Here is a 60,948-nt window from a genome sequence, read left to right as displayed (position 1 = left end):
AAACATGCATGGGATAGACATACGGCTCCTGAATCTAAGATGAAACCAACGACTGATTAAGGTCTTTACAGCAGGAAGAACAGGCAGACTAGATGGGGCCGAATGGGGCCGATCTGCTGGGGAATTCAATGTTTCCATTGTCTGTAATATGAAAGCCGCTGTTCTAGACTATAATTTGTCGGTAAATCGCAGAGATCCTTTCGGCCGTACTATTACGAGTTCCCATTAACAAAGACTCCGGAATCCCTGCAGGGAGCAAGAACTTAACCCAGCGCATGGTCTTAACGGACAGACCTTAGAACAACTTTAAACAAATGGGAATTAGAAAAAAAAAAAACATCCAATCAACCCTAAAATATTAAAATTAAATCAATTTCTCTATTATCAGTGAAAATTAGATCACTGAGTATACAGTGAAAAAATAAATAAAAACACATAAATAAATAAATAAATAAAAGAGATGATGAAAGAATCGGTGGACAGCGGGATTTTCAGTCATTTCACAAATTCTGCTCCAAAAAGACTTTCTATGGTTAAGGGTCTCAAGGGGTTACAGAGAACTCATTGAAACTCATTTTGCATGAAGGTTAATTGAAGATTTTCTGCCCCCTAGTGGACTCCGCCGATACCGTCCATCCAGTCTAGAACCTGAAATCTCTGCACGGAACGCTCTTTAACTGGTATCGTTAATTACTATTTATTGGGGCTTTTCCAGTGTAAATTAAAATTTTAAAAAATTTAAACAAAACTGGAAAAAATAACAAACTGTGCAAAAAATGCGTGCAAGATAAGCAAGTGAAAAAAATAAATAGTTTAAGGCCAAAGCCAGCCTAAATTTTTTTGGCTGAGGGCTTCTGATCATGTATTCCCTGAATTAACCTTTTTTATTGGTTGATAGCAGACTGCGGGGATAATAATTATATACGGGATCCATAGGGCACTTCTTATGTGCATTTTTTTTGTAAATAGACGGAGCTGGGTGAACCGGTGCAGGCTTAGAAACATATCATTGGAAGGCAGATGAGACCTCTTTGGCCCTTCTAGTCCACCTGTCTCCTCCTGCTCGGTCCTTGGTCTCGTCTTACATTACGAAAGAACAATAGCTGGAACCGCGTTGGCCCCAAATGCCCACCCGCCCCCTCTGCCAATCATTGCAGGTCAAGAAACCCCGGGAGATGGTGGCTTTGGGTTCCCGATGGCCAGGTTTACGAGTTACATTTCCCAACGACTTGTATAAGGGCCAAAAAATTTGCCATTTCACCATAGAAACGTGCTTAACAACTGGGCCATTACATTAGTTATGATGACAAGACCTCTTGAAGGAGGCTAGCCATGAAGATTTGCGAAGCCGTGTTCTCACTACTAATCCCCCCCAAAAGAAAACGAGACACAAACCGCATCCTATGGCAATACCCAAATGTGGCTACTAAGTCTTGCATTTATGTAACCTTCAGAGGTCACTAGGATTAATATTTTGGGCATTAAACACTAAACGGGTTTCAAGTAGCAGCTTACTTGCTAAATATCAACGCCTATTACAAGGTCATGCGTTCTTCTTTTGATGACAGCAATGACATGATGATCCTGGACTATATCCCATAATTATTATCCTATTATGGATGATGTCATCATCTTCCCTTACGAAAAATTACTGCAGTTTTTCTGAAGTAATACTGCAGTTTTTTGGACATGAAAAAACCGCAATACTGCACATTTACTGCACTTTTTTTTTTATATTGCAAACCTACAGTTGTACTTCAATGTACTACAGCTTTATTGCATTTGTACTTCCGTACAAAAATAACTGCAGTAAAACTGCAGTACAGTGAAGTACAAATGCCGTAAAAGTGCAGTAAATGTGCAGTAATACTTAAGTAAAAATGCAGTATTGCAGTTTTTTCATGTCCAAAAAACTGCAGTATTACTTCAGAAAAACTGCAGTAATTTTTTCGTAAGGGTTCTGACATTTATTATTTGCCGTCAGAAGAAGAAGATGGCTTTAAATAGGCGATTGAACATGCAAACAGGATTACGAAAGAAAATGGCTTTTTAGTTGCACAAGTCAATAACCACAACGTTCCCGCTATTTTTAATTATTTCGGTATTTCAAAGCGCCATATCCTGGGGTGGGTTGAAACCCGATAAGATTTTTCTTTTATTATACTCTTTGTTAAATTGACCTTTTATCACAGAGATAGGCCAGACCTAATTTGAAGCGGTAAACCCCCCCCCTCAAAAAATACGTTTTTCAAAATAAAAAAATTACTAGTGCATCCCCTCAAATGATCTCAAAAAAAAGTTTTAAAAAGTTTTATTTTCTTTTTCAACCCTTAAAAAACAGCAAAAAAAAGTTCATTTGGTCGAGTCTAATACTGTAATTTTCATATTGTTGCAAGAAAAAATACAACAAAAACACACTTTGTATTTAAAATCTCGAATAGGTTTTTTTGCCAGATCGCGGCATCTTGGGATAGACGACAGAAACGTCGCATTCTGTCACGGCGTGACACTTTCATCGCTGTCCAAATAATAAAGGGACGCATCTACAGCCTGCAGCACCCATGTTGTGCCAGACGCTGGTTCGAGCCGCTTGGACAATGCTTTGTGAGCAGCCATCGTATAACGGTTGGAAAAAATGCTTTTTGAGTTTCTTAAATGGGGGAAAAAAAAAAATACAAAAATAAAAAAATACACAAAAAACATACACCCCAAAAACAAATCTCCAAAAAACCTTTTCTTCCTTTCTAGTTTCCATGGAAACGTTATGTCCCTGATCCACAGATTTCCATAAAGCACCAATCGGCGGGTCACGCACGGAACGCGCAGGTCCATGTCAATGTTATAATTCTGTTTTTACAGAGTCCAAGGGACGGCTCAACACGGGTTCTTTTGGACCTTCTTGGTTCTGGATCGCAGCGGAATCTATAGGATCTGGACTCCGGTCGATGTCAGACGATTCTGATGTTGGCTGTTGCTGTCTTGCGCCGTCTTCAGGGGGAGAAACGTCTGCCAGGGCTTTTTCCTTCCCGTTCTCCGGAAACAAATTCACGTCTTCCGTATTAAAGAGCATTTTAATCAAATCATCAGCTTGGACTCGTTCCTAGAAACAATGAATTAAGTACTTAGAAATTATATTATATTATATTATATATATATATATATCTATATTATATACACATATACATACTGTTCCTTAAAAGGGGGGCGATTCACATTATTCACAAAACCATGCTTTAAGGCATACGACTTCAGGAGTCGTGGACAGGTGATCCTTCGGGGATAACGATTTATTTATTTACTAGGAGAGATCTTGCGTGAATTTAATCTACGCTTATAGATCTATGACGGCTGGAAAAAAAAAATATATAAAATTCCACCAAAAACTTAATTAAAAACGTAAGATTTGTAGTCAAGATTCCTTTCATATTTCACAATAATAATAATAAATAATGATAATAATAATGAATAATATTTATTATTATTCATTATTATTATTATTATTATTATTTATTACTTCCTTAGTAGGCAATAAGAGACACGCACTAGAGTTTGGATAAGGAAGTGTTAAAATGAAGACAAATTAATATTTTTTAATGTTATAAACTTACTAAACATTAACATATAAATGTAGCAGCTCCCCGAGACGGGCGAACGAGACGATACTCGTGATAAAAGTTGAATATTTATATATAAAGTACCAGGAATCTGTCGGTTTGCGCTTGGAAGATCCCAAATACTTACTCTCTCGTTGTGTACGGGATCGAGCGTGAACCACAACGCGACGGCGCACCGCTGGCCCTTGGTCACCGCTTTCACACCGTGGGGATTCTCCTCTCCGGACGAGAACCCGACCATCCGCCCGCACTGCGGCTTCACTTCAGCCTACGCAGGAACAAAAGGGTTAAAAAAATTTTTTTTCCACATCTGTATTAAAAACAGTACACTAAAAAAATGCATTATACTCACAGTCACAGTTTTTGCATCAAGTTCTGTGAAATAGAAACTTCCGCCTTCAAAATCTCCGTTTAAATACAATATAGCACTAAAAAAAAATTCAAAAAACATTTATTATACAGGTATCTAGTTATAACTCTTTAAGGGATGAGTTCAGACTTCAATTAATACCAGTTATGGGAAATTTATAAGACTTAAAAAGCCTGTTTTGGGGGAAAGCAGGTAAGAAAGCCACAGAGGAAGAAAAAACCAGAATGTGTGAAAAACCTGAATTTGCTGTAAAAGGCGTGACGGCGTTACCTGTAGTCCCGGAACGTATAAGCGGGGTGCTCCTTCTTACAGACCATCGCCTCTGCGTTCAAAATGCAGTTATCAACATGCACCGGATGGCTGAGGTCATCTCGCTCTTTTTGTTTGTCTGAAATAATACATTTTAACGGAAATATAAAAAATGTCTCGGAAGGAACGCCATTCATTTGGGGTTTGATCAAAACACTTGCTTTTATTACGTTATTCTTACCCCAAGTCGCATCTGCAGCTCACTTAACGGAACACAAAAAAAATACGGTGTGTAAATTTTTATAGGACATAAAAAGAAAATATATTTAATAAAAGTATAACTCAACCTATACTAAAGCAGAAGAAACATTGTATTCGTGGACGTAAACAGTTAAATAACTCGGGGTTTGACCTGGAGTCTCCGGGTTACCTCTCTGTTTTCCAGCTAGAGGAAGCTGCGTCTATCCACGCCCACGCCCCACCCACTTTCCTCCCAGTCAAGGCCACCCCGCCCCTATGCACAGCTAGCCCATCCCACAGTCCTGCCCCTTCATGAGGCCACACCCCCAGAAGACAGCGAGCCCTGGGAGGCTCCAGGCAGGAGTATAAGTAGTTACGGTACCTTCGATGGCGGTTCGGCAGACCAGGTGGGAATACGAGAAGTAGAGGGGGGTGTCCAGGCGAAAGTACGACTCCACCACCCGCCTCACTTTATCCGTGACATTATAGTAGCGGTACGCACTCTTTAAGGGGACTTTCCCTTCTTGCCCCATCTAGAACCCAGAAAAACAAAACAAAAAAAACACACATATAAAGAGAGCAAACAGAGAAGCGGAACGCAGGACACATCGCATGGGGTGTGAAGGGAACCCCATCGCCTCGACGAGAGAGGAGGAGCGAGAGGAGAGAACCCTGATAACTAAACGATTCTGTCACAATAAATACATTTCAGGAAAGAGAAGCCAACGTGCATCAAAACAAACAAATCGGATCTCTTTCCAGCAACGGAACCCATTTAACTATCACATCGCCAAACACACACACGCCACAGAAGCCAAACACGCGCACGCACACGCTTGCACTCGATTTACAAAATATACAGAGACTGGAAATATACAGCAAATACATTGTTAATAAAAGGACTATTTAAGCCCAACCAGACCTACCTTAAGCGCCTTGTACACGGTTACCCCGTAAAACTTCTCATTAGGAGTGTGCGGGGAAGTCGTACCCCGATAGCCGTCACCGGCCGAGGCAGCTGCCTGGGAGACGGGGGGGGGGATAAAAATAATTAACGAGGTCACAGAAAGCACCGGAATTATCCAGAAGTCGGTGAAAGCCGTAGATGCAGCCTCCGCTCCAGATATACGTATGAAGTCTCTACAAAGGCTACTAAAAGGTGTTAAAGGCTCGTTTTAACCCCCCCCCACCCAGTTTATCATATGTGCCTTTAAATGTCTTTGCAGGGCAGTCTCACAGTTTGCGCATGTTTCGCAGACTTACATTGGTCAGCCTTAAAAGGTCTCGGCACTCCTCTTCTGAGATGACCCCATCGGCCACAACTCGCCGAGACCCATTGAGAGTGTTTGAGTTCATAACCACGCTGATTTCATCAAACAAAACCGGCCCCCCTGAAAGAGAGGTTTGGATGATTAGCAATAGTCAGACCAGCCAAGAGTCCCTATTTTTGCTGGGCAGTCCCTATTTCCGGGCACAGTCTCTTTGCAGAACGCCCCCAACCCAACACAGGTGTCTCCGTTTCAGTTGATCAGTCGCCGACCGCATGACATAAACGAGAGAGACGCACCTTCTTGTACGAGCGATTTGGACAAATCAAAGGTGTCTTTAGTTTTCTCCTCCACGAGGTTCTCGATCTCTTTCATCAAGTTCCCGATTTCTTCTGAAATTCTGGCTGCCGTCTCGCGCTCGGCCCTAAGGGAGCAACACTGCTTAGAAACATACCCGGGGTATTTAAAACCAACTGAACCCTGAGGGGGCAAAGGGGCATTTAGTTAATTGTCTTCTTTTTATTAGCCAATTGTATGAGGTTCTCGCTCGGTTATCTGAGCCCCAATCTACTTGACAAACACCCCGACTCCTTATCATACTGCCTGTGGTAAATAGAATAGCTAGGTCTTAATCACTCAGCTGGACACACTAACTATTGAAAGTCTATGGAGGAACGGACTTCATTAGCATTGCCATAAAGCATCAGCTCAGTGTGGTGTTTGAGCAGGAAAGTCACATGACTGATACAGTATACAGTGCTGCATGGGGGGTCCTCACCAGTGCCCTCCCCACTCAACAAGCTCTCCTTACATGACAAACAAGTTGCGTTCTTACTTTTGTTTTTCTCGGAGCCTCTTTGGTATGACACCTTCAGGAGTCCACGAGTCCTACAAAAGTCACAGAGGAAAATTAAATCCGACATTTCCGAAGGGCCACCTCCGACGCGCATGCGCGTGGGGGGGGGGATTCCACATCACATAAATTGATGAATTGTTGGATTCAACTTTGCCGTTTAAAATCAGACCTCCACGACGTCACACATCCTACGACGTACTGACACTCACCGGGTCGACAAACGGGATTCCGAAGCTGTCGTAGGCGAAGAAGAGCAATTCTTTCTCCAGCAGACTGCGCTTTATGTACTTCTTCACGTCCTGCCAAAAAGCAGCAGCGTTTAAATATCGGGCTCTACGCGGCTCTCATGAGCGGATCTTTGTTGGGAGGCAGTAGTAGATAAGTGGAAAAGCTTCCCAACAGAAGCGGTAGCAGCTAATACAGTAAGGGGATTTAAAAAAGCATGGGATAGGCATAGAATTTGGTGGCAGATCGGCTCCATCCGGCCCCCGTCTAGTCGCCCGTTTCTCCTGCTGTAAAGACTCAACCCTTAATCAGTCGTTGGTCTCGTCTTAGATTCAGGAGCCGTATGTCTATCCCATGCATGTTTAATACCCTCACTGTATTACCCTCTACCACTTCTGCTGTGCGGCTGTTCCACTTATCTACCACCATTTACATAGCGCAGGCAGATTCCATAGTGCTGTTACAACAGAGTTCTTGTTTATAGATAAGTAAACCCAGGTTTTTACATCCAGTCCTGCTCACCTCCCTCGCGTGGATTAAACTCGCTTTATCCTCTCCAAGAACCGCATTATAAAAAGCCAGATTCTGGTTCATGACCTCGTCTTCGGGGTAGAATAGAAGGTACGTCTTCGTGCACTCAATGGCTTGCGTGTAGTTTTCAGCTGCGGAACAGACATGAATGTTTTAGGTAAAACCGCGCGACGTGTGCGGACAGTAATAGGAAGCAGGACCGGACACGGGTGCTCGCGTGACATGGAAAAGGCACGGACCCTCGCGTGACATAGAAAAGGCACGGACCCTCGCGTGACATAGAAAAGGCACGGACCCTCGCGTGACATAGAAAAGGCACGGACCCTCGCGTGACATAGAAAAGGCACGGACCCTCGCGTGACATAGAAAAGGCACGGACCCTCGCGTGACATAGAAAAGGCACGGACCCTCGCGTGACATAGAAAAGGCACGGACCCTCGCGTGACATAGAAAAAGCACGGACCCTCGCGTGACATAGAAAAGGCACGGACCCTCGCGTGACATAGAAAAGGCACGGACACTCGCGTGACATATAAAAGGCACGGACACTCGCGTGACATATAAAAGGCACGGGCGCTTGCGTTATATATAAAAGGCACGGACACTCGCGTGACATATAAAAGGCACGGACACTCGCGTGACATATAAGGACACGGCACTCACTGCTGTAATACGCGAACTGCAGGTAGTTAAAGTGCGAGGGGAGGAAATCCTCGATGGGTTTGTCAACCGCTGGTTTTTTAGCCAGTTCAGAAACGCAGCTCTGCCTGCAGCTCATCACCTGCACGTAGTGATCTGAGAAACAAGAGAGAGACCGTCCGTTATTTATACATTTATATAACGCCGCCGTATACTGCAGCGCTGTACAACATGCATGAAAACATGCGAAAGGCAGAGAAGAAAGGCTAAAGAAAACAAGCGAGGAAGAGATGCCGGCAAGTGAGGTGCAAAAAGAGACCAGCAAAAGAAGAGCAGAACGGGAGAACCCCGAGGGGCAGAAAGCAGAGAGAAACAGGGGCAAAAAAAAACAAACCAAAAAAAAAAAAAAAAAAAAAAAAAAAAAAAAAACAGGAAACCGAGACAGCGAGGTAACAAAAAATGCCAGGACTTCGGGGGGGGGCGGGGTTAAGCTGCTACTCACAGTAACATACTTACACACACTAACACAACCACAGTAACATACTATCATACATACACACACTTGCATACTTACACACTCATCCTAATGTACTAACAGAGACACACACTAAACATATTACAGACACAATAACACATGTACACTCTAGCACACCCACAGTAACATACTACCATGCACACATGCTTGCACACACGCTTGCACACACGCTTGCACACATACACACTAAGGAAATGGCATCGTATCCCAGCGCACCTCTCCAGCCCAGCAGTACGCACAAGTGAGGGTGGGAATGGGATCGGCGGGGCTGCACTGGAATTTGGGGTCCCCCACTATGCAGGGGCTGTGGGGGCCACCGCTATGGCAGTGAATTCAGAGAAGGGGCCCTTTCTGTATAATTGCGCCAGGGCCCAAAGCTCCTTATAAGTAATAATAATTTGGGCTCGAGAGACAAAAGGCGATGAGGGACCTGAACCGCTGAGGGACCAAGCTGCACCCGGCAACCCCCCGGATACCTGTGATGCTCTGGAACAGGTCGGCGTTATAATCCATGTAGTTGTAGCCGTCGTAGTCGTAGGGGCTTTCACACAGACTCCGGCACTCGAGGTCGGCCACCAGATACCCCTCCAGAGACTTCTCAAAGTGCGTCACTGACGGAGCAAACTCTTCGTCGGTGTAGAAACTCACCCCCTGGAGGAACTCCTCCTGCGCGGAGACAAGAGAAGATCATTCAGACGGAGCCGCTTCCATTACGCCGAGCGGCAGCCGTGGGATCCGACGGGTTTACCAGGTGCGGCTTGGCTTCCAGGTCCTTGAAGTCGGACTCCTGGACGCCGGCCATCATGCGATAATACTCCAAGTTCTGCCTCATTTCCATGTGATCCGGATTTCCCACAAAAAAAGTGTAAGCGGCGGCTACGGCTTTCTGAATCTTGTGGATCTAAAAAAATTTTAATAGATGTTATTTACCCAAAAATCTACAAATTTAAAGACAATGGGGGGGGGTATATTTAAAAGGGACAGTCTAATGACATCCCATAAAATAATGCATTTTAGAGTAAAGCCCCTCCATGATCTGACATTTCTTGCCACTGATTGGCTGCTCGAAGCTGTCAGTCAATGACAGAAAAGTCCTTCCATTGAAAGCAATGGCAGCACTCCTAGCACAGACCCCCTTTTGCAGCGTTCCAAGTGGTCTTATCTCAGGGACTGTCACTGAGACCCATACTTTCTAATATTTTTATTATCAATATCACAAAAGGTGCCAGGGGGAGGTTATGTGGACTTTTAACTGATGGTGCAATGATCTGCAGGAGGGTCAGGGGAGGACCGGTCCATCTAATTGCCCCCCCCCGGTAATAAAAAGCCCCAAACATCATTTGGCAGACAATATAATGAATGAGCACAATCTACCCCAACCTACTCACATTCACCAAAAGGGGCTTCATAGAAAGCATATCAAAGGAGCACAGAAAGGACCATGTCAGGGTGAAAATGATTGGCCGGTGCCTTATGGACATTGTAACTGATACACATGAAAGGGGTTTAGGAAGTGACCCAAATCTTTAAGTCAGAGCAGCCCCGTTGGCAATCGCCTCTCTGCCAGCTCTTTCTTCAACAGGGTAGATATTCCTGGATAGATTCTTTTTTTTCCAAGCAGGGGCTTGTAGAACATGAATAAACCCCCTGGCAGTGGAAGGGTTAAACTGACCACCATACCCCAATGGGGATAGAGAGCTGAGGACCAGGGCTCCCTAAGGCCCCAAAGTCATGTGACCTGTCAGGCAGGACAATGAGGATTCGTTACAAAGTATCTGTTAATTGGAAACAATTGTAATTGTTGCAGCTTGAAAACAAACACAAAAAAGGAAACGATTTATGGGGGGGGGGTAATGAAAGGGTGAATCAGAATGTTAGACATTAACTGTCTGATGGCCGGCTGCATGCCACGGATCTATGGGAGGGGGTGTCTGCGTGGGGAAGGTCCCTTTAACATTCCTCAGCGGAGTGTGGGAAGGAGGGCAGCCCACAGCCTGCTCCGGAGGCTCTCCCCACCTCAATACGTGGCAGTGCTTTGAATGGGGGGAGGGAAGCATCATCTTAACACATGGAAAGCAGATTCCAGCCCAGACCTGCAGCCCTCAGACCCAGTAGGCACACCTGACGTCAAGCAGGAGAACTGCATTCCCACATAGCGATAACACATCTGGCCGAAGAGGCATCACCTAAACCACAGCAACCTCTGGCATTCCAGCGCTATGGACCAGAGCTCCCAGCGTGTTGAGCCAGGATCTGGCTGGCTCAGGATGCTGAGAGTCGTCTTCAGCAGTAACATATTCTGACAATGTACTTTGGGGTGAACCAGGAGACACGTGTCACTATGTTAACCCCTTATATTCACGTTACCAATCAGATCAGAGCACTTAAGCCCCCACGTCGTGGGTAAATGTGCCGAGCTGTCCCTTTAACCGCTGATGACCCAGAATAATTTAATGCATGCGATCCATCATTATACCCGGGGGCAGCTTTCGTAGAACTACTACTCCTATAACGCTCATCTTGCATTTTAAAAGAAAAAGACCATGGCACCGACTGGCTGAGCATCATCGGAGTTGAAGTTTTACAACAACTGTAAAGCTCTACAGCTACCTGATGCAGCTCATCACGTCTGTCCCGCAGAGCTTGCAATCGTTTCAGCAGGAACACAAGACAAGATCTCCTTTGAGGGTCTGAGAGCCCCTAGGCAGGGGGCCACATACCTTGAAGTAGGCCACTTGCAGGTAGTTGTAGGGGGTCCTCCTCTTGAACTCCAGCTCCATTTCCTCGGCGGTCACATACTGGATGGCGGGGGCCCCGATCCTCTCCTGCTCGCAACTCTTCAGACACTCGGTCCGGGCCAGCACCTTCTGGAAGAAGGCCAGGTCCTGCAGGGGCCCCCAGCCGGCGGGGGTGGGCTCAGTGAAGCCGGTCTGGTTGGCGCAGTGCTGGCGGCAGGAGATGCGGTGGCGCCTGAGGGTCTCCCGGTTCCGCAGCGCCTTCTCCATGTTTAGGATAACGGAGTTCCAGTCCCCGCGGTGATACGCCTCGACCCCGCTGTCATACAGGGAATCATAGGGCTCCAGCATGGCGCCCACCAGCCCGAGGAGAGCCGCGGCGACGAGCACAAGAAACCGGGAGAGGAGCGCGGAGGGCGGCATGGCGGAAACCGAGAACGGGCAGCACCGGACAGACAGCATAGACCATAAACCCCGCCCACACAGAAGTTCGGCCACTAGTGCGAAAACCGCCCATGACGACAAGCCCCGCCCGGGCAGCGTTCTATGCAACCGCACAAGCCCCGCCCACAAAAAAAGTGCAGCTGTTTTAAGAGTGGAAGAAGGGGCTCATGGAGCAATTGCCCCAGAGTGGGGTATTGGGGGCTCCTGTAGTGTTGTAGTAGCCTGAGCTGCCCCGCTGTCATAAGCCATGCTACCTCCCTGCTCTGGATGTGAGGGACTGGCCATCGGGCACACTGGGCACTCAGCAATACACCCTGTAGTGTGCATCCTACACAGCAGGTCATTAGCCGGCCACCGGCCTTAAAGTACCAGCGCCACCTCGTCATCACCAGGTGTGCGCCATGAGGAAAGGCGGGCGGTAGCCACACCTCAGGTCCCACTTCCCGCCTCCTGCCACACCCCAACACAGGTGTCCCGATCCGGAGTCCTGAAACGTTGGGCGTTATGATCCAGTACGTTCCGGAAATAAACCTCGGAAAGGTCTGGATTAGGCACAGATCTGTAATGTAAGCCTTTCGTCTGAATGATTAGCCACATTCAAAAAAGAAAGAAACATTGTTTCTATGGTAACAATTTTTCAACACACACATTTTTGTCACCCAGACAATTAAGGGAACAGAAAATAACATGCGGCTGTTCATCACTGGGGATTGCTGCGTGCTGCTTCGAGCTCTTTATCGGACGGATACTTCCTTGGCACATTACCTTTACTTTGTATTTATTTATGTAGCGCCAGCAGATTCCGTAGCGCTGTCACAATTGGTGGAATAATTTAAAGTCACGCACAATAACAAACTTCTTTAAAAGGAGAAGAAGGCCCTGATCTTGTGAGCTTACAATCTAGCCAGGGGGTGAGGGGGAAGTGAAACAGTAGGAGAGGACGGCTTAGATGAGATCTGCCCGAATTGGGGTCTGCAGCACTGTGATCTTTGCATGGTCCTGACCCGTCTACCCCGCTTGGAGACGTGGAGCAGGAGGTGTGTGCACGGTGACTTCGCTATACTTTGGTATTCGTCAACTCGGGGGTCACATTAGCATCCAGGACTTTATTTCTCTCTCTCCCCAGAATGGTCACAATTGAGGACAATAACACAAATTTGCATGTTTACGCTGTTAAGAGTTTTTAATTATTTTCGTTTTTGATCACTCATTAAATATCTAAAAATGATATGTATAGAAACAGCGCACAATGGGTTAAATTAAATAAAGGGGTATATATATATATATATATATATCTATAAGGAATATATTTATTACCATAACTACGCCTCTAACCACACCCAACAAACCAAAAGTCCCTCCTTCCAAGGGCATAAGGCACCCCCTGCAGTGCAGGGGCCCCTTTGTGTTAGGGCCCCAAGGCTCCTTGGCGTCATTTGAAAATATCTCCTAATTATGTATCTTTTTATTACTGATGATGCACAAGTTGTTTGTTGACATTCTATTGGCTGATATTTGTAATTATTGCATTTATTTGCCCCATAATATTTTGATCCAAAACAAAATAAATACATGAAGAGGGGCCCCTAAAAAAGGGTTTTAAAAGAAACAGTACCATAAAATGAATGAAAGTGCCCATTTGTGTATTACATTTTTAATTGTTTTTTATGTGTCCAGTTAATTAAAATATTTGACTCAAATATCTATGTGCTGTCATTGTGGCGTGTTTTGGCACATGGGTCCCACAGAGAGACCAAGACAATGGCTGAAGAGCGCCATAAAAGCGACATTCTGCGTACACAGAGCCCTGCGGGATGGGACGCGCCCCGTTCCGCTAGAAATTACGTGCTAGGTCACATGGTCAGAAATGTAGATCCTGGAAGCCATGCTTGATTCTGGCAAGTCTGGGGCTCTTACGGTGAAACCCTCGAAGTTATCGGGGAAGTTATGGCGTTGCAGGATATTCTCACAGGAACACACGGACTTGCGAACTTAACGGTGACTGAGTGGCGTATTCGTGGGCGTCATGCTCACTTATTGCCCAAAACCAAGATGGCTGCCTAGTCTTCAGCGCTCCCAGCAGGCAACATTCACCAGTTTTATAACATATCGTATATGGTTCATAGGTCGCTGCCCGTACGGAGAGGGAAACAGCTGAACCGGCGAGCAACATGGAAAACTCCACCAAAGCACATGTCACCACAGGTAAGGGCACAGACAGGGGGCCACGTGGCCAGCATGTGTTAATGAATTAGCCCCTATGATTTAAATGACCCTGGCTGCAGGAAATAGTTTATATTTACTAAAAGACTGTGTGATGTGTACATTATCCTATACTGATGGGATAGGGTCAGGGTGCCTTATTTTTGTTTATTATATTAAGGATTATGAAATATTTTTTATTATAAAACCCTGGAAGCCGGAGCTGCGCAATATTAGGTAACTGGGTGTTGAATTCTCTTATGCAAGTGCTGGGTATGCAGGATTACACAAGAGATCCACTGCTGTAGCCTCTATACTTCTCTGCTGACAGTCTAATAAATATTTTATTATTCCATATATAATAATATAATAAACAGCGGTGTTTATAAATAGAAACATATCTGCCAGCAGTTCGGCCCCCTTCTAGTCGCCCGTTTCTCCTGCTGTAAAGACTCAAACCTTAATCAGTCGTTGGTCTCTTCTTAGATTCAGGAGCCGTACGTCTATCCCATGCATACTTAAATCCTCTCGCTCTACCACTTCTGCCGGGAGGCTGTTCCATGAATCTACCACCCTCTCAGAAAAGTGGAAAAATAGAAATTGTTCACATATTGGAAGCCAGGCTAAACAGATTTAGATACTATTGAGAATAATATAAGAAAATTGACGTGCCCTCTGTGTGATATAACACATGCATGTATCCTGTTCAAGGCTACAGTGTTTCTAAGCACCGTGTTATAGTTCTAGGTATAAGTCTTAACATGCTGCCAATCCGGGGGGGGGGGCAACATGTAAAGCACGGCCCAGGGGCCATATGTTACGTGGCAAACTGCCGCATGATGCTCGAGGACAATCCGGGATGAGTTCTGGGGCACGTTTTAACAAAAAGTATTCTAAAATCATGAAGAGGGGTAGATACATAAATTAACCCCCCAACCACCCCCTGTACAGGTGATTACAGGTAAGGGAGGGGTATATATTGGGAGAGCTGACCGTATTTAAATGCTGTCTTTCAGTCTCTCTCGTGGAAAGCAGCTCAAACCCCTCGGGGTTCCAGCTAGTGAGCAGCTACCAAACGAATCGCATGGGAGACCCGTCGGATCTGGTGGAACTGGCTCATCAGGTCCAGAAGGTAAGAGTCCCGAGCGCCTTTACTCCGATCTGCTGCCCCGGGGAACCACGGAACCGCTGCCCGATTCTCACGCCGACGCCATACAGAAACCTTTATTCCAGAAACGCGTCGATTCCGCAGAAACGTATCCATCGCAGGATCAAATAATGTTACATTTACTGCATTCATCAAAGGGACGCCTTCAACATTGAAAAACATCTACTCGTTACCATGGTGATTAGACCACTTCTGAAACTTTGCATCAGAATGACTGCATCGGGCCCACGTCGGCTCCCTGCACCATACAGAATTCTCTAGGTTAAAGACTTTCCTTTTTATGACCGGAGATAACTTCCCACGCGGTGACTTTTTTTTTGTTATCGCGCCTCCAGTAATAGACGTGCGATCTCGCTTATAGTCAACGAAAGCTTTTCTCGTGGTTTTGGTGCGAGGTCGCGCACGTCAATACAGGAACGGTGAGAAATAATCAGGAATGGTGCGGGAACGTTTCAGAAGATTCAATTAGAGAAAATAGCCTGAAGCTTAAACCATACGCCATTGATTCAGGAGCCGAATGCCTATCCCATGTATGTTTAAATCCCCTCGCTGTATTAGCCTCTACCACTTCTGCTGGGAGGCTGCTCCACTTATCTACCACCCTCTCAGTAACCTAAAACCCTTCGCATTGTTTAAACTCAGCATATGGAGTGTAAATGAAGAATTGTTTCATTAACTGAAAAACAGGCTAATCGTCTATTTAATAATTTAACAGGGACTGCGGCGTTTCTTCCCGCTCCCAGGGAAAACCTAGCAAGAGAAATATTATTATTCCCGGCTGTAACAATCCCGCGTAAACATTTAATATTATTTAATGGGTTAAATAAGATCCTGAAGTATTTCCACATCTGGAGGAATAGGGCTGTTATTAACCCTTTTATGGATTAGATGCGTGTTCGCTGTGTTGCACACCCCTCTGGCACAGAAAGAGTTAAGTACGCAGCGCATGGTACGGAGAAGTGTTTTCTTTGCGCGACGCATGGACCCGCTCGCGTGGAAACGCAATGTAGGCATTTATAAACCGAAACGCTTTGTTCTCTTACTTGCCTAAAGTCTTTTTGTCACGAAAGGCGACCGACGTTTAGGACTTTAGGCTGTGAGATTCCCCGCGATATGGAAAAATCTCCGGGATTATATACGACCATATAACATTAACACAGCCGTGCTACACTATCCACGTGTGTTACTGTGCTTAAAAATAAATAAATTCCATGATAAACCTAGAATCGGCCCCATTCGGCCCCCGTCTAGTTGCCCGTTTCTCCTGCTGTAAAGCCTCAAACCTTAATCAGTCGTTGGTCTCGTCTTAGATTCAGGAGCCGTATGTCTACCCCATGCATGTTTAATACCCTCACTGTATTACCCGCTACCACTTCTGCTGGGAGGCTGTTGCCCTTGGCTACCCCTCTCTTTGTAACGTCACTAGAAAGATAGAAACCTACCTGTGCTCCAAGAGGTTTATCTTGCAAGATCCTGGGTTTAAAATGCCGCAGGAACAAAACATTTGTGTAAAAAAAAAAAAAAAAACTCCAAAAAAGCCCATCAAATGCGTGGTTACCGTCCCTTTAATAAGAAAGGGATTGAATGTCCGGTTTCTGCTCGTTTCTGAACATTTACATTTTTATAATCTTTTCTCGTCCGCAGGCCGACGACTTTATCAGAGCAAACGCCTGCAACCGGTTAACGGTTATCGCTGAGCAGATTCGGATGTTACAGCAACAAGCGAGACAGGTAAGCAATACGATGGCGCTGGGAAAAGTCTTGTAGTAGGAAAGGTGATTATTATTAAAGAAACATTAATGGCAGCGGAACTCCTGCAAATAGTCATTGCTGTGATTATTCATTGTGTTTAAAGGGACGCTGCAGCCATCATACGGACTTTAATGCATCCGACAGCTGGGAGGTCCCTTTAAATCTGTTTTTTTCTCCCTTCCAAGTGCAGGGGGGGGGAAATCGCGCAGAACCCCCCCCCCATATACATTTGCCCCTTTCTCTACCCCTAGTTATTTTCCATGCAGGACCTCCAGTCCGGCTGGGCGAGCACTGTGGTGGGGTGTCCAGTCCGTACGTTGCTCCCTTTTTTGACTTCTTGACTTTCTTTGCTATTCTTAGGTGTTGGAGGAAGCGAAACGCGATGCCGATTTACACCACGCAGCTTGCAACGTCGTCAAGAAACCGGGGAATATTTATTACCTCTACAAAAGGGAAAGCGGCCAGAGGTATTTCTCCATCCTTTCACCAAAGGTACGAATGTTACATCTTTCCTATCTACATCAAATATTTTCAGATTATGTCCTCTTTATAAAAAAAAAGACGTTCTTGTCCTAAAGGGGCAACAAAGCTTATAAAAGAAGTCTTACTGGGGTTAGAATTAATCGCTAATCTGAACCGCGGGTTTTGTAGACCTCCCTGCCCGTTACGGGCAGCCACAGCGTCGCAGCTCTTCTGTATTTTCCCAGCGATCGTCCGCAGGAATAAACTTGCGTCTTCTCTCTGTTTTGTTTAGGAGTGGGGGGCAAGCTGTCCGCACGAATTCCTGGCTGCCTACAAGCTTCAGCACGACATGTCATGGACGCCCTTTGAGAACATCGAAAAGAGAGACGCTGAAATTAACATTATCGACAAACTCCTCAACGAGCAGATTGCGCTTCCATCGAGCGCCGAGCCTAACTTTAAAGGACTGACAAATTAATCCGACGGGGGCCACCTTCCAGTCCAAAGAATTTTAAGGATCCGAATGCGCGAGGCCGAGGTCCGAGCACTGTGACGCAAGGACACAGGACGAGTTTCTGGATTAAAGGATCCGGATGACCCTCGCCCACTCGCCTTAATCCATAAACGTTATTCCTCAACACCCAGAACCCCTCTGTCAGTGCAATCTGAGTGATATCCGTGCTTTTATTGTGAAATATAATCTGCTTTGTATTTGCGCCTTTGCTTTACATTTTAGAATTAAAAGGACGGTTCTTGACAGGTCAAATTTATTTCATTTTTTACTTAATGGTTTGTTTGGGGAATTTCTCTGTTTTGATAGAAATCTACTCAACAGATAAGCGTTTCTCAGACTGTTATCTGGAAAAGGCCAACGTATCAGACCTACTCATGCTTTACCCTATACACTACGCAACCATCATCTCCCCATCAACACACAACTCCGTCACATTCTAGACTTTCCAATTACGGCTTTTCCCTTTGTTTGGAAAAATTGCTATTACCAGAGGCTCGTGTGCATGCGAAGACGATGCATGTAGACTCGAGGAAGGTGGGCTACGGCTTTATGGGATTCCAACACGGTATTAACTTGGATCACGGGAAACATACATTAAGTGTATATAGCTGGGTAAGGCAGGAATGCGCTGATCCAAATGCCTTAGAGTAGAGCCGTCTCAAACTTTTTTTTTTTTGTATTTTTAGACTGCCTTAGTTGTTTGGGATCCTGATATTAGGAAGAATAATCTTAAATAAAGCATTATATGGCATGAAAGGTCTCCATTTTGCACCCAAGTGCGAAACCTTAGACTTATACGTAATAAATTGCGTTTGCTCTCTTTTAACCTTTTATTTCAGTACTCTGACTAGAGGTCGTGAAGATAGTACAACCTTGCCATGGTATTAAGCAAGATGAGAACTTCTTAGATTGGCGCTAGAGCAGGGGTGTCCAACCTGCGGCCCTCCAGCTGCTGCCGGTCTACATCTCCCATCCTCCTCAGCCAGCCCCTTAGCTGAAATGGGAGATGTAGTCAGGCAGCAGCTGGAGGGCCGCAGGTTGGACGCCCCTGCCCTAGAGGTTCGCCACTTTTAGATTTGTTCAGCTATATATTTCCAGTTTTTCATTGACCCACACGGATGAAAGCAAATCAGATTTCTCCTTGCAGTTAATTTTCAGAGGTTTATGGTCTCGTTGGACTTTAAAACAAAATTCAAGAACATAGAGGGTAGGACAAATTTTAGGATGCTTTCGCTCCTGTGAAAAAACCTTTCATGGTTTATATTTATGTGTTATAAGTGTATATAGTTCTTCTCAATTTTGGGATATTTTAGTTATTTTTTTGTATGACTGACAAGCAGTTTGAAAAGCCAGAACCCCGACAGGGAGAAACAATCTAGAATACCAGAAACATGCGCGGAGATTGATCTGAATGTGTATTTGAGTTACGGGATTTCCACCGACACGTACTGGGCTCTTCAACAGGGCATAACGGGTAAGTGTTACATCGAAGATATGACCGTTACTGCACCCAGCCCTGAAAACCATCAACCACCTACAGGGGCACTATTTTACCACGAGACATGGGCTCACTGGGGTGTGAGTTTGGACCATACTGCCCCCTGCAGACCAGGTATAGACTTTCACCCGTCTTCAAAAAACATACAGCTTTCAATTTGTTGAATCTGTCCAAAAAAAAAAGCAAAACCCCAACACTTATCACTTGGTATCAAAGACAGTTTTAAAATTACTTTAGGGAGTAGAGTATATATAAAGATTTTTTTTTATTATTTATACTTATTTATAAGTATAAATGTTATACTTAATACTTTTTTTCTGCAGTCCATATCGTCAAATTATAAAAACATTATCATTACAGAAAATGTAATCAGTCAATTTTATCATTAAGGCATGGATTCATGCCTCTCAGATGTAGAAGAGTTTAGTGCAAACAAACAACAGCAGCCCCCCGCCGACCCCAAAGTTATTTCCGTGACGTGATTTCGAGCAGGTGAGAGTTCAAATACGGCAGCAGCTTCCAGTGATCAGTCCTGATACAGAACCGTGCGACGTCCTCCTTGCTGTTAACTCTCATTAATATGTGAAACCGCGGGGGCACAAATATACCGATTTCGAATACACCCGCATTGTAAGAAGCAACGAACCCGGGAAAATAGGATTGTACGAGGTCGTACAGACGTTTTTCTGGCATCTCGTAGCAAAAAATGCTTTCCTCGCACCGATTCGATGGCTCTGGCTCAAAGGCAGTCCACAGTTTGTCAAAGAGGTCACAGCGGGAGTTCGTAGGCCAAGAAGCCGGTAATGGCAGCGGCAAAAACATTTCTGGAAAAGCGATGTGGAGCGGGTCCAGCTTTGTGTTGTACGTAAGACCATCCAGAGTTCCATACGTGGCGTTTACCAGCAAGAACGACGGGTAAGGTTCTTTTGGCACTAGATTAAAAGTAACAACCGGTGGCTTCTGATCGACAAAGAGACAAGGAACATTAATATCGCTTACAGGTTCGAAACTGGAATCTGTCCCCTCAAACTGGAGGACGATACAAAACAGCTGGTGGTTCTTGGGCTCGACGTCTCCTTTGAATGACAAGTAATATTTCATGGCGAGGAAGGAAGAACTCTGATTATCCAACTGCTCGTAATATTCTTGGAGGGAATGTTCACCGGTTGGACTTTCTACCTTAGTGGTTTCAGAGCAGAAAGGAAAAACGCTTTCGTCATCCGGAACTTTACTCAACTGAAGAGTTACATTTTCTGTGTTGTGGATGGTCAGTAGAGTAGAGAAGTTCTCGCTTTCGGTCATAATGGAAGATAGGGACCTTGCTTTGGTCTGGTTTCCGGCTGGTGACATGGTCAATATTTTCTTGAGTTTATCACCGGAGACATTTGTGAGAAGGATGTAGTAGAGCCGCGCGCGGTCTTGGATGTCAATATCTTCAAAATGGTGCATCAGGTACTGCAGGAGGTCTGCGAGGGGCACGAAGACCGAGTCGAGCTGTTGATGCTGTAGGACATTCTTGCAAACGGACAATACAGCGTTGCCCCTTCTCCAGTCTCCTTGTTGGCATATTCCTGAATGGAAAGCTACTCGCTTTAGAAAGAGGACTGTGCTTTTCTGGGTAATTGTATTGTCCTGGGCAACCCTCGAAAGAATTTTAAGGTGCCAACCGAGGTCCTCGAGATTGACTTTATCAACGGGAAGATCGACTATTTGTTTCTGTAAGGCCCTTGACAAAGAGACTGGCCAAGAATGGAACTCTAGCAATATCTGGGTCTGGTTGATGAGGTTAATAAAATAAGGTGCTAAGGAACTACGATCCTTATACAGTTCCAGAAGGCTCTTTGTTAAATTTTCCATATGCTTGTCGCAATAATTAAAATACCGCACGAACAGATAGACAGCACGAAAAAACGTAGATATAATCTCACGGCTTCGGCTCTGGTGAACCATGCTATAAAGCGACATGAGGTGCTCGAAAAGAAACCCTATGCCCTTCTCCGAATGAAACCCTTCGTTTTCCAGATAGACCATGCTTAGTAAGTTTTGCCTGCAAAGCATCGTGCTGCAGTCGTTGAAAACATTAGGGAACAAAGACGACGTCATTTGAACAGTGAGTAGGACGGGCAAGCTCTCGTCTGGGTTGGAATTAAGAGGTCGGTTTTCCGGAAAATGCAACAGACAGTCTAAATAAAATAGTTTCATGGACGTGCTAAGAAGCGGGTGTTGGGTCATTCCCACGAGCCTCTGAAGAAGGAAGTTTTCATCTTCCGCGGTGAACAGGCTATCTGTAAACACGGCCTTCATCTGCAATATGCTGTGAAATAATGACATGTCCATCGTTCCAAATAGTCGCACGAGTTGGGCCTTAAAGATCACCGGTGAAATGGTACGAACCATGGCCACGATTTGAATTATCTGCCAAAACAGGTTGTTCTGACACACTGGTGTAAGGAGGTAGGAGTCTTCTAAAAGAAGAGCCAAAACCGATTTCAGTTCTTTTGTTTCGGTATTGGAAGGAAGCAAGAGAAGCTGTCCCCCTGACGAAGGTCGCAGATCTAGTGAATTCTCAGTGGAGCTCCAAAAAAAGTTCTTGTTGCTCATCAGCATGGTCTTCAGGGCGCCATTTGACGGACCCTCTCTCTGCGCCAAGACCGCCAGTGCGTTTTTTAACGCGACGCTGTAGAGGATGGTGTACGATTGGTGCGCGCAAGTAACCTCTTGCTGCTGCATGAAGTAAAGCGTTTCCAGTCTCTCCGATAGGAAGCCGGGGAAGCAGTTTTCCAGCTCCTTTAGGCATTCGCAAGCCGTGGTGCGCAGTGACCTGTTGGCTGCGCCTTGCTTCTTGTCATTTATATCGGATATTATGTGCATCAGAATAGACGCAAACTCTTGCGCTGCTTTGCAATTCGGGTTGAAGTTATCCGTCGTGATCAAAACGGTCTCTACGGCTAACAGGAGATGGCATCGGAAGGCTACGCTTTTTCCAGAATTCGACAATGGCTTTAAAATATTAATTAGTATCTCGGCGGTGCCTCGGCCGGTACTCTGGTCTGGACACAGGAAGGTGGGGAACTCCAAAAAGAGGTTTAGCATTAAAATCTGAAATGAAAAAGCAAACACACAAAAACAAAACACTAAAAAAATACATTAAAAATTATTTTAATTGTATCCATGTTTCATGTGCTTTGCCATCTGACTGCTCTAAAACTTCCAAAGTTTATTTGCCCCAAGGATATCCAAGAAGGGTGTCTAGGTGATGCCAGTCTGCCAGCATGGCTGCTATCTGCCGATTTCTTGCAGGAAGAATAGGGAATTTGGGATTCCGCTTGGGACAAGGAGGTGTACAATGTATTCCCCCCCAATTGCTTAGCCTTTTATTTAATCATAGTTTATGAAACTACGTGCCGGTATAAGAAACCTACCTTAGTCTGTTCGTATATAGTTTCACTTTTAAGATCTCTCAGTAGCTCATCCAGAAACTTTTCTCCCGTGACGCTGCATAAAAACGATGTCGGGCCGGCACGAAATGAATTTACGCACTGGACCCAAGCGGCATTGCTTCTCTCCGCCATGATGCTGAAATATGCAAGGAAATTGAAAGCCATGAATATATAAACGAAATTATATATATATATATATATATATATATGGTATAGTTTTTACTAACGCATAACAACTACATCGCCGTGGTTTCAGACCAGAGGAACAGGGACATGCGGTATCTGGCATAATTTCATAAACTTTTAGTGACGCCTGACAGGAACGCAAACTTTAATGTCCGCCATCAGTATGAAGTGCATTGGTGACAATCGGCCATGGCCGTAGAGAACAATTCAGGGGCAAACTGCTAAATGCGGTGCAACCAATAAGCGCACTCCACCGGTTTCCATGGAGACTGCCCCACTTTGTCCCCAAATGATTATTTATAACAATGCAAACTTAATTCATTGAAATGTATCACTACAATGTTTGTTTGGAAACAGTTACATAAGTTATTGCCAAAAAAAAACATTTTTTTTTTTTTTGCAGTCATAATTTTCTAACACTCTCCGTTACAAAGTATTACCTTGGGGTTTATTCAGTTAGTCGGGGGACAAAATCCAGCCCCAGTGCTGGCACATGGACTGCGTAAGACCAGCTATAAAACAATTAATAATAATATGAAAGTACTGAGGAAGAAGCTGACATTCACATGACAGGAAGTGACGCACACGACTACGCCATCTTTAATTGGGGCATTCTCGCCCTTGAAGGGAGTGCCTGAAGGCCAAATAATAAGAGAAATAAACAAATATATATATGTTCAGAGGGTGCAAAAGGTAATCTAGGCTTCACACAGGTGGAATGCCAAGGATAGGAACGTTTGTATCCTTCGTATTCGCGTTCTCTCCTTGCCCAAATCAAAGATGGCCACCGCCGCACCCTGTCTGCAGTCCTGGATTTGCAGCCGCTTTCACTGACGTAATGGTACTGGGAGGGTGAGGTGACGTCATCACGTAGTGCTGGTCCCTGCCCGTCAGCCCAGGAAACCCTGTGTAGAGCTGCCAACGCCCGGTGGAGAGAAGGGGGAACGACTGAGAGGTAAGCGGCGGCTGAAGTGTTCCGTTTACCGAGGGTACCGGCCGTGTTCGGGTATATACACGAGCGGGACTATGTGGGGCCCAGCGGGGAGCGGGTAGGGCGGGACTCGGAACGAGTTTTTTGTTATGTCAACGGCTGTGGCCCGTTACCGGTGGTTAGCATGGCCCTGCGCTGTGTGTGGGGGTCAGGGGCTGTTAATCTGGGCATAGGGGCCCCCACCTGAAGGGTGCGGGGCAGTTTCAGGCGGGTGTCAGGCCTGGCCTTCCTTGCCCCATGGGTACCGGCTCTCATCCGGGCATTCCAGTGGGTGTTACCTGTGTGCTTTGGGAGGCGCAATCTGTGTGATATTTGGGGTATTTTCATGACGTTTAGGGTATCGGGAACCCCCTTCTTGCCCCGTGTTTAAACTGGATGCTGGTAATCTTTGGCTATCTTTGGTGGCAGGAGGGGGCTAGCAGCTCACTTCCTGCCAGTGAAAGGGTTAAAACCCAAGCAGATCTGGGCAACGGGGACTTTTTACCCACATCCTGCTCGGCAACTCCAATCAGACTCCGCCGTCCTCTGGTTACCCTTTTTTCTGTTGTGATTTAAAGAGCCTTACTGGCTGAGCATCATGGGAGCGGTAATCCGGGTGCCCCTGGGTGCTTTCCGGTGCCCATCCCAGCCCCACTCCTTTGCAGCATTAAAATCCCCGTAAAAAGTAAAGAACGAGTCATTTATATCAATAAGAAATGCTATGCTGGGTGCTAATGGGGGGGTGCTGGCCCTCCCAGTAAACACAGTGGGGGCTCCGAGGGCCCCCGCCGAATGCGGCTGTGTGTTCATTAATCATAATGTTAAAGCAGAGCCCCGAAAATCTGCTTTTATGGTCCATTTTTCTCAAAAACCGAAAATCCAGCGAATGATGGAGGTTTTGTTGGGGGTTGGGGGGGTGAAGGGCGGAAATGCTGCAGGGAGGAGGCTGGTGGGGGAGGGGAGGAAGGAGGGGCAGGGTCCTATAGGAAGCTGTCACCCAGCATCCATATATTGATGTGTTTTTTTTCTTAGAAATCTCAGCTTTTTGGCTCTTACACACTTTGATGCATTGAGCAGCATCTTTGTTTTGCTGAGACCGTTCTGCGCGGGCGAGACAATCAGATTCTGGCGTCTGCATTCTTTCCGTTAATGAAACATTTATATATTTATACTGAGACCTTTAATACGACGTAAACAAAACGCTCCCGTTCAATGAACTTTATTCTATTATATCCATTACTGTTTTTACCGGCCGTTCCTTTGCTTTTTTTTACTTCAGGCATTGATCTTGTAGCGAGGCTTCTTTTTGTGGCTACTTAGTTCTCTTTTTTTGTTTTATGTTTGCGAATGTCGGAAGCCGGCAGCGCAATACAATGAGTGCCTAATGCCCCGGCGTGTTTAACCCTTTGAGTATTGTGTTTTAAAGGGCAGCGAGGTACCTGGCAGGAGGGCCTTCAGACTTTAATCTTAGGCCAGGTGCTCTGAGTGTTTTCATCTATATACAGGTAGCGCAATCGAGTCATATTGGAAGAGCCGTGAGGTTACCATGAAAATGTGCAGGTTTTGGATGAGCTGTCATTCATAGGAGCACAGAGGCCCTTTATCACTCCCATCACTCCTGTGTCCCAATGGCCCTTTATCACTCCCATCACTCCTGGGTTCCAGTGGCCCTTTATCACTCCCATCACTCCTGGGTTCCAGTGGCCCTTTATCACTCCCATAACTCTTGGGTTCCCGTGGCCCCTTATCACTCCCATCACTCCTATGTCCCAATGGCACGTTGTGTTTGCTGATCTAAATTTAAAAGGCTGATTGATCGTTAGAAAACCCTTTTGCAGTTATTTGACAGCTAGAAAGTTCCTTGATTTCCATGGAAACTGCTAAGTGACCCCAAACCTTTGAACGTTGGTGTGTGTGTTATTTTCTTCTTTATTTCTAAGCCATTAGGGTGACTATAGTTCTTTGGAACAGAAAATGTAATTAAATATTAGTAGCGTGCTGTTATTAAGCCCCTGGTAGGTGTTTTTTGGTGGACTGGATCATTCTGCATTGACAATAAAGACGGCGTTCCGGCATCAGAGCGGCCGTAGTAGTTTTATTACATCTGTCAGCGGTGAAATATTTCGGTTTTAATGCTTTGCTCCTAAGGTTCTGGTTGGCTGATGTTGCCGTTTGGTTGCTGTAAACTGTTACTGTCTGTTTATCTTTTAGTGAATTCCAGCATGAATCTAATGCTTAGGGGGCCGCCCCGGCTGTGCCGCCCCATCAATAAACTCATGTGAAACATCTCTGCGCGTGTGAAAAGCGTGTCGGGGTGTGAATGCCTCGGCACCGAAACTTTAGTGCACGCGTCCCGATTACCATAGAGTTGTCTGTTGTTAGTTTGGCCCGTGTTCGCAGGCGTGTTTTAGGGGTTATGGTGCCTTCTGTAGCGTGGCGGTTCGATGCATTGTCTGTTATCCCCTTTAAAGCGCTCTGACGCATTAAATGTACGCGTTACTGTCTGTGACATCTCCATACTCCCCAGAAGAACATACATATACTTTCTGGCGTTGGTTGGAACGGTATATATGTGGCAGGAAGGCTGGTTCCTCTCCTCTGGACATCAGAATTCCAGGTCGCCGGTTGCGTCGGATCTCACGGAGTACAGTGAACACTTTATTGCTCGGTGTCCTGTGTGTGTTACCATTGGCCTTCTGGGAGTTGAGTCCTTGGCCGACGGCCACGGCGGTGCCAGCCAAGGATTATTTATGTGTCCTCCGGGTCACATCGCCAACATGCATGAGCCTTCTCTGTAATAAGCCGTAGTTTTTCTGTTGGCTCTTTGCTTGTTCTGGTGAGGTTTTGGGGATTGCTCCAGGATTTAAACACAAAGCCGGTCTTCAGCCTCCCGTCGTGAGCCTTTCATGCATCATGGGACTTGTAGTCCTGCCAGGTATCGAGAGGCGCTGGTCGTGTGGCTCGGACACCCTGAATAGCCTCTGTGAGTCCGGTACCGAGACCCTGCTATATATTGGCTACTTTGTGAATAAAACCGGGCTCGTCAATAATACTTTAACCTTAATCTGAAGGATCGTGCAGTAAGTTTTAGGCGGCTTTCAAATACGTCTTCAAAGTGAAGGTACCAAGAGACTTCTCCCGGTCCCACCATAGAGGACCAACTCCCGCTATTCACCCAGCTGCTTGTTTATACAGCGTCATGCAAGAACCCCAGGGGGGTAGTAGTTCAGGGGTAGGTTCCCAGAGGTGTGTATTGGGGGGGTTTGGGTTGGACCACCAGTTAAAGCCCACTTTAGTATATTCAGATCTTTTTGACGATGCAGTCGTTGCGGTTAGGATTCTTTATAGAACCCCGACAGTTTCCTGCTGTTTATAAGTCGGATCCTAATGAAGCAGGGGCTTTTACTTGGCATATCTCATCATGCAGCTGTCTGAGCGGCCCCTGCCGAGCCCCGCCGTGCAGCCGTCTATCTGAATATATTTCAGATTTATTTTATTAGCTCCCGAGGCAGAGCTCGTCTCCCGTTTTTTTATTTTTTAATTTCGCGATTACGGCACTTGGCGCGATAAGAAGCAAGAACGCGAAGGGACATCGGGTATTTAACCGCTTGAGCGCCTCGTTAAGTCTTTCGCCGATCAAAGGATGCGGATTTTGTGGATTTCCCCTCCAATGCAGAGACGTACAATTGAGCTGCAGCGTGTCGGGGGTCCGGCTTCCTGGCCTTGACATTTTCGCAGCTATTGTTTTTCGAGGGCATCCTCTTGTTTAGGGGCCGGTGTCCTGCATCCGAGAGTAAAGGGTTGCAGGGAAATGATTGTCTTCTGTGAAAATGTCACATTAATCAGCGCTTCGCAAAGCCCAGAGTCCGGAAGCTGCGACTCCAAGCAGTCTGTTTTGCATTTTAGCCAATTTATGCCCTGAACCTAAAGTCTCGTATGTGCTCTTTGAGTGTTTGCGGCGGCCAGTAAAGTTTATTCACCAATTGGGTTACTTTGTTGTGTCTTCCAGTCTTGGCGGGGTTTCTTCTACGAAAAGGGCTGAGCTGGCCCCGCGTTTCAATTTTGTATTTTGTTTTTTTTTAGGCGTGTTGATGTAAATAGCGAAATGGTGAGATTTCTCAATGAAAAAGAAAATGCTACGATGCGTGATTTCAGTGACTAATTCAGTTGACGAAGCTTCCTAATTGCATAACGAATCCAGTAGGAAGTGCTGCAACGCAAAATAATTTCGTCAAAAAACAAAAAGCTTGCAAAATCGTACAGAGAGCGGTAAAGGAAACCTCTAGAACAGGACTAGACGTTACCCGGGTGCAGGGTAGTCACGGCTTCTAAAAGGTTCTGGCACCTAGCCGGTTTACTTTACTGTTGCAAAGACTTGGACCTTCATCAGTCGTTGGTCTTGTCTTAGATTCAGGCGCCGTATGCCGATCCCATGCGTGTTTAAGCTTAAAGATGCCGGTATTTTCTATTCGACCCCCACACATGGCTTTAAAAAAATCTTTATAAACAGTAACACAAACTTATATACGTTTCTATCAGAACATTCATCTAGGCTTGGGGAATCCATGTGATCTGGTAATGGATTGGCATGGTCTGCAGATCGCCTATTGATGCCTGGAGGGCTTCACATTCTGTCTTTTGACACTTAAGACGAGTTTGTCGTTTTTTTTAATGATGTCTTCATGATGTTCATCCTTTGTTGGAAATTTTGTGCACGGTGGATATAATCCTGGAATCCTGCAGGCAGCGACACGTCCACTTCATGGGTAACTGTTTGGGAGGCAGCTAACTGCGTGTGAACGCGGGTGTCTCCCTCCTGAAATGACTTAAACCTGCACGGTGTTTCATGATACTATTTCCCAACGTTAACCGGTTGGCAGTCATGATGCCCGTGCCGGCGCCTTGTTAAAGGAGCTGCTTATCAGCAGAGAATAAATCCTGTTTTACGTATTTTCTTTTTTTTTTCTTAAGGTGATAGTTTTCAGCGTATTGGCCATTAGAAAGGGCCAGGAGACTTTCCGTGTTTTATCTTCTCTATTGTCTAGTGGTGTCCAACAAGGAAGGCATGGCTTAATCTGACCTGAAGATCTTTCCTGTGTTTCAAAGCAAGTTGGACTGTTTTTTTATTTAGTGTTTTAAAGTAGTCGTAATTCCATCGCGTGATCAGAAAAACACTGAAAAGTCTACGTATTGTAAAGCGTCCGTTACTGCTGTGACACAGCTCGTCCTACAGGGCCCGAATTTGGTCAGTCTGGCAATATAGGCGCTGCTGGGTGCCTGAGGTGTGATGGGTGCCTGAGGTGTGATGGGTGCCTGAGGTGTGATGGGTGCCAGTTTGATTGTCGGTCTCGCGCTTTGTGAGATAATCCCCATAGTTGTAAAACCCAAGATAGACTCTCCCCCTTCTAGGGCACCTGAAGAATGGGGTAGAAGAGAGGAATCTGATGTCTTTAGAGGAAGCGGATGACCGAAGTCTGATGTCTCGTATTACCCCCCCCCCAGGAATGATAAGCATTTGTTAGAATTCAGTTCTTATACATTTTAAAGCAGTTTCTTAGCAACCGGAAAGACGTCCGCGTAATGATTTTCTGGAAGTACAGTATATCTGCTTTACCTGACGACGGTTTATTTGTATCCTGCGGGCCGGTGCTCTTTATACCTCGCTTTTCCTGCCTTACCAGCAGGTGCTTTTGAAAAGAACTTCTTATCGTGTCTTTAGACAGACTTTGCTTGGACCCTCACTGTATTAGCCTCTACCACTTCTGCTGGGAGGCTTTTCCACTTATCTACCTAGGAAACATAGGTTTGTCGCATACCTTGACGCAGGGGATCCTTTTAGGTGTTATTGATGATGGACGTTTGGGTGGTGGAATAGTTAAAGCCGGAGCTCCTGGGCTTTTCTCCTCTCTGCGTTCAGACGCACGCCCTGGGCGATTCCCGTTGTTTGCACTGTTTGTTAAATCTTTCTATTCTCGGCTCTCTAATCACAACCACATGCTTCTCCCCATTTTCTTAAACACACACCGGCGCGTAGCGTGGAGGATCGTGCCATTTTTATTTTTTGTCGCCCTACCTAAATGCGGAGTCTGCAGAGCTTTACCCCCGCGGCTCCCTTTGAGTTTTGTTATTCTGTATTACTAAGTTTAATCAGTAATGAGTATTTCGTGTTAAGTTAGTGTAGAAAGCTGTAAAAGCTATAGGTTTTGGGGCAAAAGACAGATCTGCGGATACACGGAAACGTTTAAAGGACGGGTTTATTGCTATCCGAGGGAAAACACAGAACTCTTACAGCGGCTTTTATGTCATTGAACAGATAACCTTTCGCTGTTGGGTTTGTCCCAGGTCACCGCTGCCTCCTCCCGAGGTGTACGAGCTGCTGGTATGAGGCCGCAGCGGCGTTACAAAGTTACTTAACGCTCCGCAAAGAGAAAAGGGGCAAAGTCTGCCTCCTACAAGTTCCAGAAGCTACATATCACAAACCCTATCCCTGTCCGTTCCCCGTAGCCTGCTCCAGACGTAATGATCTATGACATCACGCATCGCCAGGAAATGACCCGGTGCACTAAGCCGGGGTACAACATTTAAGAGTTTATGTATTGTGTACCCCCAGCGTATTTAATTTACTGAGAGGGTGGTAGATAAGTGGAACATCCTCCCTCCAGAAGTGGTAGAGGGTTAATACAGCGAGGGAACTCCCATATGCATGGGATAGACATACGGCTCCTGAATCTAAGACGTGCAGGAGCTGCCATCTTTAGAAGTAATGGCTGCGCACGGTTTGTAGTAATAGCTTTACGGGGGGGGGTGACACGGCTGTAAAGAATCTCTAGCCCTAGGGGCTCCCACGCAGTCTCTTCAAACACTGCAGGTACCGTCCCAGAAGTTACAACCTCTACTGAATTTTACATACGACGTCAAACCCTCAGCAGTGCAGGTAATCTGCGCATGAGACCCCTGCATTGGATCATTTATTTTTATTTTTGCCCATTTTTAATATACATTTTTTTTCCCCCTAAGCGGGAAGGGGTTAAACGTTACGACGTGACATTCTCTGTTTGCCTTGGTAAAGTCCAAATATTTGAGTTGGTAGATGACACAAGCCGGAGACTTACACCTTGAATGTCACACATTCTTACGCGGCTGTCCCTGCCCCAGAACGTCCCGACAGCGAGGAATGTTTCAACTCGCGGAAAAAACGAGGACGTTTCCGGCTGTAACATAATCACAAAACGGTTTCTAACCATCAATTATCCTTTTAAACGTAAACTTGGATTAACGAACACAACGTGCCATTGGAACACAGGAGTGATGGGAGTGATAAAGGGCCATTGGGACACAGGAGTGATGGGAGTGATAAAGGGCCATTGGAACACAGGAGTGATGGGAGTGATAAAGGGCCATTGGGACACAGGAGTGATGGGAGTGATAAAGGGCCATTAGAACACAGGAGTGATGGGAGTGATAAAGGGCCATTGGAACTCAGTAGTGATGGGAGTGATAAAGGGCCATTGGAACACAGGAGTGATGGGAGTGATAAAGGGCCATTGGAACCCAGGAGGGATGGGAGTGATAAAGGGCCATTGGAACACAGGAGTGATGGGAGTGATAAAGGGCCATTGGAACTCAGGAGTGATGGGAGTGATAAAGGGCCATTGGAACCCAGGAGGGATGGGAGTGATAAAGGGCCATTGGGACACAGGAGTGATGGGAGTGATAAAGGGCCATTGGAACCCAGGAGGGATGGGAGTGATAAAGGGCCATTGGGACACAGGAGTGATGGGAGTGATAAAGGGCCATTGGAACACAGGAGTGATGGGAGTGATAAAGGGCCATTGGGACACAGGAGTGATGGGAGTGATAAAGGGCCATTAGAACACAGGAGTGATGGGAGTGATAAAGGGCCATTGGAACTCAGTAGTGATGGGAGTGATAAAGGGCCATTGGAACACAGGAGTGATGGGAGTGATAAAGGGCCATTGGAACCCAGGAGTGATGGGAGTGATAAAGGGCCATTGGAACTCAGGAGTGATGGGAGTGATAAAGGGCCATTGGAACCCAGGAGTGATGGGAGTGATAAAGGGCCATTGGGACACAGGAGTGATGGGAGTGATAAAGGGCCATTGGAACCCAGGAGGGATGGGAGTGATAAAGGGCCATTGGGACACAGCTGTTTCCAGCTACATGTTATTTTAATGAATAAAATGTACTTTTCTTTCACAAACAAGGACATTTCTAACTTTTCTAAGCTTTTGGACGGTGTTGTATGACCGTATACGCTATGTGTTGCTCGTGAATATATTCGGTGTATTTGCGCCTCCTCTCTGTTCGCTGTTTTTATTCTGCAATGACAAAAAATGATTTTATTTCCTAAATCCTTTCTGTTTGCGTTTTCAGGTCTGCATTAAACGAGCTTTGCCGACATCGAGTAATTAGCAGCCATGCAGACGATTAAGTGCGTGGTCGTTGGTGATGGAGCCGTTGGTAAAACCTGCCTCTTAATCTCTTACACAACAAACAAATTCCCTTCGGAGTACGTGCCCACGGTGAGTGCCCCTGCGGGATCAGCTGCTGGGCGTCTGTGACCCGCGTTAACTTACTCCCAGCCCAACGGTTTAACGTTTACGTAGAAACATAGAATATGCCGGCTGATCGGCCCCATTCGGCCCCTCTGCTGTACTACTCTATATTTCACTTTCAGTGATTCACTAATGTTTATAGTAAATAACCCCGGGCCATGCATTGTCTCCAGGTTATGCGTTTCGCCGGCGACACGCGGTGACATCACCATAAAGGAATCTGTGTAAAGAGTTAAACCCGGCTTCCTCGCATTGCCCTTTTTCTTTATTTACTCATATTTTATTCTGTTACTCTAGTTGTACATGCGCGTTACAACGATCTCATTCATAATGCAGCTTCTGCCTCTGTGGCCGGTTTGTCTATACAGTAGTGTTCTCTATACAGTAGCGTTCTCTATACAGTAGCGTTCTCTATACAGTAGTGTTCTCTATACGCGTTTTGGGCCGGTTTTATGTAAAATGGACAGTCTCGTATTTGCTCAACTAACTTATTTCTGCTCTTTCCTCTATTACAGGTATTTGATAACTATGCCGTAACGGTTATGATCGGCGGGGAGCCGTATACTCTAGGATTATTTGATACCGCGGGTACGTGCTTGCTGATGACACTCCAGCCATCGTACTTTAATGCATAAGACAGCTGAGCGGTCTCTTTAAATTTGATGCAGTCTGTTTTGCTGGTGGGGGGTCCTGCAGGATTTAGAGAGACAGCCCGTTTTAAATGTTGTTGTTTGTGTTATTTCCACAGGGCAGGAAGATTACGATAGACTAAGACCCCTCAGCTACCCCCAGACAGATGTGTTTCTCGTCTGCTTCTCGGTGGTCTCTCCATCTTCGTTTGAAAATGTGAAAGAAAAGGTACGTTATCGCCCCCCCCCCTTTAGCCCGATGCGTCTTAGCGGTTTTTCCAGCCTGCCGAGAGGGGACGTTCATTTGTCACGCTTCTCTTTCAGTGGGTACCGGAAATCACCCACCACTGTCCCAAGACCCCTTTCTTGCTCGTCGGGACCCAGATCGACTTAAGAGATGACCCTTCGACGATCGAGAAGCTTGCAAAAAACAAACAGAAGCCCATCACTCCAGAGACGGCGGAGAAGCTGGCCCGGGACCTGAAGGCGGTGAAGTACGTGGAGTGTTCTGCACTCACGCAGGTAAGAGAGAGCGATGCCTCGGGGAACGTTTCACCTTCACGTGCCGTCGGCTGCGTTCGTGGAGTCCGATGAAATCTGTTTGTCTCCCAGAAGATAAATCGATACGTATTTTATTTATAAAGAAATGGATTTCTGCTTTCTTCTGTACACCGCTGGAAAAATCCACTCGCTTTGGGAAAAGGAATTGCGCCGTCACTGAAGTGTCTGTGTGCAGAGCGCTCGCGTCCGGGGTCTCATGGGGTTTGATGAAATGAGTCGGTCAGGAACATGCCAACTCCTGGCTTTGCGTTGAGCGATCGTACAGGTTGCGTATCCCCATCCGAAATTCTTCGCCTCTGTCCGCTCCGTTGTTCTGGCTTCCCCTCTGCTGTCTTGAAGCGCTTCCGGGTCGTTGTCCGTAAAAGGGAGCGGAAACGCTTTGGGGAAACCTGAGCGACGGATCGGAACTGCTGTGGGACGGAGGGGAGAAGCGTGAACGACGGAGCGGACAGCAGGAGGAGCCCAAGAGGAGACGGGGCAAGAATCGCATGAAGTCAGAAGCCTCTTTTCTGTCCCCCTTCAGTATAACGGAGACTCAACCTGTTTATGGCGTTTGCTGCAGATAAGACTGCGCTTTTATTTTACACCCAGAATGATTGATATATAACTAACTAGAGATATATATATATAATTTCATTTATTTTTTTGTCCCTATGGCCTGGTAAGAATGATATCCCTTAATCTAACTTTTTTCCCCCTGTACCTCTTGAACCTTCTATAGCTTTTATTTGCAGAATGTCACAGAAAGGGGAGATGCCCCCTCTGTACTGAGGGTACTATGTGCCGCTAGCCCCCCATAAGTAGCGGTTTTATAGCACGTGGCCCGGATCTCCCCAAAAATCTGGTGACGGATGCCGGGGGTCAGAGCCTCGGTACACAGGACAGAAACCCAATTTGTATATATTATACCATAAATCTATTATACCAAACCGATTAGAATGAAGGCAGGTTCCGTTGTGAAAGAATTGAATGCTTAAGATAATGTGTGTGCTTTTGGTGAAAATAACAGCTTTTTTGGGATAAGACGATCCTGTCATGAGCTGCACTTTTTGATGGCATCACTTTTTTGGGTTGTAAAGCTGAATCCTATCACACCGAGCCGTCCGTGTTCCTCCGTCTCTCTCTCATTGTCTGATGGATCTTTGTGTCGTGCTTTGTCTTTGGTGAGATTGTCTGTGGGGTTTATTCACTAAAGGGAGATTATTGTTTCAGCTTCTTCACTTTCCTATACTTTATGAAGGTCCGACCTCCAAAACGGCTTCTGTATGTAAAATATTATTATTCCTTATACAGACCCCTCGCATTGAATAGTGAAGTGAGTTTAAACTCTCTCTTTAGTGAATAGACCCATCTCTCTTTGCTCTCCACTCTCTGATTATCTTTAGACAGAACTTCTTGCTACTTTTTGGCAGTTCCCATCTCTGTGTGTAAACCTCCTGATTTGCAGCTGCTGTGATGTCATCGAAACACAGTTACGTGACATCACACACGGCCCGAGTCGTTCTCGCGATCCTCCGCCGGCGCTGAAATTGCCCCAAACCCTCCAGCGTATTTTCAGTCGTAAAATGACTCGCGTGAGGCTGAATTGGCCGTTTTCTGAGGAGTTCTCTGTATTCGGTTGCTTTATTTTTATTAATGGCATTTTTTTTCCCTTTATTATAATTTTATCTCGAGTCCTTGATATTTTACTCTCATTTTTTATTTTATGCTTTTTCTTCCCAAATTTCTGTTAACTGCATGCGCTGGAAAATCTGCTTCTGCAAACGGCTATTTAACTCTTAATAAACGTTTTATTTATCCACATTTCACAATTTGCAGGGTAACGCGTTCTCTCCGTCTGTGTATCGGGGGGGTATTCAGGTTTATGGACATTTTTTATGTAACGTTTTTAGCTACGTCGGAGTTTTCTTCTCTAAATCACTTCTTCCAAACGTAATCGCGGATCATTGGCGTTTCATCGACGCTTTCTGTTTCAAATCCTCCATGCCCTGGGAAAGGCTGCTTTGGACGTCGAAGCGCGTGGAACACGTAGTGTTTGGCGCCACCAATGTCCGTAACGTGTGCTTTATTATTATTTTTATTACTATTGCGTCATCCGACCCACATGACGATGATGGCCGTGAAAGAAAGGGTCAAAGAGTTAAAAGAATTAAAACTATGCCTGGCGTTCCTCGGGTGCGAGTCTCGGTTCGTGAATGGAGTGAAATCAGTAGATTTTTATGGTTTAATTCCAGTTTATAGATAGAAATGTATTTACCTTTCTGGGGCAGAGTTACAAACGTGGAGCGGTTGCCACGGAACGTCCAGCCGATTGCTCCATGTTCAGAACTTTGCCGCCAGTCCTTCTCGATACGATCCCCGGATTTTCCAGGTTTCTTTACTTTTCCATCGTATGTTTGCCGTGCGCCGAAAACGCTACGGAACGCGGGGGGGGGGGGCGCTCGGTACTACCTTTCAAAAGTGCCTTCGGTGGTCGTTCATCCCGTTAGAATTTGACTTAATACTTGGATAGACCTTCTGCTAGAATTTTTTTTTTCTTTCTTTCTAAAGGCTTTATTTGTATTTATTTATTTTACACCAATTCCTTTTTCTTTCCAAAAAAAACACACTTGATTGGCAAGATTAGCTATTTTACAAGTTAAAAGGGCACGGCTGGGTACACTGCCGGCAGCGCCTGCTCCGGGTGAAAAGAAAAACCAATATCCAGGTCCCTGTTGAGCACTAAAAAATAAATAAAATTAAAAAAAAAAACGATGACTTCCAAAATGAGAGGGGGTCTACCAAGTGCAAAGTCTCGTTCTACGCCCTTTGCTTAGCGCTCTGCCTGCTGCTTTGTCTGTGATCCTACTAACCGGCGCATGTTGCTTTCCTCCGCCGCGCGGCTCCCGCGGTTCCGGCTTTCTTTTTCTTTTTAATAAATCTGCTGTTCGTTTCTCTCTAATACTCTAACCTGGCTGCTCTTCTCTTTCCTCCCCTCTGTCTTGTAGAGAGGTCTGAAGAATGTGTTTGATGAGGCTATCCTAGCGGCCCTCGAGCCTCCGGAAACTCAGCCCAAACGGAAGTGCTGTTTATTCTAAGCTGCGCTCTCTCTCTCTCTCTCTCTCTCTCTCTCTCTCGATGCTGCTTCCGCTGTCCCACCACTTGTAGCGAAACATTAAATAAATTACAAAAACCTAATAAAACAAGTATGTTGGCAAAACCTGTGCGTCTTTCCTTAAACGAGACCCCGGATATGACCTGTATTGGCTTCCCACTAAGCTTAAAAATAATTGGACTCTTAATCGTGTTTTTATTTTATTTTTGGGTCGCCAAACTCTTTAACGGCCTTAAACCTTGGGCCGGATTACGCGGTTAGCGGGTGAAGGTGGTTCTCGGGGTAGAAATCCCACTTTCTGGCGTCCTGCCCAGCGGAGGACTTTAAACCGGACGCCGTTAGGGGCTTCTCCAGCGCAAAGACCTTTCTTTTACTCGTCTATAACGTGAATGTTTATTTGTGACGTTCCGAAGGAGATCGGGTTTGCTTTTTTCCTTTTTTGTTTTGCTTTTGCTTGGCTGAGCTTTGTAGTAGTGGTAGTACTAGTAGCGTTCTTGCATTGTAGTACGATGGGAAACCCAAACGCACCCGTGTTTTCTAAACCGTGTTTTGTCATCGCAGACGATTGATCCGGAACTTCTCTTCTTCCTTTCTGTTCCTTTTCTGTAGTAAATGTATTAATTTATCGTCACGGACTGCGCAGGGAGGGGGGATTGGGTTCGTTTTTTTTTTTATATATTTTTTGAATTGTATGGAAACCCTGTAACCGGAGTAACATAAATGCCTGCTTTCAAATGTATTGGTGGTGTTTAGTACTGGTTTTATTTCGAGTTGCCGTCTGTATCCATGCGCAGATTTATTTATTTATTTTTTACTCTGAAAACTAAAAATTAAGGACTCGCTCAAAAGGAAGCTCCAAAAATGAACTGATTTCAACCAAAGAGGACTTTATTAACGAAGAACCAACTGCCCCCCCCCAGTATTTTCTAACAGCGCTGCCCTGCGTTCTCGCGGTCTTTTGGAGCCCTTCTTTTGGACAGTGTCCTTCTGTGTGTTTTTATATATTTTGGTTTAAATATCTTTTTCTCGTGGCCTCAAGTATTCAATTGCATTATAAAGAAAAAAAAAATAATAAAAAAACTAAAAAATCTTAAAGCGCTAGTTGGCTCTGAAACGGCGTCCGCGGGTAATCGGCTTCCGCAGCGGTGCTTCCTTTAATATCTTCTATAAAGGTGCAGAAATTTCTTATTTTATTTATTTTGTATTGTTTTTGCTTAGAATCTAAACTTATTTTTTTTTGCCTTAATTTCTTAAGATGAGACCGCCCATTTCTCTCTGTTTAACCCTTTTCAGAAAGGCCTAAAGAATGTATTTGACGAGGCGATATTGGCTGCCTTGGAGCCCCCCGAGCCTAAGAAGAAGCGCAAATGCGTGCTGCTATGAACATCCGTCTACGGTCTCCCTTCTGCAAAGCTGGTGTCGGCATCAAAATAAAAAAAAAATCAAATGTTTAAATCAAACTAAAGATGAAACAAACTCTTAATCCCCCCCTACTCCCCCCCCACATCTATTACCCCACCCCCCCTAAAAAAAAAGAAAAAAAACTGGAGCGTGTTTGGGGAATACACAGAAACAATAAATTAAGTACTGAGATTAGAAGAACGATCTCGAGGAAACGGCCAACACGCGTTCGTTGTTACTAGGTGTTTTTTATTTTTATTGTTTATTTACTGTTTCTAATGTCTTATATTAAGAGCGAGGCGTGCTTTATAGGTTAACAGACTAATCCGAGACATCCAACTTACCAGCCCAACTTGTGCGAGCTCGGCGGCGGGCGTTACGCAGACGTGAGTGACGCTCCGGCCCGGAAGTTGAGGTTTTAGAGTCACGCTTAATAAATTCCGGGAGTCTTCACTCAATGACCGGTTGGCGTTGGCCAAGTAGACTCCAAAGATCCGTTGTCTTGCTTCCTTACCCGACGTCTGGGCCGTTCCGAAGCTCCGTTTCCCAAGACCCTTCCGGCAGAAAGGGGGCAATTTTCTTAGCACTGAGCTGATATCCGTACAGTTTAACCCCTGCTCTGCTGGAGGCAGTAAGAAGCATTGGAAGCCCCTTCATCTGACGATATCTTGGCGAGGTTCACCTAGGCTAGTTAGACTTGCGTCTCCGGGGATTCCAGAAATTGATTTTTTTTTTTTTTTAACAAATATAACTAATAATCGCTTCAGACCTTTGGTTAAATAGATGCGCCTGATTTATTGTTTTGTAAGGAGGGGAGTGGTTTTTATTATTATTTTTTGTTTAGTTTGATATTTTGAGGGACCAGCCAATTCCCATTTCTGTACATTTTGCATGCAAACGTTACCCGAGGAAGCCCGACGTGGAATTCCTGTTTCAAAGATAATGTATAAAAATGTAGACGCCAGTGTTAATAAGGATTTTACCAAAAAAACCACACGGTTTATTCCCCAGAATTATTTTTTAATAGGTAGGGAATATATTCCATCTTCCCAAATGAATAACTTGTAGACTCATTAGTATTGAACCAATGCTTTTTCATGTTTCAAATCTTTGTATATGCATACTTTTCAGATGTATTAAACATAAAATACCTTCACACACCTGCCTACCTGTTTCTTTTTATTACCATTTTCTTTTGATATATATTTATATTTTAAAGGAATATTAATATATTGGAAATGTAGAAAAATGTATTCTCCATAATATAAAGTACTTTATATTTATCTTTTTAAGCTTTTGTGTATTTAGTTAAGGCCTGACCTATTCTTATTTAAGTTCTGTTTATCTTTTACATTTATTTTAGGCAAATTCCCTGCTTTTGGATCTTTTTGGGTTTGCTGCTACTTAAATAGATCAACCATCAAAATGGCAAATTCACTAAATGTTTGGTTTTTTTTAAACCCCATTTTATTTTGAATAGTTGGCTTTCATTACATTAAATCAGAAATATTAGGGGGTTTGTTTAGGTTTTATATAGATATTGCAGTGAGTATGTTTTAATAAATCTACGGACCGGATACCCGGCTGAGATGGTAAATGATTTTCAGGAATGGGGCAGTATTGACAATCTGTAGAAGGTCACTGTTACATTGTTACAGTTTGTAATTATTCTAGCCTGTTGTATTGAGAATCCACCACTAGAGGGTGCTGTTGGATTTACAAAGTTTAACAATGAAACCCATTCATTAATCATTTTATGAAACAGATTCCGGTGCAAAGTTTGACAAATAGTCCTGTCGCTATAGCAACCAATGGAGAGGTCCAATAATCAGAAATGGACCGGAGCCTGGAGAGATGTCTCAAATTTTGGGTCAATTTCACTTATTTTTACAGAACCCACATAGACATCCCTTACCGGTGACAGGCAGGGGACAGATGTCGCGCTGGACGTCTGTTGTATCGTTTCATGTAATTAGTGTCATTAATGAATATGAGAGGTCTTGGGGTGTTTCGAGAAGATGTGGCCCTCCTTAGACAAACAAGGTGGGAGCTGCATATTGCCGTGCTCAGGATCATCAGCTTAACCCAAGGGGAACAGCAGGGGGCAGTGTTTACATACCTATGAAATGTGATTGATTTGTTTATTATGGGGCTTTTTAAACGTTTCACATATGATTGCTGGGTTTTAGTTGCTTGTCTATTACTGAAGGCAATAAAACCCAATCCAACAAAATAGGGCAGCAAAAATATCCATCAGAAGCACAAGCTGCTAGCAACATATTAAAAACACGTTATTTATTATCATTTATTTATATAGCACCAACAGTCCTGCAGCACTTCTTACAGTCCCTACTAGAACTGACAGACTAAGATGAGCCGATATATTAGGTATCGAGCACCCGGCTCGTAAGTTTTCAGGCACTGCTGGTTAATAATTCAAGGAAACTGGTTACAGTAGAGTGGTGCTGGCCTGTAAAGAGATGGCATTTAAAAGGTTAAACTACATGCAAAATATACATATAATTTACAGGGGTTTTTTTTCTTTCTTTCTTTCTTTCCTTTTTTTTTTTTTTTTTTTGAAACTCCTGAATCCGTTGGGAGATTGTATTTGCAGAATAAGGTAGGAAATTGCTTTATGACCCCCCCACTCCCCGGCAGCAAATGAGAAAAAAAAAAATTAAATAAGCCACAATGAGTTTTTCCATTATTATAAAAAAATTATACCAGAAAATAAAGAATTTATAGCAAAGTGTAATTAAAAGTGTAATTAAAAGTCAAAAAGAGAATTTAAGGAAAACGTATTATAAAATCAGAATAAATATGTATAAAATAGCTGCGTGTATATGTTATACACGGCATCCCGAGGAGAATAGTACACATGGGATTTATTCTTCCGGGGATAATACATTCCAGGTGCTGGAATATTCATCTGGACGCCCGCATTATAGTTTACTTCTCTTATTTACCAACTCACCGGCCTTGTACACCTCCTTACCCAGTTGTCCAATAGCTGCCAACATCCCTGAATTTTCTGGGGGCTTATGTGCTGGCTATCTTGGAAAATGCCCTAGTTACTCAGGCAGTATGCAAGCAAAGATGGCTGGGGGCATGACGATCCTCAATAATATCACGGTGGTGCCCGGCGGATAACGGAAGCCAGACCTGCTTTCTTGAGAGAGAGAACTAGAAGCAAAACTACCAAAATTCAGTCGTTTGTATTGAAAACCAGCAATTTTAACCATTTCTTCCTCAAAGTCTTGGGGCTCCTACCCTCCTTGCCTGGGGAAGCCCCACATCGTGAGACCCCCCCAGTTTCTCCTCAGTTACTATTCTATGGATCGGTCCCATATGGCGAGATCCCGGCCTTCCTAAAACCTCTCAGTCAGGACGCCTTTCATGTTCGGCCCTCAAACCAAATATAACGGGTTTAACTTTTGAACATTTTTCTTTTTTAAATCCTATTGATATCATACTTATTTAAATGGGAAGAGGGGGGGTTCACCCCCCCGTGAAAATAGGGAACAGATTTATTAAGGAATAATCAGGAAGATGCAGAAAAGTTCAAAAGCTCCATAATATGAACCAGAACTAAAGCGAAGGGGTAAAGGGAAAAAATCTCCATTCGCGTGCAGATCGGGAATAGATGATTAGCAAGATACGATTCCATCTCCGCCGGTTACCGAGGGGTTAAACGTCATTGGGGGCCGAATGGGGATCAGTTGGTAACAATGTAGCGATTTCCCCATTGTTCCTTAGCTTGCGTATTGAAGTATAAATGCATCTGATAAGCAGACCGTGTCTCTGGGGGGCTTCTGGTGGGCTTTCCACCGTACCGCATGTTAATGACTCATCAGAAAGCACATGTAGGGACTTGTTCTGTGTCCCCAGTCCTGCCCGAATGTACAGAGCAGCCCTGGATAATTCTTCTCCCATAGATACAGGCGTTTAAAGCCACGAAAGGCCTTTTGTAACCTAACATAGCAGAAAAAGATGTTCTGTTCGCAGCGACGAGGGCACAAAAAGACCCATCGCTGCCGCATATTGAAAGCGTTAGCGGCTTAATGAAGGAAATACCATAAATAAGTTCAAAGGACAGCTATTTTGGGAGAAAAAGGGGATTTAAGGATATAAAGTTTTTTAAAAAAATAAAAAAAAACCCCTGAAACTGATATTTAACCTTTTCACAGCCGGACGCGACACCAGACAGTGGAAATAATAACATAATATATAATAATATAAAATAATATTCAGATGGCCTCGTTTTATTTAAAAAGATACAGATTATTATTAATATTAACCGAATTTTCTGCAAATGTGATCGTTTTTACCATAATTAGAAACGAGAGACAAAGGACCTTTTTTCAGCAGCCACAAAGCAAAACCTTTTAACAAATAAACTGATAAAATTAATAATTTATTATAAAAAATTTTAAAAAGTCAGTTTCAGGGGGAAAATGTGATAATAAGCAGACATGACCAGCGGATCTGAATCAGATCAGTTTATTATGTTTCTTAAACTAACAAAACACAAGTTTATCCCCCAAAGCCTTGGGGTCGTTTATTCCGCGGCGGTCAGTGGTTTCTGACGCAGAGGAGGTAACTTGGTCACGGTGCTGCGCTTGGTTCTCCCCGCTGGATAGTCGGGAACCTGAAGAGGTCTCTGGTTCCTGAGCTGTAAGCTCTTGTTGACGTTGTTATTTTGGTTCATATTACTGGACAGAGCGCGGGGGGCCACTCCATAGCGGGCGGCCGCAAAGGCAGAAGGCGGCAGATTCTTGTAAGAAGTGGAATAAACGCTTCTCACGTCTTTGGAGGAACTTTCTCTCCATTGCATTTCTTTCACCTTCTTCAGACCATAGTTGGTGGGAGGCTCTGAAATAGAAACGTTTCAATAAATACGTTACCACGTAGCATAACCGGCAGCGATAGCGTTAACAAGAACAGAATATTTTAGCGCGATCACAAATCCAACGCCGCGGTGCTGATGTCTTCTTATGGAAATTGCTCTGAAACCCATCGTTGGGGAGCGACACCGACCCCTACGAGGGGTTATTAAGAATCGGAAGGCCTCTGATTGACACGATATAGATAACAGCCGTCTTACCTGCAGTAGGATTGCTGGAGCGCTCTGGAACCCAAATTAATCGGTGTTTATTATAAGTCCGAATCGGAGGCAAAAGCGAATTTCCGTGTCTTATGTAATCGTCGTCGTATAAAGACACCAAGTATTTCGAGTCGGGGACTCCATGATGGGTTGTCAGATGTTTCTTTGGCAGACCCTGTAATACAAGAACACAGATTGTCATCAGCTTCATGATAGTGGCCCCCAAATGGTGATGGTGAAGCCATGGGGGGAGGGGCAGTCCCAAAAATTGTAACGGTAAATCTGGGGGGTTGTCAAGACCCGTTTTTGTCCCAATGAACAGTTGTTCGCAGGGCAGTTGCTCGATAATAACCCCCCCCTACATCAGATCGGTAATAACAGTAAGTTTGGGGGCCAGTGGGTTAGAATGGAGTTATTTATCGCCGGGTCACCTGCATTTTCTTGGTAATCGCCCTCCCCAGCATCGCGCTGGAACCGTCCATCGGGAACGAGACGAAGTCCTTTCCATAACAGCTGGCCCTCGAGGAATCCGAGCCTCTCTTAAACTGGAAAAAAAGACAAAAGTAAATAACGTTATGATGGACGCCGGATCCGTCAGTATGTAGGGACTGTAGGAAGCGCTGCGGGAATTGTTGGCGCCGTATAAATAAAAGCTACTTGTCCCCAGGGGGCGGTTTGTTTGTTACCCATCACCATGGCTACTGGGCCAGAAAACCTGAATTTCCCAAATTCCTACAGAAAACATTTATTGTTGCGCATAAACTCAGCAGCGGGTTAAGAGTTATCGTGAGACCTCGTGGCCCTTCACTCGGCCCGGGAGGCGGCGTCCCTGTTTTAAGGGCCCGGGGGGAACCGGCTGCACCGTTTAAAGACCCGAAGGGTATCTGGAAGGGGTCGCACCTCTTGCCGTTCCTCGGCCCAGTTCCCGATCAGCACTTTGTTGGAATATTCGGCTTCTATTTTCCATCCGGGGAGAAACCATTTCCTATCAGCGGCTGGGATTTCAGACATCACAATCCGTCTCATTCCGCTTCTGGGCTCTGAGAGCCGGTTAGTGTTACTCGCCATGAACAGACAGCAACTACTGAATGATCGGGTGTGTGACTGCTCCCAGCACTCACAGCCGGAACGTTTACTCTTTCTGTGGCAACAATTCCCGACTCTGTGATGTCGCTCCACTCAGGGCAGATTCAGACATATTAAATAAAAACGGACGCCTTCACAGCCTTATAATCAACCCGAACTGATTTATTACATTCATTTATTTATTATTCAGTTGTTTTTGTTTTATTCGGTATAATTGTTTGGAGTCGTTTGGTTTAAAGGTGCAGTTCCACTTACTCTGCTGAATTGAACGCTTTTATAACTTCCTTGTGCTGTTAAATAACCAAACATTTCCAGAAACGATTCTTTAATTGCATATTTTTGTGTCTTATTCATCATTTCTTCCACTAACACTAATTGTCAGGTGACACAAATGCAGTTAAAGTTTCGAAAGGTTGTTGCCATAGAGACAAGAAACCCCAGCACTGTATACAGTAATTACCCCCCCCAGCGCTGTATACAGTAATATAACCCCCAGCGCTGTATACAGTAATATAACCCCCAGCGCTGTATACAGTAATATAACCCCCAGCGCTGTATACAGTAATATAACCCCCCGCGCTGTATACAGTAATATAACCCCCAGCGCTGTATACAGTAATGTCGGTCGGTGACAAAAACCAGGTTTTACCTAATTTGTTGCTGTCAGTCATGTGATATTTTGGGTGACTTTTCCTACTCAACCACCACAATGAGCTGATGCTTTATGGCAATGCTAAGGAAGTCCGTTCCTCCTTAGAGTTTCATCAGTCAGAGTCCGACTGGGTGATTTAGACCGAGTCATTCTGTTGTTCCCCACAGGCAGTATGATAAGGAGTCGGGGTGTTTAGTAGATCGGGGCTCAGATAACAGAGCGAGAATCATACAAATGGCTGATATGCAGCTGCCTGGAAACATTATAAAAGTAATTATATCCAAACGGTTAAAACTAAGGTAAAATTCCTGGTAAATGATTAAAACCCCCTCCTGGTCCGTTTCATCCTGCACGATATTTTTAAATGGCTGAGAAAACCTGGTTCAGTAACACGGCGCTGCCAGAAACACTGAAGCCAAGCGATTTCCAAATGCACTCCATGAACTAAAGAACTCATGCATTATTCAGGCGTCTCGTGGAGTCCGCTCTCCGCTGCAGGCGCGCCGTTTAGACGAGGCTTTCTCAAAGTTTTTCCAGTGAAATCTTTCATTTTCGAAGGATTCCGAGGCTTTAAAAATAATACCGGAATTGTGTCGACGCTTTCACTGTACGGAACTCGTCCAAGTCGGGCGCTGTGTGGTTTCTGGGTGGGAACTCGAGTGAAAAAGGAATCCGCTTCTGGGGGGGAAAAAGGTAAATCCATATCCATAGTTTATCTGGGACATCCAATTATTATTGATTAATAAAGTGTATTTATATTATAAACTGTTACTATTACTCACTATCTATGAATACTTTAATATTTATTCTTAAAAATATCGCTTACCTTAGAAATAGAAGCTCTGGAGCTGCAGATTCTCGTCTCCTCTGTGGTCTGCTGGTTCTCGCTCCTGATTGGCTGATTGAAGCAGTGTCAGGAAAGCGCTTCCATTGTGATCAATGGGAGCGCTTTCCGCACGTGCGCACGGGGGTCTCAACACACCCCTGCCTGCAGCGTTCACCGAGCCGGCGCTGGAGCTGACAGTTGGCAGTCTCGCTGATGTCGGTGGTCGGTCCTGCTGAAGTCAGTGGACGGTCCTGCTGAAGTCAGTGGACGGTCCTGCTGAAGTCAGTGGGCGGTCCTGCTGAAGTCAGTGGACGGTCCTGCTGAAGTCAGTGGACGGTCCTGCTGAAGTCAGTGGGCGGTCCTGCTGAAGTCAGTGGACGGTCCTGCTGAAGTCAGTGGACGGTCCTGCTGAAGTCAGTGGGCGGTCCTGCTGAAGTCAGTGGGCGGTCCTGCTGAAGTCAGTGGACGGTCCTGCTGAAGTCAGTGGGCGGTCCTGCTGAAGTCAGTGGGCGGTCCTGCTGAAGTCAGGGGGTGATCCTGCTGACACCGCGAGACTCAACGCTTTTGCTGATGAGGAAGTGGGCGGGGAGTGGGGCGTGCCTTAGAGGAATATGACTGGCGATCATTAGGCGGCCTTTGCTTATATTGTATTGTGAGATGTAGGAAGTAATCGTTTATAATGTATATATAATACCGGTGTATATATATATGGCTCCGGTTATAAGCCGTACCTTTAATTGTGAAAAAAGTTTTATAATCAGGTCCGTACCGTACTATCCGCATTGTCTGATAAAAGTAAATATTACTGGAAAAATTATCAGACCCTCTTATAAACACGACGACAACTTTGAAGAACTGATTGGACTATCTAAACAGCCGCGCGAGCTCCGGGACATCTGCGTCTGTCGGATGAATATAAAACACGAGCATGTTATGTTGTAATAAATTTCTTTTACTTAATTCAAGGTTCTTGGCAGGAGTTTATTCGCCCGTAAGGCATCCCCCAGCTCTGAACCACCGTCAGCTGTCATCTGGAAGCCGTCTGTTTCTTCTGTAGAAGAAAAAACCAAAACACAATTCTGGTCCATCTTGTTTGCCGATACATGGAGGAAAACCCTGAAATCTAACGTGAAAATTCAGAGATGATAGATTTTCTCTGTTTTGACCTTAACGACTTACTGCTCCGTACAGCCATTATATGCACTTTGATAAGGATAATAGCTGAGAGGTCTCTTTATATTTCTTTGTGGCCCCATTACAAATACAATCTGCAGAATACCCCCATTTACATTTGCCCCTTTGCCTGACCCCAGCTAGGAGACGTGTTCAGCTGTACCCCGATCTTAGTCCAATGCAGTAAACAAACACACTATCTCCTTATCATACTGGCATGCGGTAAACAACAGAAAGGCTCAGTCTTAGCGACCCAGTCGGACTCTCTGACTAATGAAAGTCTATGGAGGGAACTGACTTCACTAGCATTGCCATAAAGCATCAGCTGAGTGTGGTGTTTGAGCATTGCCGTAACGTATGATCCAAGAAAAATGCTTTACACGTTAAGAGTTAACGTTCACAGCATCGTGTTCTGGATACTATGTTTCCTTACGGGGTCTCCCATCGGAAAACATCAAAACTTCGGCGATTGCATATTTGTGGTTTGTTAAAGTATTAAAAGTGATGAAGGAGATTTTCCACTCCTGGATCAACGACATGTTTTAATACATGAAACATAATAAGGAACATTTCGAGCTGGTGGACGATGCGTTAGCCGTGGCGGGATGTCTCTGTTTGCTCTTCTGTATTCTAGAGCCGTGTTTGTGTGTTTAGAGCAGAGATCGGATCCCAAGTAAACAACGCGCTCTGTTTATATCTCGCGGAACAAATCCCAGCTGATGCAACACCATTCAAAAAGGTTTTAAAAAATGCTTTTTTTTTTGTTGCTTGTCCATCTCTTGCTCAAGAAAAGGTAATCAAGGAATGAACAAATAGATTGTAAGCTCAAAGGACAAGACCCTCTCCATCTGCACCAGTACATCTTAATGTGTGTTAAACTGATTGTCAATTTTAATGTTATTAACAGCAGATTTGGCGTATATTATAAGTCTTTGCGTAGAAAAGGGTCTCTATTTACCCGTTTGTTTGTAGAAAAATGATGGTTTGTGTTTTTAAATGAAATGTGCTATGAAAAAAAACATTCTTTTAATTAATTCAGTTGAAAATAATCTGTCTCATGAAAAAAAGAGAATTCTGTTCATTAAGGTGACGCTGTCTTCATTTGAAATAAAATAATAAAATGTGCTACTGTATCTTCTCACAGATATCATGTTTGTCCTTGATGGCTATAAATTAGCCAAAATGCCCCCACCATTCTAGACAAACAGGTACCGACGCTGTGATGTCATTTTAATTATTAGATTATTCTATTTACTTTAGTTTTTCTTCTTGAGTTACAGTTACTCTACTCAAAAAAAAAGCAACATCTTGAATTATTATATAATAGGAGAGAGAAGTTATACCCAAGGCTGATGGTGGCAGCTCCAGAGGGAAGGCAACATTCACCCCTCTGCAAAACCATCTGCCCTCTCAGCGAGCCGGTCACAAGGCACAGCCTCCATGTACTGCTTTATAAAGTTGCTGCGCGTGCGTAAGTCACAGAGCGCTGGGATATGACGTCATGGTCTAGGGCAGCACCAAAGGTAAGTATGCCTCTGTCACGATAAATGTCACAATAAAACTAGTTACTTAGTATCACTTTTGTTTTGCATGCAGTTTCCTGTCACTGCCAGCAGGTGGCAGCAGAGTACTACTCTTCATTGTCATTGTCTCTTATCTTGAAGACTGGACTTTCTTAAAAAGTTTTTTTTTTTGTAAAAAAACAAAACCAAAACTGTATCCTTTTCATCTGTTTATTTGTAACGTCCAGCTGCACCTCCACCCATGGACTATTATTCCTATCCCTTTTGTATACTGTTAGTTCCTAAATGTTTATAAACCCTTCCCACTACTTCTGTTACCAGCCGCAGCTGTATTAAAGGGGAATATATCGCCTGATTAAGGTTTGAGTCTTTACTGCAGGAGAAACGGGCGACTAGACGGGGGCCGGACGGGTCTGCTGGCAAATTCTATGTTTCTATGCGATGAGGAGCGCTCGCATTCTCTCTTTCTCTATTAATCTTAGTTCACAGAGCTCCAACATATAGCGTGGCGCTGTACAATGGTTGGCAGAATATAATTTAAGATAAAGATTACCCTGTGCTGGTAGACCTCCAGGCCACTGCCTACTGGGCGCTCATTACCTGGAGGTGATGGGGATAAGCATTAGGTGTCCTCAATGCATTTAAACATCTTTTCCTCTGTATTGCGAAATGTGCTCAGCGCGTACAGTGCCGTATCCATTGATCATTTAAATTCAGGGCATTTCACGGGAAATTTAAAATCTACGTTTCTCAGTAGCTGTCAAAAGCAATTTTATAAGGAAATAGCTGAGGAACGCTGCTGCTTTTACATCTGCTTAAAGCGTAGAGGATTTGGTGAAAGAAAACACTGATCTCTAAAATTGTGGATTTAATTTATAATCGGGGGGGGGGTGTATAGTTCTTTAAAAATGTGCGTGTATTACAAATTAAACAATGGCTTCTCTCATGCAAGCCACATTAATGTATATAGAGATGAACACCCAAGGATTATTCAATTATTTAATCACAGCTCATTGGGCACTGGGTGGGGGAAGAGGGGCAATTACCCCCCCCTTTGGTTAAAAAGGGGACCTGGGAGCCCCTTGTTTTTGTATTAAATATAAAGGGGGGGCTGATTTTATAAGTTACAGGCGAGGGCATGTACATTCACAGTGAATTCACACGCCCTCGCCTGTAACTCCCAAAATGTAAAGTCGCAGGCCCTTGTATACCGTCACAAACTCAAAGGCATGCGACTGGAGTGGAGTCTGGTCAGCCGAGGTAAGGATTAACTTCTAAGTGAATAGACCCAAGATATATATAATATGCCTTTATAATGACAATATAACAACACTAAATTTATTTATTCTTTAACCCAAAACCATAAAATGACACCCAAGATTTAAAGATCTCGTATATCCTCAGTCACCCGAACAAATTCCTCCTCCTCCTCCTCCTCGGTCGAATCTCCGTTTGCAACGCTTTTCCCCCCTCTCCTTTAATTTATTGTGAGCGATCCAGCGGGACGAGTGTGCGCTCTGACGCCTTCGCGGGGGATAAGTGCCAGTAAATCCTGTGTTTTTATTTTTTTTAATATATTTTGATTTCATAGAAATAGCCCGCAGTGCTCACTTCATCAAATGAAATTTAAATAAATATCCCAAGCGCTCGGAACTGGCTACATTTATCCCAGCGCAGCCCACTGAGTCACTTCTGTTTATACTGGAAGGGGTTTCCTTAAGTGGGGGGCCATGGTGCAGTGGGCCGGGGGCCAAAGGGGCCAGGGCCACCTGAGTCCTCCCCGAAGCTAAACGGGCGAAACACACCTAAAGATTAAATATAATTCTTAAATTCCTAGGCAATTTATCACAATGGGTGACACAAAAGTCCCCCCGTCGCCAAAGGTTATTTATCTGCACCTGGGAACGTCCCAGGTCTGGGTGGAGGTGAGGGGGCAGGGCTATCCATTGATAAGGGTGGGGCTAGCTTAAAACAGGATGGGAGTGGGGCGGGACTGGGGTGGGTAGTGGGCGTGTCTAAAACCGCCCCTACATCCCACAGACAGACCCAGAGAAGCCGCTCTTCACCTGGAGACTCCCAAGCATGCTTATTGCTCTTAAAAGCAGGGAATTCCGTTAACAAACCCGCTGGACCAAACTTAACATTTCTAATACAGTAAATATGGAGTCATTATAATAAATGTTTTTTTTTGTATTTTTTAATAGCAATTAGTCTTCTTGAAGAGCGCAGAATTCTTTATAATTAGTTACTAATAACGCACAGAAAGCCTCAAGGCCGCCGGCTCGTCTCCCGGGGGGGGGGGTGCCCCTTACACAAGGCCGCAGTAAATGAGGCCGAGGGGGAGCCGCTTGGCAACGATTCCTTCGGAGTTTTCCTGTTTCTGGCTGGTTTCTTTCTAATATAATGAGAAGGAGATGTCAGGAACCCCCCCCAAAAAAAATACCCCCCCAATACCCCCCCCGGCTGTCCTATCGGTGCTATCGATTCCCGCGGGGAATTTTATTAAATGAACATCTCTTTACCCGTCAGCATTTACTAAAAACACAAACAGGAACGTTCCTCGGGGCCTTAAAGTGATTTTCCTGCTTTATCCCTAAAAAAATATAGGGTGTCCAGACTGTCTGCCCGGTGCTGCAGCTTATCCTACCCCGAGTCCCTCACCGGTACCTCTGCTATTCACTTACCTATAAGGGACAGTCCAGACATCATATCCACTTTATTGTCAAACGAGACCCCATGCGCGTTGTCCCATTGACTCCAAATGGAGCTCTTTCTTGACTCGATTGGCTTCTTCATGCAGCCAATCATTGGCAAGAAACTTGACCACAGAGGGAGCTGCAGCTTCTTCTAAAGGTAAGTGGCATAATTCTTGCGTATATAAGTAATAATCACTCTTCTTCGGTGAGATTGTTGTCTTCTGCAACCACCCAGAGTCCCCCCGACGTGACCCCAGACCAGGTAGGTCCGTGACAGGCCACCAGAAAATGCATTCCCACCTCCTCTGATAGGCCCTTCAAAGTCACACCACCACTCTCTGCGATGATTTTCCCGACGAACACTCGCCTCCGGGAGTACTGCGATCACACTTCCAGCAGGTGCGGCCGTAGCGGCAATAAAGTGACCGCATTATTTTTACAGCGACAAAAAAATAACAAGCAACTAAACGACCATTTCCATAAAAATGGGTTAAAAAGGCGGCCATTGAGAGCAGCGGCGAGGGCTCCGGAGTTTAATTTAACCGAACGTTTATTTCAGGGCACTTAACACCCCGAGTCATTAAATAGAGGATACAGGTGCGCGTTAACCCTTCAGGGTAAGTTACGCAGGGTCTAGTAATGTTCTGCTTTGGCTTCTTCTTGCTATTTAATGGCATTAAAGATCCATTAAAGATACAAATCTCCCATTGGCTGAAACCCCCCTGATCGCTGGTGTGCATGCGCGCTATACGCAACTCAAGGGGGTCTAATGAGAATACCTGTGTGCATGCGCAGAAAGTGCTCCCATTCTAGAACAGGCCGTCAGTTGCTATGGCGATTACACCGCTTTTCAATCACCGTTTGTGTGTGTCTTTTTTTTAAAGTCTTGCCCGGACGGGTCCATTTGATGCCGTTTGCCCCAGACGGACGCAAACCGGGGCAAGTAGGCGGGCGCTGTATTCCCGACGCCGCGGTGCCACCTGACTGTTTGTACAGCTGCCCCGGCACAGGTCACATCATTTTTAAGTGTGAACTCGGCTGTTATTTTTTATTTAGTTTTTTTTTTTGCTTTTATACTTAAAAAAACAAACAAACCCTAGAGAGGTGAACTTAGGTTTTCTAACGAGGAGAGATCTCGGATCTTCCAAACGGAATCCCGATACGGCGTCCCTCGCTAGGTCCTTCTCCTTACCCAGTAACCCCGTTATCCGAGCCTCGGGGGTCCCGGAACGGCGATGAGACCCGGCCGGCCCCCGACTCGCCCGCTTCGCCTGTTAACCTGAAGAAGCGTTTTGTTGCTGGTGTTATTCCTGGCAGGGCCCGGCCCGTGGCCCCGAACGCGCGGACAGGTACGGGGCGAGGGCCGGCACGCTCTGTTTGTCTTGGAGCCGGCGGAGAGGGAATTAGTGCAGCTGAACCGCTAATTACTCCGAAGTGCGGCTCTGCTAGAAATATACAACAGTGCGCCATTATGGGGGGATGGGGGGCGAGCGGCTCGGCACGGTTACCGGCTGGGAACCTTAACTCTTTCAGCTCTGGCTAGAACTTTGGCTCAGGTCGGGGGTTAATCGTAGTTTAAATGGGCAATTAAGCAGACCTGTCCCGGGGGGTAAAGGGCATGCGACCCGATGGGTATCAGACAGACACGCTATTTAAAATAGCCAATTGATATTGGATGACAACTCCTATCATGCATAGGGGATGATATAGCATTTGCCGGCAGATCGGCCCCCGTCTAGTCGGCCGTTTCTCCTGCTGTAAAGACTCAAACCTTAATCAGTCGTTGGTCTCGTCTTAGATTCAGGAGCCGTATGTCTATCCTGCGCATGTTTAAATCCCCTCACTGTATTACCCTCTACCACTTCTGCTGGGAGGCTGTTCCGTTTATCAGTGGACGTGATAGGGTAGACCTTTTAGATGTAACCAAAAGCTGCCGAGATTATATTTTTTATTTATTTTATCAACGCCAAAAAGGTACTAAAAAGCGACAGGCGGATGAAAGGCGGATTCACGTTTTCTCTAAAAACAGGAATCCAGGTGATATAATTAGGGCGGAAAAGGAGAAATGAAAAGCCAAGTCGTAAAAGCTTTAAGGGTTTGTTTCTTCCTGGCTAAGGGGCTCCTCGTCCGCCAGATTCAGGACATCCACTGCACAAGACGTGAAATTCGGGGCTGGGTGAGTCAGGGAGCGACTTGGCATCGCCGATGATTTACTTGGCTTTGCCACGGTTTAGATGCTGACTTTTAATTTCCTTGTCAGCTGCGACCTGTTTACACAGACTGAAGAAGCTGAACCCTAATGACAGAGATATTTATGGCGCTTGCAGCTTATATACAAACGCGGCTCTGCGTTTAATTGGAGGTGAATTCACATTATATTAACCCTTCGTTTCCAGGGCAGCGTCAGAGCGAGGAATGAAAAAAAAAACTCTGTTCCAGCCGGTTTTGCTACAGTCCTGCCTTTAGTTTTTTCCAACATAGTTAACACAAGACTGTAAGCTCTTTGGGACAGAGACCTCTTTTTTATGTATTTATACCTATCGTACCCAGATCATAATGCCTGCGGGCATCTACGCCGCTCATATCAGAGGGGATTTAACAATTGATGACAGAATTCTTTCAGCCATTGGAACACAGGAGTGATGGGAGGGATAAAGGGTCATTGGAACACAGGAGTGATGAGAGTGATAAAGGACCATTGGAACAAAGGAGTGATGGGAGTGTTAAAGGGCCATTGGAACGCAGGAGTGATGAGAGGAACACAGGAGTGATGGGAGTGATAAAGGGCCATTGGAACGCAGGAGTGATGGGCACCTGCCAAGGTACGACATCCGAGTTTAGATCTTTAATTATGACCCGTGAAAAGACGATCGCCTTCATAACCAAGCTCATTATTGTAGCTTCTGTAAAAACACAGAGCCGACATTTCTCAGGTGAAAAGATACGCTGATGGTCGGGGTTTCCGCGTCTGTCCAACGTTTTGTTTATTTTAATAAAGCCGCTGGTTCAGAGGATTATGTATCCGCCATACTCCAAATTCCTAAACAAAATGAAGCGACTCACCTTAGTTTTCCTATGAATGTCTCGGGGAGACGGAAATTGTAGCTGGAAACGGTTGATTTTTAATGGAATCTCTTCATAGGCGTACAGAGGCCCTTTATCACTCCCATCACTCCTGTGTTCCAATGGCCCTTTATCACTCCCATCACTCCTGGGTTCCAATGGCCCTTTATCACTCCCATCACTCCTGTGTTCCAATGGCCCTTTATCACTCCCATCACTCCTGTGTTCCAATGGTCCTTTATCACTCCCATCACTCCTGTGTTCCAATGGCCCTTTATCACTCCCATCACTCCTGTGTTCCAGTGGCCCTTTATCACTCCCATCACTCCTGTGTTCCAGTGGCCCTTTATCACTCCCATCACTCCTGTGTTCCAACGGCCTTTTATCACTCCCATTACTCCTGTGTTCCAATGGCCCTTTATCACTCCCATCATTCCTGTGTTCCAATGGCCCTTTATCACTCCCATCACTCCTGTGTTCCAATGGCCCTTTATCACTCCCATCACTCCTGTGTTCCAGTGGCCCTTTATCACCCCAAACTTTTGTACGGTATATATATATATATATATGATTTAGGGATCTTTATAACCTATGTTTAAACATTATCTTCCTGTCTCCTTTTAGCAAGTCAACATCCTGCAACATTACTAATTAAAGTTAGAAAAAAGGTAAAAAAGGAACAATGGAGCAACTTTACAAATAAATCTTATTTCTCATATCTTTCTTATTATAGGGACTATTTCTGAAGTGTATATTAAAGGGGATATAGTATCGGCTGCTGTGTGCGCCAGAAACTGGTTTTGTGAGGTTATTAGAGCCCCCGGCTAAAAACCCTTTTGTAATTATGTTACAGCCAGAAATTTCCTTGTTTTCCATGAAAACAGCTGAGTGACCCCAAACTTTATATGGTGCATATACTGATGCTATGAGACTTTACTAGCGCTTTGATTTCATGCGCTATATAAATCCATAAGCTATGGGAAACCAATAAGAGCCAAGAAAGGCCGAGATTCCGTTTGGTATTGGCCGTGTCTCGTTGTGAAGGTTCCGTCACTCCGTTTGACGGGCAACAGAGCCGTTCCTTTAACCTTCCTTCCCAGCCTGTCAGATGTGCGGATAATCCACCAAATGGGGTTTTTTTTTTTGTTTTGTTTTTTTTTCTTGCTAGCCGCATTTATATCAGGAAGGACAAATGTGTGGGTATAATCACAGTGAAAAGAAGAGAAACATCTGGGTGGAGGGGAAAAAAGGCATTTTTACTGAGAAACAATGGCCGAACCCAGATGTGAAACAGTATCAGCCACGCTTTGGAACGGCAAAAGTGTATGAAAGACAATTTTGTCGGAGTTCAATGCTGGAATTTATTGTGCAAATCATACCAGCTGGCCGGCACGTCTCATGCCAACGGGGTTTGAGAACTGAAGCTTCCAGACAAGACATTTTGGCAAAACACAAAATATAAACACAGTTGTTTAAAATACACATTTAAGGGCTTTTGCTTCCATTATTTTTTTTTTTTTAATGCTTTTATACATTAAGCCGGATTTATAGAAAAAGTCCTTGGGCGAGTTTATCAAATATCAATAATAAAGTTCAATAATCAATTCCGGGAGCAGCAAGGAAAGAGTTGGATATTCATTGATAGGTGGGATGGAAAACAATTTTTGTTCAGGAATGTATTATCATATATATTAATATTAATTAATATTGATAACTATTATTATTTATTTGGTTTTATTTATAAAATTAGAGTTATTTTTTAGTTAGCAAGGAACCGTGTTTGAGTATTCCAGACCCATAGTGAATGTACACTCCCAGCTTTGCATTGGCCCCTTCAGCACCAAGACCTTTTGGACAATTCTCTGCTTCCAAGTTGGTGGAAACAGTTTGGGGAAGAACCTTTTCTATTCCAGCATGACTCCATAATGACATGGTTGGTGAGTTTGGTGGGAAGAACTTGGCTGGCCGCACAGATCCCTGATCTCAACCCCATCCAACACCTTTTGGATGAACTGGAAAAGTATTGCAAAAGTCAAACGACCTTTTAAAAATGTAGGGGATCCGACCCGTTACAGGGAAGGTGAGAACGAGTGACGTTAGATCTGCCGGAGACGCCGTCACAGTGGGTACAAAGTGAATCTCTGTGGGAAAAGTGTCTGTGGAATCTTTCTGGCAGCAGAACTGAACATATCACGATTTTATTCCACTGAAACATGGTCGGAGCTCAAGCTGGAAGTCTGAGCCAGGGATGAGAATCACATTGTAACTGCGAGAGAACCTCCTTTTGGCAACGAAGAAGCTTTAATGTGAAAGAAATCCTTGTGCTGTGCAATAAAACGGCAGAGTAACTCACCCAACACATGATGGTATAAAGCAACGAGGACCAAGCCACATATCAGCCCCGTCAACAGCATAACGGCGGCAACAATGCGATTTCCTATCGTCGGTTTTAGGGTCATCTGGCAAATACCCAATGGGCCGCTGGCCGCCAGCCACGCACTCACGCTCCAGCCACAGATCAGGTGCGGTAGTGTTCGGCCGCTGGATGGACTTGCCCGGCTGTACGCTACATGAGCATAGAAACATAGCATGTGGTCGTATATATTCATACGTTGGCTACACATAAGTCATCAGGCGGCTGCTGGCCTTAAAGTCCCAGGGCCACCTCGTCATCTCCAGGCTGGTCCTGGATCCGTTTGCATTTAGTTGGTTATCTTGTACATTGTGCTGTCGGAGGGGAGGCTGCCAGCTCCCTGTATCCCCTTTCATTGTAACAACGCTCTGTGCAAAGTGTTACATTGTAACGTTCAGCGAGGAGCCAGCGATGCCGACTCACAGCCTGATCCATGCAAAGACTACCTCTCTACCTTGGCAACCCTACACTTACCAGGTCACTTATTTAGTAGTAACAGTCCTATGGGAAGAAAAAGTTCTCCCTTAAGGAATAAACAGCGTTCTCGGATAAGACAGACAGACAGACAGACAGGGTGCCAGAAGAACGACTTTTCAAATATAGAAAAAAAATCTAAATTCTGATTTCAAAGACCTGATTGGGTTCTATTCACTTAACAAACAAGATAATGGAAACTCCTGCATCATGCGCCTTTACGCTGCGAGGACACAGTTCATGCTCGGTGCACGGCAAGCATTTTAAGAGCGGCTCGCTCCTTGCTTCACAAACCTCGTAAAATGAATGGACAACTATATTCCTGTCTGGGATTCTGCCAGGTTGCCTCCGGAGTCCTTGAAACATTTCTCTAGGGCTTCAAATATACTCCGGGCCCCAAGAAAAATAAAGCGAAATGCAAACTGCCCGGCAGAAACACTTACCGGCTTCACAGACACAGCTAACTGCATGTGGGGTGGCAGTGACAGCAGATCGGCCCCATTCGGCCCCCTCTAGTCCCCTGTTTTTCCTGCTTTCAGGAGCCGTATGTCTATCCCATGCATGTTTAAATCTTCTCGCTGTATTACCCTCTACCACTTCTGCTGGGAGGCTGTTCCACTTCAGTGTTCTAGATGCTGTCATGTACAGTTTCCTTTAAACCAGAAGCCATGGGTAACAAACATAGGGGTCTCTTCATACGTAACAAGGAGCAGCAGTAAGGTCATGATGGAGGTCACTGTGCTGCACATCTCTCTGTCGCTTATAGGGTTAATAGAATGTGCTTTGCAACACTTACACCGAGACGCTTTACAGCTCTTTCGGCCAGATATTTTTAGAGGTAGAATAACATCATTTTCACATAATTAACATAAAAAGTACCGGAATGTGAAAAACATGAAAATAAAAGTGTAATCCGGCCTCTTCCTCCTACCCTCACTCCCCTACTGCAAAGAGGGCACGGGCATCTAAGGCCAGATGCGGGGCATACAGGGTATCAGCGTTGTAGGAATGGGGTTTCCAGCTGGTTGCTGTCATGGAACTCTCTGCGTTCCTCTCCCTACTGGTTCATTGTGAGCCCCGAGTAGAAGCTGTCTCTCTGGTTGGCACGGACGTCTCTCACTCTCCTCCCTCACCAGTCTGCGCCATCGGAGAAGGAAGGTACCGGGATTTGGCATTACCCACCTTCGGCTTCAGAACCACTAAATAGGGTAAGCAGACTCAGGTAAAAGTGCAGAGAAACACAGAATCTGCCGGCAGATCGGCCCCATCCGGCCCCCGTCTAATCGCCCGTTTCTCCTGCTGTAAAGACTCAAACCTTAATTTATCTATTTATGTTTATCTCTCTCTTTCTTGCACTTCTCTCTTTCTTGTGTATCTATCTATTTATCGCTCGCTCTTCTCTATCATCTATCATCTTTCTATCTATCTCTCTCTTTCTCCCTCTCACCCTTTTTTCTCTCTCACCCTTCTCTCTCTCTCTCTCACCCTTCTCTTTGACCTCTCCCTCTCTCTCTCTCTCTCTCTCTCTATCTCTCTTTCTCTCTCTCTCACACCCCTCTCTCCCTCTCTCTTTCTCTCACCCTTCTCTCTCTCTCTCTCTCTCTCTCTCTCTCACCTTTCTCTCTCTCACACACTTCTCTCTCTCTCTCTCTCTCTCTCACTCTCACCCTTCTCTCTCTCTCTCTCTCTCTCTCTCTCTCTCTCTTTCTCTCTCTCTCTCACATCCCTCTCTCTCTCTCTCTCTCTCTCTCACCCTTCTCTCTCTCTCTCTCTCTCTCTCTCTCAGCTTTCTCTCTCTCTCTCTCTCTCTCTCTCTCTCTCTCTCTCTCTCTCTCTCTCTCTCTCTCTCACCCTTCTCTCTCTCTTTCTCTCTCTCTCACATCCATCTCTCTCTCTCTCTCTCTCTCTCTCTCTCTCTCTCTCTTCTCTCTCTCTCTCTCTCTCTCTCTCTCTCACCCTTCTCTCTCTCTCACATCCATCTCTCTCTCTCTCTCTCTCTCTCTCTCTCTCTCCCTTCTCTCTCTGTATCATGTATGTTTTCATGTTGTTACAATAAACAATGTATCTCTGTTCCCCTGCTGTAAATCCTTGACACCGGTTGGTGAAATCACCGTATGAAACGCTCGGACGGAAGCGCGAAGCCGTCGGGCCTCCTGCTTTCCAAGTTGGTGGTTGTTCTCTGACAGGAAATGAAGCTGGTTTTCTGTGGGTTTTGGACGGAGCGTCTGAGGCCGGTCTGTTTCGTTCCCTCTCACCGAAGGTAACGGCGAAATCTCAAATGACTCTCGCTGTGAAATTTATAGTTTCTCCGCAGGCCGGGTTACTGGACTTTGTAACATGAGTTTGGAACGATGTGACCTGGAATGTCAAAGAAAAGTCTCCTTAAAAAATACAGCAGGTGGCCCAATATGGCGTTTTAAATCGAGAAGCCTCCTGAAGCTTTTCTCCCTGCTACATCACAGCTGAAATCCCTGCTTGAATACAGGTGACCTTACTCAGAATATCTTTACCTCCTGGCAAAGTGTTTTCTTAAGGAGCCTTACTAGAACCGTTTGGTTGATGCCATCAGCGGGTCTCTCTAGAATCTTTTGTGCCGGGCAATTAAAGGGTTAATATCTGCAGTCCTAAGATCAGTTCATTTAGAAAGTTCTATAAATGTCGGCTTCATGTAACCCCAAGAAATCACTGTTTTGGTAAAATGTTAATATTTGGTGTATAGGGGCCACTTTAATGAGCGGGGATCCTGGGATGCTTCTTATATTGGAGCTTTAAATGCGATACTTCATGATATCGGAAAGATAGGATTGGCCAGTAGATGGTGACCTCATCACAAAAATAAAATAAAGATTTTAAATAAAGGAAAAAATCCCAAAAATGGAATTATTCATAGACAGCCCCCCTCCCCCAAATTGTAAATTGTAAGGTGTCACTGGAGGCAAGAAGGGGTGGTGCCAGATGCATTAAGGGGTGGGCCCTGAGATAGGATGGGCAGAGCTGGGGTGGGGCTACCTGCCTACCTCACTGTGCTCACCTTCAGAGCATCACAAGGTGGTCTCATGGGAGCTGCAACGGAGGTCTAGGCTGCAACGACACAGACGTCCATCGATTTATATGACCCCTGGGCCCATCAGGAGAGAAGAAGATATCCTCACTGCCTGCAAAAGTGTCACCGTGCCTAAAAATCAGGACTGTCCCGCTAAGAACGGGACGCTTTGTAGGCACGCATATGAGCGCACTTACATATGTTTTAATTTCACTGGACCAGACCGCTGGAAAAAAAAAATGGAAGGCTGCCCGCGGAGAAGGTGCCATCATGCCCCATCAACCGTTACAAACAGCCCTGCTTGGCGATCTTGATCATATGTTCATCACGCAATGGGCTCTCTGTGCAACATTAGTCATGTATGAGCCAGGTGCGTGAGTCAGACCCCAAACACGTCAATCACCCGGAGCTGTGTTTACAGATAAGGCATCCTGTGGGGTTAAAATAAAACCCCCTGCTCGCGCCACGACGACATTCAACGAGCAAATGTTTATTACACGATTCTTCCATTTAATAAAATATCCCAGTCCTCCCAGTCTCCCCAGCTCTGCAGAGCATTTCTATGTGAAATGCTCTGCAGAGCTCTGTGAACCCTGCTGCCATGGCAGAATAAATCAATCGAGGGGCTTCAGTAACCCTTGGTGCTGAAAGAGTTAAAACAAGAATAACAGAGCTTTATTTGCAGACAGCGGCCCTCTCGAAGGGGAGTTAAGGATTCTCAAACGGAATGACAAGT

At 45.1% G+C, this 60,948-nt stretch overlaps 5 protein-coding genes across 6 annotated transcripts; 2 read left to right on the top strand and 3 right to left on the bottom strand.

Moving 5' to 3' along the window:
• Window positions 1–2,283: 2,283 nt before the first annotated feature.
• On the bottom strand, window positions 2,284–11,732 carry P3H1 (prolyl 3-hydroxylase 1). Its single transcript, XM_053452317.1, has 15 exons — window positions 11,248–11,732; window positions 9,276–9,428; window positions 9,004–9,193; window positions 8,017–8,148; window positions 7,345–7,484; window positions 6,807–6,896; window positions 6,577–6,629; window positions 6,041–6,165; window positions 5,737–5,864; window positions 5,400–5,495; window positions 4,856–5,006; window positions 4,255–4,372; window positions 3,967–4,042; window positions 3,742–3,882; window positions 2,284–3,100 (listed from the first exon to the last, which is right to left on the bottom strand). Exons 1-15 carry the CDS (start codon window positions 11,722–11,724, stop codon window positions 2,840–2,842), a joined length of 2,331 nt encoding a protein of 776 aa, XP_053308292.1. The 5' UTR covers window positions 11,725–11,732; the 3' UTR covers window positions 2,284–2,839.
• A 2,036-nt stretch (window positions 11,733–13,768) lies between these two features.
• C12H1orf50 (chromosome 12 C1orf50 homolog) lies at window positions 13,769–18,056 on the top strand. The gene is made up of 5 exons (XM_053451756.1): window positions 13,769–13,911; window positions 14,925–15,040; window positions 16,721–16,807; window positions 17,189–17,320; window positions 17,583–18,056. The coding sequence occupies exons 1-5, from the start codon at window positions 13,878–13,880 to the stop codon at window positions 17,766–17,768; spliced, it is 555 nt and encodes a 184-aa protein (XP_053307731.1). The 5' UTR covers window positions 13,769–13,877; the 3' UTR covers window positions 17,769–18,056.
• A 1,616-nt stretch (window positions 18,057–19,672) lies between these two features.
• AP5B1 (adaptor related protein complex 5 subunit beta 1) lies at window positions 19,673–23,539 on the bottom strand. The gene is made up of 3 exons (XM_053452088.1): window positions 23,369–23,539; window positions 22,725–22,878; window positions 19,673–22,401 (listed from the first exon to the last, which is right to left on the bottom strand). Exons 2-3 carry the CDS (start codon window positions 22,872–22,874, stop codon window positions 19,768–19,770), a joined length of 2,784 nt encoding a protein of 927 aa, XP_053308063.1. The 5' UTR covers window positions 22,875–22,878; window positions 23,369–23,539; the 3' UTR covers window positions 19,673–19,767.
• Window positions 23,540–23,778: 239 nt separating this feature from the next.
• CDC42 (cell division cycle 42) lies at window positions 23,779–38,205 on the top strand. 2 transcript variants are annotated; one of them, XM_053451395.1, is made up of 6 exons: window positions 23,779–23,883; window positions 32,293–32,441; window positions 32,990–33,062; window positions 33,223–33,332; window positions 33,428–33,625; window positions 38,052–38,205. In XM_053451395.1, the coding sequence occupies exons 2-6, from the start codon at window positions 32,337–32,339 to the stop codon at window positions 38,139–38,141; spliced, it is 576 nt and encodes a 191-aa protein (XP_053307370.1). In that variant the 5' UTR covers window positions 23,779–23,883; window positions 32,293–32,336; the 3' UTR covers window positions 38,142–38,205. The 2 variants fall into 2 exon arrangements, with proteins under 2 accessions (XP_053307370.1, XP_053307371.1); XM_053451396.1 differs by lacking the exon at window positions 38,052–38,205 and adding an exon at window positions 36,652–36,863.
• Window positions 38,206–42,652: 4,447 nt separating this feature from the next.
• LOC128470506 (cilia- and flagella-associated protein 107-like) lies at window positions 42,653–44,295 on the bottom strand. The gene is made up of 4 exons (XM_053452400.1): window positions 44,164–44,295; window positions 43,695–43,808; window positions 43,264–43,468; window positions 42,653–43,031 (listed from the first exon to the last, which is right to left on the bottom strand). The coding sequence occupies exons 1-4, from the start codon at window positions 44,287–44,289 to the stop codon at window positions 42,718–42,720; spliced, it is 759 nt and encodes a 252-aa protein (XP_053308375.1). The 5' UTR covers window positions 44,290–44,295; the 3' UTR covers window positions 42,653–42,717.
• Between the last annotated feature and the right edge of the window lie 16,653 nt (window positions 44,296–60,948).

The sequence above is a fragment of the Spea bombifrons genome, chromosome 12, assembly GCF_027358695.1.
Source record: "Spea bombifrons isolate aSpeBom1 chromosome 12, aSpeBom1.2.pri, whole genome shotgun sequence".
Classification (NCBI taxonomy): domain Eukaryota; kingdom Metazoa; phylum Chordata; class Amphibia; order Anura; family Pelobatidae; genus Spea; species Spea bombifrons.
Note: the sequence above shows the minus strand (reverse complement) of the source record. Positions and strands in the feature narration are given on the sequence as shown.

Excerpts from the sequence above, each read along its gene's own strand:
- P3H1 (XM_053452317.1), bottom strand. The coding sequence starts at position 11,724 with ATGCTGTCTGTCCGGTGCTGCCCGTTCTCGGTTTCCGCCATGCCGCCC. Across the intron at positions 6,897-7,344 it reads GTTTAATCCACGCGAGGGAG|GACGTGAAGAAGTACATAAA; the intron begins GTGAGCAGGACT and ends GCTTTTTGGCAG. Across the intron at positions 5,496-5,736 it reads ACCTTTTAAGGCTGACCAAT|GCAGCTGCCTCGGCCGGTGA; the intron begins GTAAGTCTGCGA and ends CCCGTCTCCCAG.
- C12H1orf50 (XM_053451756.1), top strand. The coding sequence starts at position 13,878 with ATGGAAAACTCCACCAAAGCACATGTCACCACAG. Across the intron at positions 13,912-14,924 it reads CAAAGCACATGTCACCACAG|TCTCTCTCGTGGAAAGCAGC; the intron begins GTAAGGGCACAG and ends GCTGTCTTTCAG. Across the intron at positions 17,321-17,582 it reads TCTCCATCCTTTCACCAAAG|GAGTGGGGGGCAAGCTGTCC; the intron begins GTACGAATGTTA and ends TGTTTTGTTTAG.
- AP5B1 (XM_053452088.1), bottom strand. The coding sequence starts at position 22,874 with ATGGCGGAGAGAAGCAATGCCGCTTGGGTCCAGTGCGTAAATTCATTT. Across the intron at positions 22,402-22,724 it reads CTATATACGAACAGACTAAG|ATTTTAATGCTAAACCTCTT; the intron begins GTAGGTTTCTTA and ends TTTTCATTTCAG.
- CDC42 (XM_053451395.1), top strand. The coding sequence starts at position 32,337 with ATGCAGACGATTAAGTGCGTGGTCGTTGGTGATGGAGCCGTTGGTAAA. Across the intron at positions 32,442-32,989 it reads CTTCGGAGTACGTGCCCACG|GTATTTGATAACTATGCCGT; the intron begins GTGAGTGCCCCT and ends CCTCTATTACAG. Across the intron at positions 33,626-38,051 it reads AGTGTTCTGCACTCACGCAG|AAAGGCCTAAAGAATGTATT; the intron begins GTAAGAGAGAGC and ends AACCCTTTTCAG.
- LOC128470506 (XM_053452400.1), bottom strand. The coding sequence starts at position 44,289 with ATGAGACGGATTGTGATGTCTGAAATCCCAGCCGCTGATAGGAAATGG. Across the intron at positions 43,469-43,694 it reads CGATTACCAAGAAAATGCAG|CTGATGACAATCTGTGTTCT; the intron begins GTGACCCGGCGA and ends ACTATCATGAAG. Across the intron at positions 43,032-43,263 it reads CTCCAGCAATCCTACTGCAG|AGCCTCCCACCAACTATGGT; the intron begins GTAAGACGGCTG and ends TTTCTATTTCAG.